This window comes from Indicator indicator, chromosome 8 (assembly GCF_027791375.1).
Source record: "Indicator indicator isolate 239-I01 chromosome 8, UM_Iind_1.1, whole genome shotgun sequence".
NCBI lineage: Eukaryota > Metazoa > Chordata > Aves > Piciformes > Indicatoridae > Indicator > Indicator indicator.
In genome coordinates this window covers 36,316,930-36,389,018 of record NC_072017.1, presented here as the reverse complement: position 1 = coordinate 36,389,018, position 72,089 = coordinate 36,316,930, and the positions used below count along the sequence as shown (strand labels likewise).

General features: G+C 38.4%; 1 protein-coding gene across 1 annotated transcript; it reads left to right on the top strand.

Moving 5' to 3' along the window:
• Window positions 1-30,109: 30,109 nt before the first annotated feature.
• On the top strand, window positions 30,110-68,061 carry PAPSS1 (3'-phosphoadenosine 5'-phosphosulfate synthase 1). Its single transcript, XM_054382908.1, has 12 exons — window positions 30,110-30,169; window positions 37,352-37,466; window positions 40,880-41,115; window positions 41,583-41,721; window positions 43,902-44,020; window positions 48,237-48,350; window positions 50,279-50,390; window positions 53,089-53,294; window positions 55,195-55,330; window positions 56,117-56,385; window positions 58,955-59,184; window positions 67,923-68,061. The coding sequence occupies exons 1-12, from the start codon at window positions 30,110-30,112 to the stop codon at window positions 68,059-68,061; spliced, it is 1,875 nt and encodes a 624-aa protein (XP_054238883.1).
• Window positions 68,062-72,089: the final 4,028 nt, after the last annotated feature.

Below are 72,089 nucleotides of genomic sequence, written 5' to 3'. Positions count from 1 at the left end.
TACCATAAACAGGAAAAGAGGCTTTATAATGGCAGCATTTGCTAGCACCTCTAAAATTAACTCTGGGTCAAGCTTTCCATGATAAATTCCTTTTTTAGAGTTAATACAGAGCAGCTCAGCTTATAAACACATTAAAATATATATTTCAAACAAGTCAGTCTGGAAACTAAGCTTTAAAATAGTACAAGTGGAAACAAAAACATAGATTTATATGGAGTGGTCCATTTTCTGTTATAAATTGTCTGACCTATAACTTTTCCATATTTTCCTGTGATAGGAACATAGGGCAATTTAGAGCCCAGCTGGCTGGAAATCACAGCAGAGGTTAGGTTCAAAGGCATCTCTGGAGGTCATGCAGTCCAGCCCTTTATCAAAGCAGGGCTAAATGAAAAACTCTATCAAGATGCTTAGTACTGGCCAGTCAAGTTTTAAGTATCTCCAAGGGTGTAGATTCCATAGAGCTTTTTGTCAAGAAATTCCAGTGCTTAACCTTTTCATTGAGGCATTTCCCCTCTTCCATCTATTTGGCATTTCCCTCTTCTACTTCCAACAATCCCCATTTTAATCATCATTAGACAATTACAGTATGAAGGAAAAATTATTTTACATCATCTTCATAGTAGTTTGTGCTAAAACACTTCACTACATGTTGCAACAAGCCAGAAATGTTTCCTGAGTAAGCAGTAACCCCTCAAACCACATTAACCAATGTCAAATATCCAGTAACCATCTGATCAAAATGTTAATTACTTTTGATCATAACTTTGTGTTAAACAATACAAGAATATTGTCAAGTAGTTAAATATGAGAAAAGAGCTCTGACAGACAATTCTGACATTTAATAATTGATACGCTTTCATATTAAATCTGAAAATATTTGTTTGGATTTTAAGCTTTCCTGAAGTGGGCATACACCAAACACCAGGAGAAAATGTTAGTGTTAGAGACATGTTGTATCACAGCACCTAAAAAGGGGGGTTCCTGGGATGCAAATCTGTCTATATTGATACAGAAGCAGCAAGCATAACCAGGCAATAATTGCTAAATAAGGACAACCATGAAAAGGAAATCAGCTACAAAAAGATTAAAATATCAGAAAACAGACACCTGAATTCAACTTCAAGACAACTAAAAGATGTATTAATAATTCTGTGCAAGAATTGTTAATTTGCCTAACAATGATTAAAACATTCCCCTATACTTCTTTCATATATCACTGCAGTTAGAAAATGTAGGAAATTGCTTGTCCCAGATATTCAAGAAACACTCAACAGGCTTACATGCATCATATTTAACTTATCTCAGAAGAAGGTGGTTTTAGCACACTGCAGCAGGAGAGATACTTAATAGATTTTATCATAGCCCAAGTGAAATGTAAGGAACTTCTGGAGGGTCTACCAGAATATGGCAGTGTAAATTAAAGACTTTTCTAGTCTTCTCATGCCTAGTATTTAAAAATATTTATAGTCTTTTTAGTAGGGGGAAAAAAAAAAAGTAGCATTGTGTGTTTTGGTGTGGCACATCAAAAGGCATACTTTCTGCTCTATCCTTAGAATAGGGGTTTCCAGTGGAAATTTCTGTGGTATGTGCACTGCTCTTGGTCAGTGAGTGATTTCAAAATCAGAAACCGAAGACAGAGACAAGAGCTACACCAGCTGCTGCTCCAGCTGCTGGTGTCTCTGAACCTCTAACCTTGAGAAGGAAGTTACCTTCTAAAACCATGCACTTCTCTGCAGATACTGCAAATTAAACTAAATTATTCTAAATGAAGAGAAGTGAGGTTGGGCTTTTCAATATTTCCCTCCACTATAGATAATGGCAATGGAAGTGGCAAAATTGACAAATAATTCTGAAAGATATTATTAAGTCTTAAAGGCAAAAGTACAAGTTAGACACATCACTAGATCCTAATGGTGGCTGCCTAGGTTTTAAGATCCTGCACAGGAAGTGCTGAGTAATTCCAGCATTATACAGAAGACTATTTCCCCAAAAGGCAGCTAGGTAACATTAGTTTTAATCCAGAATATAAAATGCACTAGAGAATCTCTCAGGAGCAGAGGCGGTAGAGGAATGTGGCTTAAAACACTGACAGCAGCTGAGGTCAAATGAAAGCGTAAGTGCTTTGTTATTTAAATTGCAACAATAATGGCCAGACCTGGGGAGGGGTGAATTTATATTATACTGTACATAGTCACATATTCAACATTATACAAACTCTTTACCCCAAGGGTAAACCCTGTGCTGGTTCATCACTGAAACTTGAAGAGAGACAAGAACTAGTAAAACCTGTCAAACTTGGGAGTTTGGCAAAATTTATGTTTTGGTTAAAAATTAAGCATAACCTCTAAATGTTTACTTTCTCCAATCTTGAAGAAGTAAACATATGTATGTGTATATATATGTATATATATATTAAAAAAAAATAAAAATACATATATATATGTATATGCACACACACAATGCTATTTTTGGAACCAGGCAAGTCCTGACTGATGTAGTCTATCTGGACTTCAGCAAAGCCTTTGACACTGTCTGCCACAAGAAGCTCCTGGCAAAGCTGGCAGCTCGTGGTTTGGACAGATTCACTCTGAAATGGGTCAAGAACTGGCTGGAGGGCCAGGCCTAGAGAGTGGTGGTGAATGGTGCCATATCCAGTTGGTGGCCAGTCACTAGTGGTGTCCCCCAGGGATCAGTGCTGGGCCCTATCTTATTGAATATCTTTATTGATGATCTGGATGAGGGGATTGAGTCCATCATCAGTAAATTTGCAGATGACACCAAGTTAGGAGCAGATGTTGATCTGTTGGAGGGTAGGAGGGCCCTGCAGAGGGACCTGGACAGGCTTGGGTGGGCGGAGGCCAATGGGATGAGATTTAACAAGGCTAAGTGCAGGGTTCTACACTTTGGCCACAACAACCCCATGCAGCACTACAGGCTGGGGACAGAGTGGCTGGAGAGCAGCCAGGCAGAAAGGGACCTGGGGGTGCTGGTCGATAGTAGGCTGAACATGAGCCAGCAGTGTGCCCAGGGGGCCAGGAGAGCCAATGGCATCCTGGCCTGGATCAGGAATAGTGTAGCCAGCAGGACAAGGGAGGTTATTCTTCCCCTGGACTCAGCATTGGTCAGGCCACACCTTGAGTACTGTGTCCAGGTCTGGGCTCCTCAATTCAAGAGAGATGTTGAGGTACTGGGACATGTCCAGAGAAGGGCAACAAAGCTGGTGAGGGGCCTGGAACACAAACCCTGTGAGGTGAGGCTGAGGGAGCTGGGGGTGTTTAGCCTGGTGAAGAGGAGGCTCAGGGGTGACCTCATTGATGTCTACAACTGCCTGAAGGGAGGTTGTAGCCAGGTGGGGGTTGATCTCTTCTCCCAGGCAACCAGCAGCAGAACAAGAGGGCACAGTCTCAAGTTGTGCCAGGGGAGGTCTAGGCTGGATATTAGGAGGAAGTTCTTCACAGAGAGAGTGATTGCCCATTGGAATGGGCTGCCCAGGGAGGTGGTGGAGTTGCCATCACTGGAGATGTTCAAGAGCAGACTGGATGAGGCACTTAGTACCATGGTCTAGTTGATTGCTTAGGTCTGGGTGATAGGTTGGACTGGATGATCCTGGAGGTCTCTTCCAACCTGGCTGATTCTATGATCCTATGATTCTATGTTACCTTGAGCTGGTCAGTGGTAAACTCTGCATATACATATTTTAGAAAAACATTTTGAGGTTCCACAGTAAAAACCATGAATGCTGGGCATACACTAAATGTAATCTATCTTAAGATGTTGCTGTTTACAGCAACTAACCACTTACACTGGTTTCTGTCCACTTTGAGATTAACCAACTAGATTCCAGTTAGATGTTAATGTCAATTAAATGTTCAAATTATATACTAGGGCATCACTGGATTCTAGAGTCTCCTGAATTATGGTTATGTGAATTGCTTCAGTTACAAAATGTCTCAAATGCAGAACTTTCAAATCAGATCCAAACCATTCCAGACAGAGCCAGCTATCATGATTCACATCAATATTAATATTTGAAGCCTAATTCTAACAGTGTAAAGACTGGTCTATGTACTTTGTAGAACTTAAGATGTTCACAGACAAAGACATTTCTATGCATTTTTCTGCCTATTTGTAACCATGGAGCCAAAACCAGCCATCTAAATAACTGCATTTCCTGATGTCCAGTTTTGTTTTGTGTGTTAGTACAGAAATATGACAAAATAGGTATCAAACACCTTGCTACCCCCATTATGGAAACATAGGTTCTAACTTAGCTTATGCTAAACCCTGAAAAACCAATAGCCATTGTTTTTTCCTAAGCTGAGCACTGAAAAGCAACTTTTTTTTTTTTTACTGGTACTTATCTTTGTAATTAGAAGAATGATAAAAGAACTAAAAATCACCAGTAGATACTGAATTAATGGATAGCTTGTATGATTTCAAGAAAATAATATGTATTGAATTGGTGCATATGTTTGCAATTAGTTCTGTGAGAAGAACAGCATGGCATTTTGCAATAGCTGGCATATACAGCAGTGGGTATGTTTTATATCTGTATTGATCCTTTGTGGTGTCTCATAAAAGAAGCCTGTAAATTATTCATGACTAAACCAAATTAGATTCCTGAAAAAAACCTTTACTGAACTCCATTTTAAGGACAGCAGAACTGTAAAGTCAGCTGGCTTAGCTGTAGTGATTTCTAACAATCATTCGGTTGCTAATAACACTTCACTCACCATGTAGAAACCACTCTCAGACACTGAATATAAAAGCAGTGGTGCAAAGTAAGTTTAGGTAACAGGCCTCAAAAGGCACCTTAATGGGATATCTCTTTGCCCCAGAAGTTCTAGCTTGCTTGCTTATGTTGTTTCATGGCAGGAAACAAAACTGTGTGGCTATTAAGAGATCTGTCATAAGGGCTTGAGATTAACACTCTTCAACACACTGAACAGTGTGTTACCACATGTAAATTCCCTTCAATAGGGGTGCACTCTGAAGCAATTTAGTGAAATGATCCAGGTCGGCAGTTTTCAAGAGGAATGGAGTCAGGCCTTCAGTGGGCACCCCGAAACAGTACTGGCCAAAGTCACTAGTCGCCTTGAACTCTTCAGTTTAACAGTGCAGAAACAAAAGTAAGTTTGTGAAGGGGTCATCTGATTAGATGAATCTGTAAACACATCATTTGTAGAAAACATTAATTGGATACACTGATCATTATTATCACTTGCACTACAACGTGTGATACTTGCATACTGGGAAGGGAGGAAGTACTGACAGCTCAAGAGTAGGACTAAGCATCTGTTACAGTCTCATATTTTTTACTAAGAGATTGGTACACAGATAGTCACAAAGAACTGGCATCGAGTTTAGTTTCTTTTTCATTTCATTTAATTTCATTTCTTCCAAGCCTGTTGTGCAAGGCATTGAGCAGCTAACAAGTACAGCTATGCTGTCTTAGGCTGAGGTCATACTGAGCAGCATATAAAATAGGTAACTAGTGTAACACTTGTAGCACAAGGACTCTGCCAGCAAGTTATCCAAATATTTACTTACCTTTACAGGCAGATTTTACAGCTGACATTGAACTGCCTGCTGCCATGGCTACAGTGCTTCCAGTAGCTGAGCTAGTTCATTTCAATTTAGCTTGAGTTTCTCTTCAAAACTTTGCAAACATAACTCTACAATGTATATGACCTCAGTTACAATGTACACATTTTTCTGTTCACTTTCCATAACACAGAAGACACTGCAGGATAAGGTTAAGTGCATCAAAGTGAAAAAAAAAACTTACATAAAAATCACAATTACTCCATGAAGACTGTAAAAGGATTACATGCTAAAGCATGTAAAAGTAGCTGGATTTAAAGGTGTTTCTCAAGATTCCTTAACACCACGAACACCGTGAAACACTGAAGGCACTCTAGGAGTTTAATCTGTACTATGAAGTCTTGGAGTTTTGAGCATGCAATTAAAACCTCCCTTCTTTCTTTCTCTTTTTTTTTTTCACTTTCACTTTCTTGTTATGTGTTGCTGCAGATCTAGCACTGCTTTAAAATAATACAAATCATGTTACTATAATTAAAGCTGCAGTGTTGAATTGGTAAATGGATTAGACACTGGAAAATGGAGTCAAGCTCATAGTGTTTGATTTCAGTGTACTACTCTTGCACCAAATCCAGATGTATTTACTCACCCTCCATTTTAGTGAAGCATTTACAGGAAGACCTGTAAAGAGGAAGGAGATGCATAAAATTTATGTTAATAATTACAATACAAAGACCACAATTTTTTGGTTGCCCTATAAACTCCCATGTAACTTGCCTTTAGATAGATCACATCTATAAATAGATCAACCGTATTCAAATAGTTATGTTTTATAATTTTATTTAAATGTCCTATTGCAACTTGCTCTTGGATTGTCTGATTCCATGCATTCTCTTCACCACAAACCCCTAAATATTTACATAGTGAATACTTATCATTAAAACAATATATATATACATACACACACACGTATATACATATATATATATATATATATGCACAGACATACATATTCATACAGCTAACTCTTGAAGGATTAAAGCTGTGCTCCAAAATAGTTAATCTTTATACGAAAGAGATGCAGCTAATTTGTGGATTATGCAATTCATCTGGTGTAGTCTGGCTTTCTATAACTCTGGTATTTTCTGTAAGTAATGTAGGCTTTAGCCAATCTAAAAAGACAGAATTGAACACACCCCATTCAAAAGCTTTTTAGGTAAATAATTTCTCTTCTCTTATCATTACAGAAGAGCAGGGAACTAGCATAGTTCTAATGCATATCCAGCAAAAGTTAAATATGAATCTTACCCTATCAGACAGATCTGGAGTCTCTGAAGAAAGTGTTAAAAGTAGTTTATTTTCTGTGACCTGAAAGGAGATACAGCTTCAAATTAAAATAATCTTACACTGAAATTGGTAAGCAGTAACAAACAATCTCTCCGTTAGTCTTATTTTTTTTCCCTCAGATTCTGTAGCACCCACTTAAATTTTGGTACTGGGAGGAGACTTTTATGGTCTGGATAGCTGTCAGTGGTGGGTCTTGAAGAACCAACACTAAGGCTTTCTCTTCTCAAAGTGGTAGAGCCTGCACATACACACCATATAATGTTTTGGTGTAGCTATCCTACTTCAAGGTGTGGTTTAATGGCCATGATGGTGTCAGGTCAATAGTTGGACTCCATGATCTTGGAAGTCTTTTCCAACCAAAACAATTATGTGATTCCATGATGATTGAGTCAAGAAGACTTAAGGCATGATCAGTATTTTGGAGAGTACTACATCTTAAAAAACTACATTCTTTGGATATCTTGTAAGGAACATTGTAAGACATAAGGACAATATTGTTCCTGAAGCCTTTCTTTTCACTTCATGGAGGGTCTTCTTTGTTTCTTCTTAATTGCTACAGTTATAAAAGATCAAATATTCCTCAATAATTTTAGGCAGCAAATTGATAAGCAGTATAAGTAGCATGCCATAATTCCATTAAGCCAGTGTTGAGCCTAATACATACATGTTATAAGGAAAGCAATAATATCACAAGATTCTACTCTGCTCCTTGGAAACTAAGAGCTGAGGTGAGAACTCCTTATAGGTATGAACAATCCTATGGCACATTCACTAGTACACACATTTATACTCTTGAGTAATCTCAGTAAATTACTTGAGTAATTGCAGTTGGCTGAGTGGTTTTAACTGTTTTAGCATTACTCCCTTCTAGTCTGAAATTACAGAAAAGACAAATTGTGTGCTCTGTGCTAGTTTCAACTTTCCATTGCAGAAACACTAAATTTCAGGTTAGCTTGCCTAAAAATACGTCCTTTGAGGAAAAACAAAACAAAACAACAAGAAAAAAAGTTGTAGCAAGTTCAGAAAACTTATACTTTACAACTTCAGTTATCTCCCAGCGTACAGGGATGCCTGGAGCATAGATCTATCAATGCTGCTACACACTTATGCATATAGCTCTAGGATTGTAATAATTTTTAGATGTATAGGCAATGAAGCAATTGCCAGAACAATTTTAAATGAAGTGACATAGCTCCTATTACTATTAGGAAGAATTTATTATATAGTGCTGTAAAGTGATTTGCACTAAGAATCCCATCCAGTGCGTAAGCAGCCATCTGATGGAAACACTTGAAATTTACTGTTAATGCATTTCTGTTCAAACAGGCATCAGAGATTTGGTGTGGTTTCTCCTCTAATTAAAAATATTTTCATTTAAGGGCAAAATATTTTTGTTCTTGTTCCAAGAACACACCACTACAATCCAGTGTTTAAACCAAATGTTTTCTTTCACCTGTCTTGAAATCCTCAGCAGCCAAACTACACATGCATTCAGTGGATTCTACTCAAGGTTTCCAATATAAACCAAATGGCTTTGCTCATAAATGCACCCAAGAAGAGAAGCTGCATTACATGGTAAATATTGAGTCCACTCCTACTGGAAAAGTTTACCATTTGCTCCTGAGAAATAAGCATCCTGATACTTCAGCCAGCACCTTGGCTAAGATAATTCAGATACGTTGTTTCCTTAAACTATACCAGAAGAGATCTGAGATTTATTTCATACTAAATATACTGATAATACTTTAAACTTAAATCACTATGTAGGATGTCTATCTGAAGCAAAAGTACAATGTTACTTAGGTTGGGAACATCCCAGAAAGTTGCAAATAAGATATATTTTGGAAAAAAATAGATGCAAGCACAAAGTAGGTAGTGCAACCTGACAAATTCCTAACATGCACAGAGAAAAAATTTGGTCTTCAGATATAATTCCATCAGCTGCAATAATAGAATCTGGTTTTGGAAGGCATGAGGCACAATAATCCAGATGACAGAGAATTTAAATAGGGAAAGGAAATCTTCCTAATCTTCAGTATTGCTTTATTACGTCATTTGGTTAAATTAGATCATCTGTACCAACTGCTGCCTTCAATGTGCTCCCAAATGAGCACAAATACTACTACTAATCTTTTTGTGTTTTGTTTTATTTAATGGTACCCAACGTTACAATTACATTTGGAAAAGTTTCTTGCTAGAATCATACGGGAAACATTCATTGGGAGGAAAATAATTAAGAATAAAATAGCTGTATCAGATCAAAGGCTTCCTCCCTCCCCATCTCCCAATACACTAAAAACAGATCTTGAATTTATCATGCAGGTGCATGTCAAAGATACATTGTTAATGTGAATTTGTTTTGACTTTTTTTTTTTTTGTAGTACAGATCACTTCCAAATACAACTCCCCTGAATATTATGTTTTTCTATATAGCAAACAAATGGATTTCAAAACTTGGTGAGGGAGTGTCATGTGGCTAAAAAAATACATAGAAACCCCAGTGTTTTGTCATATAACAGCACTTCAAAGCTTTGGAAAGATTTCCTTATATTATTGGTTTAGGGTGTAGCTGTGTGGAAAATCGTAAATGTTGTCTTTTGGTATTTACTTTACAACTCTTTGTAATCTTGAGATATATTTATAGCCCTGAGTGGGAAGAAATCAAAATTAAAGGGGCCTGTTAGAGCATCCTTTGTAATCAAATGTTTTTCCCACTTCCCCTGAAAATAAAATACAGACTGCACTTTGGCTGCCTGAGGAGCCCACCCCGAGAGTGTGCAAGTCAGGATCCTACAGGAAAATAGCTTTGTAGAAAAGCCTAAGCTGCAGGAACTCACAGGGGAGTCACAGATAAACTACCGATTTTTGTATGGAGAAGGGGGCGACTTTCTTTGGAGCTCGAGGGTTTCCCTGGAAGCAAGAAGGAAAGGCTGAGTTTCTCTTGCCTGGGGACAACACAGGAGTGCTGGGGTATTTCCGAGGCGCTGGGACTGCCTCCCTAGCTCACCGGCGCACCGGAGCAGTCCGTCCCCAGGGCCCACTCCCTGCCAGTGGTCTGAGGCCCGCGACAAGGCCGTAGGGGCCGCAGAGCGCCTCCGCCCCTGTTGCTGCTCTCCGTTGGGGCTGCCGCCGCCGAGCGGTTCCGCCACACCGGCTATTCCCGATCGGCCGCTACCCCAGCGGCTGCAGCAGAGGCCGGGACGCGGTGCCCTGCGGACGCCCCCGCGCTCCACCCAACGGCGGCTGGGGCCCACGCTTGCGGGCGCCCAAGGTTTCTGCCCGGCAAGGAGCAAGCTCGCCCGTTAGACGGGTGTCGCGACAGCTGCCGGGGCGTCCCTTCTCCTGTGACAAGTGGCGCCCGGCCCGCAGCCTGGGCGAGGCCTGAGTGACAGGTGCCCGCAAAGGCCAGCCGGGAGACCTCAGGGCGCGGAGGGTGAGAGCTGGCATCGCAGAGCCGCTGCAGAAGGCCCTGGCCGCAGGCAGGCAAGGGCCCAAATGAGTTCTGGGTGCACTGGCATGATCTGTACTGGGGAAACGGGTGAAATGACTGATCGAGGGGAGTTGGCTCTATGGAGGGCATGGCTATGGCAAGGGAATGAAGCCGGTCACCAGCTGGGATGAGGGCAGTGCAGCTGTGGATGTTGTTTATAACCAGAGATAAGCATCCAGCCAAACAAGGGCACTAAAATGCAGAGCACAAGACTAGGGTAGAGAAATTTGCTATGAGATACTGTATTTAGCCTTTTGAAAATTGTTTCCATGGTAAATAAGGTGGTCCAAGAACTGCGTCTAGGTTTTGGCTTTCTTTTGTTGTTTACAAGATGTTCAAGGCAAGGTTTATAAAGACAATTGCTTTTTATTGGGTTAAATGTGGTTTTTTAGCAAAACCAGTTAAGCTTTAGGGCAAATAAAACCTTCAGGATTGTGCAGCTGTAGAAAAGTGTCATGGGTACATAAATTACAGAAACCCCTTTCAATCTGTCAAACACTCTTGAGTCTAGGACTGGAAAGTTATTGCTACACAGAGAATATCCATGGGGAGCGAAATAGGGTTTGGGGGAGTGTGTGTGTGGGGTGGTATACAGAAGTCTTACCAAAAAGGGTTCTGGCTCTGGACCATCAGTATGGCGAAATCAGGCCCTCATTTGCTGTAACGGAAATAAAAGCAAGTGGGACAAAAATCTATCTCCTGTAGTGGTTTTGGAAACATCCCTGAACTACAGTTACAAGAGCAGCTGGGTATGCTGTAAGAGAAACAGAATAGTAATGTTTTCTGAAATTTCAAGTAAGAGCGTTTGCCTTATTACCAGCTAACTGACATCCAGGTGATCAGATCACAGCTGCATTTATCTAAATTTTGTTCCTTTATATTTGGACCAAAATATTCTTGTCGCTTTTTGCTTCCTTTGTTGCTTAAGACTTCTCACCTGCTTTTTTTCTAAACACAGCACAGGATCAGAAAAGATTTCATGGACTATGGAATCTAGTTCTGAGGTCATATAATCCCATCTTTATGTTTATCAAGTTTTCATCTTAAAACAGGTGTGGGGGTTTTGCCTTCATACTCCTACTGGGAAGCTGTTGCAGTACTTTATGTCCCTTACAGCTGGAAACTTTTCTCATCTCTGTGATAAATTTTCATGGCAATATACACTGGTGATCTTATGCTGGTACTGAGTTCTGCTTTAAGTATCTTTCCTTTTGTTGGCTCTTTTATTTTCTTCCTTCATCCTCAGTATATTTGGGAAGCAATAATAAATTTTTTCTCAGGTTTTCTTTAAATAAGGAAATAAGATGAAAAGCTAAAGAAGGTAAGTCCTTCCCATCTCCTCTATCAAGATGATCACCCATTTTACATTATTTCAAAAAGGTCCTAACAAATTCTTCCTTAGTAGGTTGCACACTTGCCTGTCTATAGGAAACCTGTGGGGAGGGTTTCATAATGTCATCTCCCTGGTAGTACATAGTTCTGCTGCAACAGATGACTATATTAGGTTTGTTTGTTTTTTACTTTAGCGTCTTTTCTAAACTATGAACTATTAGCTGGGAATAGAAAATTCCTATTGCTAATTCCACAGTGTACAGCCTTGCACTTTGTACATTTTAACCTCATCCCCAAGTTCAGTGACCTCTATGACATTTCAAGCCTTTTCTAGTTTGACACAGCCTCCAGATTTTGTCATCAGAAAATGTCATAAGCACACACTTAACACTGTGCCAAAATTAGGCATGATACTATCCACTATTTTTAGTCACCAGACTAAACCTAGAAAACTCTGCTGGTAACTTTCCTTCACTTCCCTTTTCGATGCAACATGTTGAATCTTTGTCTTTTTGCCCTGGTAATGAAGATAGTACAATCTGTCCCACACTAAGGAATTTGGGTTTGTATCTCTAATTTTGATCTGATTTCTGTTTACTTCCTATCTCTAAATTTTTATTTTCTTTTACATTGAAGCTTTTTCCCCATTGTGGGTTAATTTTTTGATTGGCTAATATACAACTGGTTTAATAAGGTACATCAACATTAGGCTTATTTGGCTTTTTTTAAACTAGAACAAGAAGGATTTTTTTTTTTAATCTGAGAAAGTCAATGAGGTAGGTCCCATATAGTTTGCTTCACCTAAAATGACTTTACTCTTCACTGCTTCCAATTTCCATTTACCTTGATGTGTAAGTTGTTCTTTCCTATGCTGTGTGGCTTAAAATTCTCCATACTGTTAAAAGTCAGTTTGTAGCTGACTTGGTTACTTCTTCTTTCCCCATACTCTATTTGCTGATGTTTAGTACTATGATACAATTCTTGCCCTGTTCACTGCATTAACTAGCCCTCTGCTTTTCACTTCACCATTTCAGGAAAAGTAACAGATGAGAAAAAAAAATCATTCAAAAAATAAGCTGGGTAGGGAGTACTGTACTATTGGGAGCAGAACTCAGGTGCCTAAAGCAGTAACTATACAGGATTCACTTGGCTGTCTGCCTAATGGTCAGCACATTAACAGGGCTTGTATCTAAACTAGGGAGTAAAAGGAAGAGCCTTGCTGTAACTATATCTCATGTAAGTTAATTGCTGAAATGCCTGGTTTTCCTTGTTTTTGTTATTAGAAGTCACTGTGATTTACTGTAGCAATTACTAATCAGTTTGATCTGCATCATTCCTCTCTATCATATGCTATGTTCTTAAAAAGTGATACTTTTTTCAGTTGTTTATATTATCTTGACCTTCCCAGATAAATTTCCTAATTATCACATGATGTTTTTTTCCTGTATGTACACCAAAACAGGAAAGATGCATCAACTGCACAGTGTTCTGACTGGCCAGCATTCTGGAGAATGTTGTCAGAATTTGCAAAGGGCATGAGCAAAACTAAAGATCAGGGTATTTCCACCAGGAATGGTACAGATCCTACTCTGTAACAGATACTTAAAATTGAATCTTGCCATGTTGGCAGAGCACTTTTAAGGCATCTGAAAGTGTCATGTAAAAAATAAAACTTGTAGTTTAGATCTTTAAAACATCCATCTCAAACTTACTTTAAAAATACCAATCTAGGATGAAACAGTAATTTCATTGTTTGCCCTGTACTGTAGAAAGGGATCATGAAGGAGAATTGCAAAAATTTCAAGAAGGAATCTGAACTCCTGCTCCTTGCATAGGGAATTGGATTTTTCTTTGCAGTATCTGCTGTAAATGAGCCATTTAGCATCCCCAGTAATGACTCCAAAGAAATCTGATTTCTGCCTTGCGCTTCAAGGTAGCATTTTTGTAAAGCATGAGTTTGAAGTTTGACCATTAGTCTGGAAATATGGAAGGCTTTAGTATTTCCCACTAGGTTCTGACTCTCCTACATTTGCCTGTCTTAAACTCTTGACACTCATTGTACAAAGCTTTGGCCACAGGTACTTTGGAGCTGTTTCTCCTGAAGCCAAACCATCTGAAAAGAAAGCTCTCCTAGTCTGATGCCTTCTTTTTCTGACAGTGGTATTCAAGGAGATGCAATACCTTATTCTGCATATTTGAAAACAACATCTCTGGGCTATTGGGTTTTTGGTTACTGTCCTCCTGAAATGTTAATAGGTAGTCACTGTGAACCATGTCTGCTATTTCAGGGTAATGCCTATTAAGATGGAGGAAGGCCTCTACTTTCCTAGACATAAGATAGATTGATCAAAAAGGCCAGAAACCTGTGGTTCCCTTATTGCCAAAGACTACATTTTGCTTCATTTTTTTTTAAACCACAGTGAATCAAGGCCTTCAAATATGAGCTCTGATGTGTGAGATTACAGATTCTGAAGTCTGCCTTGTCTAGATATATCACATGGGTTGCTGTAAATGTTAGGTCTGGAGCTGAGCCTTTCAAGGGAGTGGCCTGAAAATTGTAGTCTTAGATGGAAAGGGTGAGGCTGAATTGAGGGGCAAAAGAAATTATACAAACTTCCAAGTTGTATAGATTGTGACAAGCACAGAGGGTAGAGGAGTGCAATTTGAGTTACATTATATGGGGATGTCCATCCCATGTTTTCCTTCAGTCAGAAGATACATCACTGTGTCATCTCAGAACAAGGTGATTGCTCTTTTTGTTCTTCGAGCTGCGAATCTCATGCAGTATGAAGACATGGAAAACCACCTGCTGGGTCCCAATTACATTCTTCTGAGTAAATAACATGAAAAGCTTGTATTGTTTAAAGTGCAGGGGAAAGTCTGTGAGCAGTTTATTTGTATTCTATGTGTTGAACAGTTTGTTCTTGTGTATGAAAGATCCGTCAGCCAACATTGTGCCTTGACCCTCTCGTGACATAATTACTGTCTGTAGAGAAGAAACAACTCATTTGAGAGTTTGGTTTAACACAAAGGTTCAGGTTCTACACTTTCCTGATGTACATGAACAGACACAGAAGTTGTTTAAAAGACAAGTGTGTAAATTGCTTATCTTTGCTTTCCCTTTTTTTCTCTCCTGTTTTTGACAGGTTAGCCTGTCTCTCTTTAGTTATATCTCTGGGAAATTTCCCAAGAAAACTATGAAATTTTCTATGAAGAATACATACTTTGAGCTAAAATTGATACATCAAACTGTACTTGTACAATTTCAAATTACATGGGGAGATTATGAAGGACAAACCCATATGCCAGATGAGAATAAAATTTTACAGGCTGCTGTGTAAATATACACAAAGTGGTTCTTGATGTGGTTTCCCACAATCATTGCTCTAGGCTTTCATCTGCTGCAGTTTTCACTGAGTGCCATAATAACAGGTTCCACAAACCCCTCCTCATTCATTTTTAGCTCTACCAAACCAAAAGAGAGAAAAAAAACCCAGAAGACAGCAGCCAGTAGCTAAAACCAGACTCAGAAAAAAGAACTTCTGCTGGTAAATCCTTTCTCCACCCATGGGGGGATTGGTCACTACTCTGCTAAAAAACTGTATGTGTAGGCAAATATTTAGAGTGCAAGTAGATGAAGATGCTTCCAGGCACATTAAGCAAGGTGAATGTGAGTGGCAGAAAGAAATGAAGTAATTCTGTGGTACAGGTCAGTTTAACCAGATCACAGAGACTAAGCACAAAGGCTCAGGATCACGTGGAGCTACTCCTACACTAGGTAGCCAGTTGTTCACGTGCGACTTTGAAATTGTGTTCTGGATGAAGTCCTTTAACAATTTACCAAGCTAAGGGACTAAATGTGAATTGAAACGAAGTCTAAGAAGTTTGCTGTGAAGATACTATCCCTAAATCAAAGAATTTTAATAAAGCAGTAGAGGTGCTCTAGAGGATAAAGAAAAACTTACTAAGCAAAATTGAAATGACTCATTTAGAAGGAACTTAATTTCTGCCTCTATCTGTGATGTATTTTTGGTTAATTGGAGGAGTTTGAAATCATAAATAGTAACATAAACTAAGTGTATTTCCTGTCATGACCCTTCCTCTAATCATTGCACATTACCTTTCTACGACAAACTTCTACACAAGAACCTTCCCTGACCTGTCCCCTGCCAAAACAAAACAAACAAAAAACCCAACAAAAGGTTTGTTGAAATATGGATAAAATAATAATTTGGCAGTAATCCACTTTGTTCGAGTAACAAGACCACACTTTTCATTCTGTTCCACTGTCCAGCTCCTACAAAGAGGGAGTTCAAAGCTGCCTTACTTCAAGGTAGTCAGTGTAATTATTTAGGTAAATTATTGAAGTTGAAGGTCCATGGAGAAGTATTTTGGCTTAGAGCCTAACCTTAGAGCTTCTTCCCCTCTGTACTGTAGACTGAATTTAAGTAGCAGTCTGTTACATGACTGCCAATTGAAGTATACAGATTGTGCTCACATGTGGTAAGCTAAGTCTGGATGTAACCATTTGTTCTGGTCAAAACAACCATGGTGTTTATTACCCTAAATCAGCAGTGAATATGTAAACAAAGTGTTGCAATGATGTTATGGAGCACTGATGTTTGCCTCTGAAATTGTGAAGAAAGGGTGACTGTATATGAATGCCTGCATTTCAAGTAATTTCATCTTAGAATCATAGAATCATACCATTGTTTTGTTTGAAAGAGACCCTCTAGATCATTAAGTCCATCTGTTAATCTAAACCATGCACCTCAGTACCACATCTCCAGGGATGGGGATGCTACCACTTCACTGGGTATGCTGTTCCAGGTCTTGACAACCCTTTTGGTGAAGAAATTTTTCCTAATACCTAACCTAAACCTCCACTGGTGCTTCTTGAGGCTGTTTCCTCTTGTCCTGTCACTTGTTACTTGGGGAAAAAAGACTGACCCCTACCTTGCTATGACCTACCTTGCTACAACACAGATAGTTGTAGAGAGCAAGAAGGTGTCCCCGCAGCCTCCTTTTCTACAAGCGAAACAGCTCCAATTCCCTCATCCACTTCTTGTAAGCCTTGTGCTCTAGACCTTTCACCAGCTTTGTTGCCCTTCTCTGGACATGCTCTAGCACCTCCATATCATTCTTGTAGTGAGAGGCCAAAATTGAACACGGTATTTGAGATGTGCCTCACCAGTGCCGAGTACAGGGGACAATCACGTCCCTTGTCCTGCTGGTCACACTGTTCCTGATATGAGCCAGGATGCTGTTGGCCTTCTTGGCCACCTGGGCACACTGCTGCCTCATCAGCAGCTGGCTGAAAGACCAGCACCTTTTCGTCCAGGTCCTTTTCTGCTGGGCAGCTTTCCAGCCACTCTGCCCCAAGTCTGTAACATTAATGGGGTTGTTGTGACCCAAGTGCAGGACCCAACACTTAGCCTTGTTGAATCTCATACAAATCTCTCTGTAAAGGCTTCCTGTATTCAAGCAGATCAACATGCCTGCTCAGACTTCAAACTTAGAGAGGGTGTCTCCAATCCCCTCATCCAGATCAGTGATAAAAATATTAAAACAAAATTGTCTCCAGTACAGAGCTCTGAGGAACACCACTTGTAACCCACCACCAACTTGATTTAACTCCATTCATCACCACTCTTTGGGCATGGCCATCCAGCCAGTTTTTCATCCACCGATCTGGGATATTTCTCTACAGGGATGCTATGGGAAATGGTGTCAAAGGCTTTACTAAATTCCAGGTAAACAATATCCACAGCCTTTCCCTCATCCACTAAGCAGGTCACCTTGTCACCAAAGGAGATCAGGTTAGTCAAGCAGGACCTGCCCTTTATAAATCCATGCAGAGGGAGCCTGATCACTTGGTTGTCCTGTACCTGCCACGTGATGGCACTCAGGATGATGGACTGCATAACCTTCCCTGGAATCAAGGTCAGACTGACAGGTCTGCACTTACCCAGATCCTCCTTTTAGCCCTTCTTGTAGACGAGTGTCACATTTACTAACCTCTTGATCTTCTGTTTTGATTTCCAGACTAACAAAAGATGGAAAATGAGAGGCCACTGTATAAAGGAAATTTGGATATGAATATGGTGATGATTCTGCCAGAGGTACACCTTGCTTAACAAATTCAAAGCTTTCTTTGTTTTATACCTTATTTTTGTGCCATTCTGCTTCTTTGTCTTTCTTACTCAAATGTTCTCTTTTTTTTAAAATTACTGTAAGCTTTTTCTTTTTTTCATTCTCTCATAACACCTTGAAAGATGATTTTCCAGCACAGTTTTCTAGACAACAAAAGCACACTGTTGAAACATTCTTTTTCCTTCATGTATGTATATATTATTACAATCTAACTCTGAGTAATAATGAAAAAATTATTCATCACAATAACAAATCTGCTAAGATTCCTCTAATTACTATTAGGCATTCAGCTGACCATTTCTTGAGTCCTATATGTGAATTAACATATAAATGACTATATATTAAACCCTGGATTTTAAAGGCTATATACATACATAACCTTCATAAAGATCTAGAAATAACAAACTGCAGCCACATCTGTCACAGCCAAATGAAACACAATGTAATACATGAGTTAATGCTGTCATAAACCAGGTCAGTTTGTCCCTTGGACTCCTACCAGATTGTGCTGTTTGCTTCCAGTCCACTGGGCCTGGAATTTTTTAAACTTCTGGAGTCTGAAGAGACTCCAGGTGCTTAATTTGTCTTTGTATTTGTGAGGTGTAAACTTTAATGCTCCCTTCTGAAACTGAACATAGAGTTCAGCAAACTGACTCCTGTGCCTGTTGCTGGCTTATCAGGCTCTTAGTTATTTAAGCACACTTTTAAGAGGAATTTGATTTGCATGCACATTTTAGGCTATGTTTTAGTTCTTTGGGCATACATAGATGTGAAGGCAAACAGTGAGTGGAAAAGAACTAAAATACGATCTGTCTTTACTTAGAAGGTAGCAGATTTAGTGTTTAGAAAACAGTATCTAAGCCCAATGCACTATTTTCTTTCAAATTACTGTAAGTCTGTCTATTCAATGTGACAGGGCTCCTTCTTGCAACTGTTGTACTTGCTTTGGCTGAAAATACCTATGTAGTTTAGTTCTTATTATTCTATTAGCCCCTCTTCCACAAGACTTTTTTAGCTTTCTCATTACTTTATGGAACCAGGTGATCTGTAGGTTAAATGTCACATCCTTTTCTCCTGCTGCAGACCAGAAAGGGTGCATTGTGATACAAGCAGCTCCTTGTCCTAAAGATAATAAGCAAAGTGTTGCAATCTTATGCCAACTTCTGTTGAACTTCTGCTTCAAAATGCAGGTAAAGAAATAACATATAGACTTACAATCAGTGTTTTAGTTCTCAGATAAACATAGTTTGTAATCAGACCATTCAATTCTTTATAATAGGTACATGTACATGAGTAGAAATGTGTTCCACATAGACACAGTGTATCTGTAACAATGTCTAACAGTAAGCCAGGTTTTTTGATTGTATTTTCTATTAAAGGAACCATTTGATATTGGGAATAAAGCCTGATAAGATTAGAAGTGTTCATAGCAGAAAGATGCTCCCACAAAGAAAGACTCATGATAAGGACATGTGCCTAGATTGCTCATGAAGTAATGTTTCATTCTTACTGAGGCATTTTACAGGCTGATGTTTCAGAAAAGCTTTCCCACCAGATATACAACTTCTCTCCTAGTTTCTTTGCCTCCTTTTCTCTCCCCATTCTTCACATAATGATGAAAGGAGCTCTTTGTATTCTTCTCCCACTTCATTATGTCCTGTTCTGAAGACCTCCAAGGCATCATTCTAGGAGCTATGTTATTTAGGATTTCTACTCCTGGTTCAAAATTAAAGCTTTGCTTAAACAGACAGCTACCAGCATGGAACTGTAATAGGCTGTTGTTGAATGGAATATCAGGTTCTAGATGCAGTCCCATCTAGTCTGTTCACTGAAGAGCTTGTCCAAGAGGTTGCCCAATCTTTTAAAGACAGTAACAATAATTCCAGACCTTTTTCCAGTACTGACTCTCGTTTAGGTCTGTGGTTAGGGGCCTCTAGTGACTCAAAGGATTACTTCAACAAGAATGCAAAGTTGAAAAGGTTTGCAAGGCCTGTGCTTTAGAAACCTTTCTAAAACTCTCCCCTTCACCCCCCCAACCCAGTTTTTACATTGTTTATAGTCATAAGGGAGAATTTTTGAGGAGGCAGAGAGAATCTAAAGTGACTGGATAAATAGGTCTGACCAAAACTGTCTGTGCCCACAGGAAAGAACAGTTGAACTGCTGACATTTTTGTGTTGTTCCTATTTCAGTTTTGCTGGCACGTTTGTCAGCATATCAAAGAGTATTGTCCTCAGACATCAAAAGATATAAAAGGAAATAAATTATTAGCATTTAGAGATTGATCTTGTTAGCTACTGGGCTCGTAAAAAGGGCTAAAGTCTTCAGCTCCTTTTGAGTGCACTAAGCATCTGTTCTAACTTAAATCAGTGAGAGATTTGGGTATAAACACCTTGCAGGTTGTTCTCTGTATCACTCCAACCAAAGCCACAGCAAAATCAGGGTGAGACAAGCATCTGTCCAAGGCACTGAGGTGAAAACTTGCTACTTGAAAACTGAGCTGCCTGTTAACTAACCAACCAATGAACCAGCTGTTGTTGCTGCCACCTTTAACCACAAAAGGGGACACATGAAGCGGTCCAACTCTGGGTGTGAAGTCTGTGCATAACTCTGGTTGGTAATACATCACACTGAGGGCTGAAGCAGTTATTCAGGGAAAATAGAAATTCTAACTTCCTTAGAGATGTCTTGAAGAAAGTCCAATTAAAGCTGCTTCAGACTTGCACATCAGGAAAAAAAATCTCATATTTTTAACCTTTAGGAAACTGTCTGTTGTTTGATCAAATATTTTAGATTAAAGTTTTCCCTTTTCTTGAGTCACTGGATTTAAGAACCTTATAAACTGAACTAGAAATGTATTTTGGGTCTCTGTTAGCTTTGGCCCTTTGGTGTTCTCCAACAAAAATACATTTTATAATTCTGTACCAGCAAGTATCAGTGTGGTTGAATAACTATTTAATGTACATGACATATAGTAATGTTTAGGGTGTATAAAAAGCCTGTGGTTTCAAAGTATTTTCCTCAGATTAAGTAAGTACAGTAAAAAGAATGATTATTGATATATTACAGGATGGGAAACTAAAACACAGAATGATAAATCAAAAATATTTAGAATGAAATAGTAAATTTGCTTGTACTCATTTTTCAGGGATGCTTAGCATCTACATGGATTTTGTAGTTCTGGGTAGTCCTCCAAAACATGACAAAAGGCGTGATACTGAACAACAAATAATGGAGGTATAATGTATAAATTGCTTCTTCCTTTCAATATGCTTTTCATGATCCATGTGTTGTTTTCTAATAAGCAGACCATACTCTTCTGGAAACCCTTAACACACTTTTTCAGTGGTGAATCTTAAGAAGCTACCTTTCCAAGTTTAGTGATTCAGTGGCAACTCACCAATCTATCTTTCAATGCCCATGTGTGCAACACTTGTAACACCTTCATACAGAATCTTTTTTCCATCCATTAAAGTTGTTGTGGACAACATTCTAATTCTGATTTAGAATCTATCTATCTATCTATCTATCTATCTATCTATCTATCTATCTATCTATCTATCTATCTCTGTATCTATATCATCTCTATCTCTGTCTGTCTACTTGATAGTTCCATTTACGAAAAAAGTGTATTTGCCAAAACTACTACAGACAACTGAAATAACTTTTTAAAACATTTCTTTAGAAAAATTAATTCCTGGGGTAAGCATCAACTAGATTCTCAAAATGTGTCATGGTTGCACTGACAAACAGATAGTTAGGCTGCTACAGTTGTTTCTAGCAGGTAGGTGTTCTTGGGATACAGTCCGCTATTTAGCAGTCAAAAATCTGTCAAGATGAATTGGATATTAGATATTCTTAGGAGGTGGATTCCATATTGAGAGCAATAAGTTATTGAAAAACACTCTAATGGCTCACTTTCCATTTGCAACAAATCAAATGACTGAAAAAGAAATCGTATCACAAATATTTCTGAGACAGGGTCTTTCCTCATTAAAGCAAATTTGTATTCTAATGACAAAATCTATTTTTAAGATAAATTATGTATGGGGTGAGTAACAAACAGAAAGTGGTAGACTGTTTGTAGCTGGTGAGAAAACAATTCATTAGCACAGTGACACTGGAAATCTTAGACAGTGCACATTTTTATGTAATATATTTACTCCAGGTGAAAATTATCTACCTTTGGAAGGAGTAGATGAAAATTTCCTTTTCAGCATTTGTGATTTGGCAAAACCACTTCAAGAGACATCACGTGCTGGGATTGTTTATGAGGGTGGAAGTGCTCTGTGTGCTCAATCCTTAAGAAAACAAACTGTTGGTTCATCTTCACTTTCTTTCTCAGTCTGTCTTTCCTACTATGATCATAGATAAGAGCTGGTCCTTCTTTGGCTAGAGGGTAGGAACTGTTGCATCTCATCTTAATCTTTTGCTTACCTGAAAGGACCTGTGCCTGCTCATCCTGTGGTGGATATGCAGTGGCGGAGTCACCGTCCCTGGACATGGTGCTTAGGGACATGGTTTAGTGTTTACCCTTCAGTGCTGGGTCAAAGGTTGGACAGGATGATCTTTGAGGTCCTGTCCAACCAGATGTTTTCTTTGATTTTGTAATCTTTCTCCCAGTTTTCTTCCCTAATCATTTTCCTGTCTTCCTGTCTCATAACCTTCTGTTCCATTCCTAATCACAGAGATCTCATCAGGTTTAGTTTATTTACAGGTTTGCCACAAGATTTTTCTTTCCACATAATGTCAGAGAGGTGGAAAAGAAAAAAAAGTAGTTTTCTTCAAATGTTGAACAGACTTTTATAGGAATAGAGCAAACACCTTTAATGTTACCCCTGTCTTTACTTTTACTTCACTAGAGATCCCTCTGTCTAGAGTTTCTCAGTATTGCTCCTGATGTTTAAATAAACAATACACTTGTCCTTTCTTGTGTCTACAAAAACCAGTGTGAAATTATGTAGTACTTAAATTTAAAATAGACATTTGTCATATAGATATTTTTGACGTCTGGAACAGTGGAATTAGGAGCAGATTTTTAAAGGGTGCCAATTACCTAAAGAGACAGAGAGGCAAGCAGCAAAGTATTCAGGTTGGTAGGTGTATGTTTAGTTCCTAACTGAATTCACTACCACTCCTGAAAATCTCAGCAGTCACCTAAGGATACCTACAGTTACTGTAAACCTATCGAGCACATGGGTAGTCAGTTTTCTTCAGAAATCTAGTACTTAGCTCTCTTGGAAAGTTAACTCTTTATGTTGTTAATGACAAAGAACGAAATAAAACAATCCCCAATTCAGAAAATTACCGAGATGAAAGCCTGGATTATTTTTTATTCATCGAATGACCTCTAGTGGTGATCCCAGCTTTTACGGCAGTTGTAATCCCTGTGCGCAGAACGTTCTAGAGATGTGCATTTTCTGCAAAATATGGAACACGAGGATCAACTTTTTTACAACTTTGCTGTATGCACTGTTGCTCTACCCATGTCAGTATTAATGTTTTATTTCTCTTTACAGAGTGAACGTCGTGTGAACTCTGTAGGAGATTTAAACCAGTGTTCCAGTATCTGCGCTGCCCTTTGCTGCCTCTCTTTGCTAGCCAGTACCTCCCCCGGTCGATCTCTGCTGAACTTTGTCAGAAACAGCCTGCCACCGGCCCATACAGCATTGCTGCATACCGTGTACCCCTGTTTGGCTTCTCAGAACATCAATCTATTACCTGGAACTGGCCACCAACCATCATCTCTCACTGCTGGCCAAAACAGACCACTTCATTCGGAGCACTGACCGCGCATTGGGTGAGTTTATCTGTCTAAAGAGCAAACTCAGCAGATGTAACGCATGCAACGTAATTGGGAAGAGAGCTGTAATCCTCAGTATTGTGGGACATGAAAAGAAGTCTGAGTTGAATACTCAGTGATATGTCAGTAAACAAATGGTGCTCTCATCACCCAGGGTTTTCATTACAATTTCTGCCAATCTTTGTGTGGCTTCTTTAAGCAGCTGGGCTAGATTATTCTGTCCAAATGTTAAAGAATTTGTTAAAAGCTTTTACTAAAGACAGAGAATGAGTTCTCAGACATATCTCCTCTATTACCATTTTTCAAGAATGGGAGTTATACAAGACTTCCTAAATTTGCCTATTTTGTACGTAGATGAGCATATCTTGTCTGCAACCAAGCTGCATTACAGCTGAAGTATCCACATATTCATTTCATTCATCTCAAGCAGCTTTTGGCAATCATCTTTTCCGTTACACAAACCTGGTGACAGAAGAAAAATAGCACCTCCATCAGGAGAACTACTTCATGTTCCCCCATCCAATGTCAAAAAATAACTTGAGAAGAGCTTGAACAAAATGCCTAATATGTTTAAAGAGGCATTTTGAAGTTCTCACTTACAGAATGGCGTCAAAAAAGAGTGATTTGTGTGAGAAATAGTTTGGAAACTGTCCTGACACAGCAGTGATGCAGGCAGCATCACCCACATTGCAGATAGGATCTTTCTCAAAAAAAAAAAAAAAAAAAAAGGCAGCAAACTGCAGCCACCTTGCACAACTGTTTGAGTTACAGTTCTGTGAGTATTTTTTAAGAAAAAAAAATTAATAGATGTATCTCATTACCGTGACACGTTGTCAGAATTTGATCAGAGCGCTTAACCAGAGGAGCAATTACAGTGTTAAAGAAGTTTGTACTCTATCTGCTCATTAAGTGTATTCTAAAGAATCATCAATACTGGCTTTCTTCTTAGAAATAAAAGAATGTGTATCCTGCAGATAATGTTTATATGCAAGGCATTTCCAGGTTTGTATGTTAGTTATATACAAGAAGATGGTCAGTCTTTAATAACAGAATACTTTGTCTCTAGTCTGTAGTCAAGTCTGATGCAGATATTCCTTTCATGTTATGACTGATGCTTGGAAGCTACTCCAAATAATCTCGTCTGTTCCTGAACATCCTAAAGCTTGATTTAGCTCTGTTGTTTCAGATGACATTTTGGGACAGACTGCCTGGTTAAACACTATATTAAAAAGTAAATATCAGGCATCATAATTTTAAAATATTATCATTAAATAATTTTTTAAATGCCGATTTTTTTTCTCTTATTTTTATATTTCTTTGGAATATAACCTAGAATGAAATCTTCTTTTCCCTAATGTGGTCAGTATCTCAGATCTTACTGAAGTTTGACACTGTATGGCACTGTTTCTTTCTCTGGTAAGTTAAATAATGCACATTAGGACTCTCACCATGTGTTTGAGATTGATTTGTGTTAGCATTAATGGCTATGTAGAAGTTAGCTCAGTAGAGAAGTAGTTTCTCTGTCATGATGTCTGTGTAGAATTGAAAGGGTTTCCCTGAGTTGTGGTGGTCAGCATGTCCATATGTAGAACTTGCTCTGGGCTGTCAGTCCTTCTTCAGTGGTACGATGTGGGTGTAGGCTACTTTGTCTAAAACTTATTCTGTACTCAAAGTTTGTTTTTCCCAACCTTCAAATCAGAATCCAACACAGTTTCTTTGACTAGTCCCTGTGAAGATTCTAGAAACTTCTTTTTAAAAAGTACGTAAATTTTTATCTAACTTCCCTTTTTGAAATTAAGCATAACATTGGATGCTTTGGTTTTGTTGCTCCTCAAAGAATATTAAATTTTACAAGAATATTAAATCTGAATTTATTATGGTAACTTTAAAGAGTAGTTCTGTGACAGAATTGTGGCCAGCAGGTCAAGCAAGATTCTCCTGCCCTGCTAGTCTGCCCTTGTGGGGACACACCTGGAGCATTGTGTCCAGTTCTGGGTTCTCTAGTTCAAGAGGGACAAGAGTGGAGAGGGACTGGAGAGAGTCCAACAGAGGGCCATGAGGCTGATTAGGGCACTGAACCATCTCTCTTACAAGGAGAGAATGAAAGGCCTGGGGCTCTTTAGCCTGGACTGAGAGGGCATCTTATGAATGACGGTCAGTATCTAAAGGGTTCTTTTCAGTGGTGCCCAGTGATAGGACACGGGGCAATGTATAGAAACCAGAACACAGGAATTTTCACTTGAACGTAAAGAGAAACTTCTTTACTGTGAGGGTACCAGAGGTCTCCTCTGGAGACTTTGAAAACCTGCCTGGACACGTTCTTGTGCAATCTGACCTAGGTGAACTTGCTGTAGCAGAGGGGTTGGACTAGATGATCACCAGAGGTCCCTTCTAATACCTACCATTTTGTGATTCTATGATTCTACAATTCTACTTACCATCACAGTGAAGAATACAACTCAGGAATACTAAATCCTGGTGGTTTTTCCAGAGCTAGAAGGAAACTCAGACTAGTAAAAGATTGAGCTCATAATATCATTTTTGCTGTCATCCTCTTACCAGAATTTAACATTTAGTGAAGGTGCAAGGCAATACAGCACATTGGCTCCATAGACAAGGGCTACAAGAGCACCTGCTGCTGTGAAAGCAGTTTCTGAACTCAGGTTGGAAGCAGATTAAAAAATAACAGCAATTCATCAGAGATTGGTTATTGATTTAAATTTCACCAAGGGCTCCCACAGAAATTTGCTTTTGAAGTTCAGAAAACACCTGACTTGGATATTGAAATCAATCCATCATGAAGGATGCCAGTAAAGTAATATTGGAACTTACCCCTCAATAGCCATGCAGAACTTAAACACATAACCTTACAAAGAATTCACAGGCTGGTATAAATTACCATGTGTTTGCTTCCTGTGTTTACAGAATGCTCTTCTCATCTCCACAGTTTAAGGAGGTTAAGATACTGGAGAGGCAAAATGCCTGGATTTACATGTCAAACTTCTGTAACCAAAAATGCATTTACATTTTCACAGAAACGGCGCTTGACAAGAACTGGTGACACAACCTCTGCACATCGCATTAGCCTCGGTAAAATACGAAAATGTTTGGTATTGCCTGATATGCCTCATCTACACATGTGGCTTTCCTATATAGTTAATAATCTGATATGCTGTATATGCATGTGTTATTTTAGAAGGTTAGTGCAGTCATAAGAGGTATTCTGTTCGAGGAATTGCTGTTCAGAAATGCATTTTTTAATTACTGTGCTGGTTTTGGCTAGGATGGCTTTTTCATAGTAGCTGGTATGGGGCTATGTTTTGCATTTGTGCTGGATACAGTGTTGTTAACACAAGTTAGTTACTGCTAAGCAGTGATTGCACAGAGTCAAGGTCTTTTCTGCTCCTCACACCACCCCATGAGCAAGTAGGCTGGAGGTGCACAAGAAGTTGGGACGAGACACTGCCAGGACAGCTGAGCCTAACTGACCAAAGGGATATTCTGCACAATATGATGTCATGCTCAGCATATATATCTAGGGACAAGAAGGAAGGAAGGTTGGGACACTTGAAGTCCTGGCATTTGTCTTCCCAAATAATCCTTAGGTGTGAGGGAGCCCTGCTTTCCTGGAGATGGCTGAACACCTGCCTGCCAATGGGAAACATTGAATGAATTAATTGATTTGCTTTGCTTGTGTGTGTGGTTTTTGCTTTACTTATTAAACTGCAATTTCCTCAACCCACAAGTTTTCTCACTTTTACTCTTCCAGTTCTCTTCCCTGTCCTACCAAGGGGAAGTGAGTGACTGGGTGATAATTAGCTGCTGGCTAGGGTTAAACAATGACAACTACCTCTAAGATTATGTTATCTGACTGACCAGTGTCTATATTTGCAGTCACACTTCAGATTTCACTAGAATATGGTCTATTCAATTTTTTTGCAATACTTTGTGGAAGAAACCATGCGACTCCGGACCTTCAGTCCATTTGTGATTTGGGCAGTACGGTGAATACACCTTGAATACTACAACTGCATTTTATTCTCTCATGATTTTTCAAACTCTAAATACTATTGCCTAAAACTTTGCCAGTGCTCAAAGCCTTGTTTTCTCAACCCTTGAATCAGAACCCAACACAGTTTCTTTAGAAAGTAGATAACACAAAACAACAAAACCCCCGAACCAAACAACAACAAATCTCAAGATGGGATGCAACTCCTTGTTAGCAAACAGCTGACCAAGGCAAAACTTCTGTGCAGACAATTAATGAAAATCCAATGTGTCTTGCTCCCAGTCCGTGTGTGAATTAAAGAGAGCCAGATGTACCTGGAAGACATCACTTGCATGGTTAAGTGCTACCTGTGGATTTTTATTTAATTTACAACTCTTTTAAGTGCTGGGCTTCTCACTATTGTCTCTCAGAATGCAGAATGAATAGTATCAATCTGTATCAATAAAGTATCAGTAGAATCTGAAAAAAGAATGTCCTCACAAATAACATTCGGAATTGCTCTTAAGCCGCATAAAACAATGTTGTGCGAAGCACAGTTAACCGCGTGTGCCCTAGCCATAACCCAGTAGTCAGTATGGGAAGCCCTCAGCCCACTGTTCCATGGCAGTATGCTGGTTCTCTTCCCATGCTGGGAAGAGCATTGTGTAAAAGATTTAAATAATTAAAATCCAGGCACTGTCACTGTCACTGTTTGGCATGGTCAGAATATCCATATACAGCCAGGGATCCTGGTGAGCAGTGGCTTGCAGTGCTGCACCACCTTGTCATTCAAGTCAAGCCTTAATAACCACAATTGTTCATTCCTTTGTTACAATGGTGTTAATTGTATCCAACGTTCCAACTGTCTGAAAGCACTTCTAATTATTTTTCCTGGTTTTAGAGAGGTCATCTGTCTTGCAGAAAGATTTTAAGCTTCTAATCCAAATTTCGCAATCTGCTGTGAAACCAACCCCTTAAAACCTTTGGAAGGATGTCTTTCTGATATAGTAGGAGTAAACATTCATCCACAAAGTGGGCCTTTCAATTTCCTGTTTAAACAGCTAGAGAACAAACAATCTACAGACAGATTGTAAATAGGCTAATATTTTTACAGTAAATGAAACTCATGTTACTACAGCCCATTTCCAGTGTAAGATTAGCAATCAAGTGCAGAAGTAATTCCTTTCTCAGACTAGTATTTACACAGGAAATGTAACTCCTGCTATCTAGCATAGCATCATTTCCACCTTAAGATTAGCACCCAAGTGCTAAAGCAATTCCTATCTAGAAATAAGAATCCAAGAACTTTGGCTTCTGAATTCACAGTGAGAGACGTTTCCTAAAACATAGCACAGGAGTAGCATTGTAGGGGAAATCCATTTAAATCTGGAGACTTGACTAAGCATCCTTGCCTTCCAAGTCACTCATGGCTCCACCACCACCTGTGCCCACTCTGCTGCCTCTCAAGACTTTCAGAGAAGAAATGGCAGAACCTCATCTTTCTTCACAGACAGGAGAAAGTGCTCTGCTTTGGCTATGTCTTTACCTTGCCTCTTGTCATAGAAATGAGGCAGCCACCTCACTCCCTGACCCCGTTTTCCTGAGAAGGGTAACATCGTCTTTTCCACCTCTGCGTGGTAATAGGAGAAGGTGAGGAAGCCTCTGGGTTCCTGCTGCCAGCTGAGCGATCTCAGCAGCTGGAGCAGGTAGATGGCCTCTTATTCATAGAATCAAAAAATTGTTTAAATTGAAGAAGACCTTTAATTTCATTTGGTCCAACCATTAATTCAGCACTGGCAAGTCCACCATTAAACCATGCCTCTCAGCAACACGACTACACGTCTTTTAAATAGCTCCAGAAACTGCGACGCCACCACTTCCCTGGACAGCCTGTTCCCATGCTTAACAACCCTTTTGGTGAAGAAATTTTTCCTAATGCCCTTTCTAAACCACCTCCCCTGGCACAACTTGAGGCCGTTTCCTCTTGCGCTATTATTGTCGTCTTCTTCACTTCCAAACGAGTACGGTAGACTGCGGGATTCAAAGCATCATACGCAAGAACACCTCTACAACGCCGCCCCAGCGCAGAGAGGGTGGGCAGAAGGCGAGCCGCGTTAGCAGCCTAGCTCCACAGTCCCCGCCGCTCGGCAGGGGCAGCAACGGGCGGGCTGGCTAGCATGCCGGCGGCGGAAGCGGCTGCTGGCGCCTCCCGCGGCCACCGCCCACCCTGCCGCGCGTCACGGCGCAGCGCAGGCGTGTGGCTGGGATCCTGTACCCGCAAAGCTCCGCTCTCCTCCCCAGTGCTAGGTTGCGGCTCCTCCCTGCACCACCTCTGGCTAAGCCGCGGGCGGGGACACGCAGACGGCAGGACTTCTCGGCGGCTTCACCTGCATCAAGCATCAGTGGGGAAAGCGCGTTCTCTTCTTCCTTTCTCCGATCACTGCCCCCCCCGCCGCTATGGAGCTGCCCGAAAGCCAGTGCAAGAAAGTCAAGCTGAGCAACAGAGTGCCGAGCTGGGTGAGCGGGCGGGGGAGTGGGGCCCTTTGGGCAGGTGGGCCGTGAGGGGAGCGAGGCGTGGGGAGACGAGGAGGAGAAGGAAGGAAGAAGTGGCCGAGGTGATGTAGCAGCGAACGGGAGGTGGGACGGCGGGTTCCGTGTTCGGCTCACTTCCACTAGCCCAGCGCCGGGGGTTCCCTGCCCCGCTCCCTGCCATCCGCCCGGCGCGAGGGGTGCCGCGAGCTGGGATCGTTAACGGATCGGTCACGCGCGTTACCTCAGGGAAGCGTTGCCATGGAGCGTGGTGAGGGTGGCACTGGGGACACACACAGCGGCTCGCCCCCGTACTGGTGGTTTTCCACGGGAAGGCGGGGGCTGCCTGTGGAGAAGGGCAGGAAGCCCCTCCGGAGAGGGCCGGGGTTTTCATCCCTGTATGATCATCCCTGTGCTGTCATGAGCCCTCAGTTTCCAGCTTCTTGGAAGAGTTAAGGCTTTAAGAATGCCGTGTACAATGTGGCCATTCATAAACCTGGGCTGGCTAAAGACTGAGGTTCTTTATATGGTGGGTGTTTTGTGGAAAACTGCCGAGAAAGGGCTTAAAAAAATCTAACCAAAGCCTTCATTCTTTCTCATAAAGATGGGGGCAGATCGGTTTACAGCGAAGACCAAAATCAGCTATTTAGAAGATACAGTGCAGGCCTTTGAGAACATTTGTTACTTCCAATGATGCAAAGGAGATGAAAGAAAACGAAAAAGTATTATTGCTTTCAAACAATGCTAAGCTGAAGGATACTGGATATAAGATCTAGAAAATATTTAGTATGAAAGTAACAGTGTAAAAACAGACTTTGAAGTACAGGCCGCAACTTTCTTAAGAAAGTGACAAACCTATTAAAGAAAAGTCTCATGGCTGCCTGAAAAACAGGGAAATTGGTCTTATACTAAAAAGCCTTCAGATGGTCTTATACTAAAAAGCCTTCAGATGGCCTCTTCCACTGTGTACAAGTTCAAACTTGTTTACATAACAGAGTACTTGGTAATTTACATTCTTTCAATTTCTATGAGGAAAGGCAAAAGGAGATGTTATGAAGACAGTGAAATAGATCAGGTCTGGGTGAGGGTAGCAAACTATATTCAAAAGTTACTCTGTATTGTTTAATTTGTCATAAACAAACCAAGATGGAATTGTCCAAACCAGGAAAATCTTACCTTAAAGAAACAAACCCAAAAACAAACCCAAAAAACTGACATTAACTGCTGCTGAGTTCAGTAATTCAGTTAAGCAAACTCCTCTGTGTTACGTGGCAAGAAGAGGAAGTCTTCAGCTTTTTCTTCAGCCAAAATGCACTTTTTAACCCAGTAAGCTTCACCGGAAAAAAATGTACTGCTGATTCACAGACTGCACAGACAAGCGTTCTGGCACTTCTGAGTTTGCACTATTCAACTGAGAACTATGTCTAAGAAACCTATTATACCCTGGTGGAATTGGCAGAGCCTTGTCTTCCAGACTTTGTCAAAATATGCTGTCTGTGGAAATTCCTTCACCAAGCCCACCTCTGAGCAAACTCTCAGTTACAGAGTAGCACACAACATAGCCACAAGTACTGCCATTTATGCTAACTTGATGGGAAGGCTTGTGGAACATTTTCTTTAGTAAGTTGGATTCCTAGCACGACCAAGGTGTTGCCTCATTGTGTGGGTAACTCCTAACGGTAAATTGCTTCAGGTCTTGCTTCTTAGAGCATATGCAGCAGAAACACTTCTAGTTTTATTTTTGTCCTTTCCCTCTGATGCTAATGAATGACTCCACTCCAGCACTGGTGAATAAGCTGTCTCTGCTTTTGGTCGTGCTGTAACTGTAGCAGGTGACAAGTGAAGATACGCTCCTTATAGTACAGTTATCACCAAGTTGTTTGTGTCCATGGTACAGTAGAGGATTCTGTCTGCTTTCTGCTGCTGTGATTTTTGAAACTGTCCCAGCATTAGAACATCTGGCACAGACGAGCTAGCCTGTGTAAGTGACAGGAGAGCATTTGGCAGATTGGGTGGTTCTAGATGCAGAGATGTTTAGATGCCTTGTTGTATCAGTATCCCTGTGGCAAACTGCATTCTGAAGGGCAGTTGGGAGGATAAAAGTAATAATTTTTGTTACAAGTTCAAGAAAATGTAATGCCATAGGCTATGGCAGAATATGGAATCCATTTGCAATACAGGGAGTTACTATTAAAATAAATGCAAAACATAATTTCTGGGTTTGCCCTTCTTTCTCTAGCACAGCTGTCCAAATCAAAACACAAGTTTTCGAACTAGAATTTGAGAATGTATGCAAACAGACAGGATCTCAAGTAAAGTGCCATTGTTTTACCATCTCTGGTAGGTGAATTTTAATGCTGGAACTATGTGTGTCCTCCTTGCTTGTGTTTGTATGTAGACAAAGTTGGCAGTGTCCAGTCTGAGTTGCTGTTGAGGAGTTTGGATGTAGAGGAAAGCAGTTTGGAGAGAAAAAAAACCCCACCTTTCATTTGGCTGTCAGTGCTGAAGAATAAATGTCATAAAAATGTATTGTTATTTGGGTTATCTCTGGCTTATGAGAGGCACATGGAAAGCAGGCTAGCAAATGGCCCAGAAAATACCTGAGATGATTGGGAAATGGGAAAGGCCTTAATAATAAAACTGTACTTCGGGAATGGTGCTGGATGGGTTGCTATTGTTAGTTTATGGGAGCTGTTAGCTTGGGGAATCAACACTGTCATCCTAGGGTAGAAGAGCATGGAGCGAGTCACAGCTTCTTGAATATATATGGTTTGTATAGAAACCGTGCCTTGACACAGTTCTTTCAAGATGCTTCTAACCTCAAAGCTGTCTCAAGTCTCTGCTTGATGTTGAAAGCTTTGCTTCCTTCCTTGATGTGAAGTGACTGTAGAAGCAGAGTATTTAATTGTTGCTCTGAAGTCGTGAAGAATGAATTTGGTTTATGCCAATATAGTGATTTGTCAGTTAACTATGAAACAAATAAGCAATAATATTTTTGTACAGTTGTCTTTTGATCTTGGTCTTTATTCTTCTTCGTCTGGATGTCTGATCAGAGTTCTTGCATCAAAGGCCTTTGGCACTGGTGGTCAGGTTTGGCTTTGGCAAGAAAAAAATTATAATTGCAACTGGGCAAAACATCAAGAATAAGATAAGAAAAAAGATATGGGTCAAGTCTATCTGGACAGATCTTTACATAGAGAAATTGGCAGTTAGTATTTCCTTTTGGTCCCCATCTTCTTTCTTCTGTTCCCATAGTTCTTAGATGTCTGTATTTATTTCCCTGGTCACAAACCTGCAAAGCTGAAAGGTTACCTTTGTGCCAAGGAAAATAAGATGCAGAGTCATTCCTCCTTGCTCTGTTATCATTGCAGGTTTTCAGAGGACATCTGTGAAAGGCTTGTTACTTTAATACTAATTTTTTAAAATCTTCGTTACAAAGATACTGGCCTATTATGGCATTTCAGATTTCATGTGAGAAACCAGATAGCTTGGTGGGAGAGAAGGAAGGAAGGAAGGATGTCAGCCTTTTCGGTTGATACCGCTGTTATAATCAGACTCGTTGGACTGAAGCATGATTTCTATTTATCATGGTGTGGAGAAGGCCAAATATTAAAATGCAGTGTTTGTGTAAGTAGTACGGAAGCACTTAATATGTAACACAGGGTGGAAAAAATGTTTTTGTGGGCAAGTCAGAGAGGAAATTTCCAATGGACGTAAAAAAAAAAAAAGGGGGCAGATAAAATGTCCTTTGAGATTAATGCCCTTTTTTTTTCATTAACTGCTTTACAAATATCTAGTGTGTCCTTTCAACGGTGACTACTATAGTGAATGTAATTAGACTGAGAAGTTTTAAATAGCTTTTTTTAAAAGTGTACTTGCTTATCAAATGGAGGTGTTTCTGGTACTCATTTTTTTAAGTTTCATTTAACATTGATAATAGGACTCTCCAAGGTTAGCAATGCTTTGTTAGAGTGTAAAAGGAAATGACTGTTGTTTATTTTTCCTATCATTTTGCATGACCATGTGATTTAATCACTTGATACACGTCATATTTTATATATGGGAATTTGAAGACTAGCTAAGTAATTTAAGAGCACAATTCATGTGAACCACTGATTTCTGCTTGTAAGTGTTTTTCTGTGCTGCATCAATATTTGTAGTAAGTACAGGAACAGTAATTAAAAACTTAGGTTGTTGAGGATCCTGGAACCTAGAATACTGTGTCCAGTTTTGGGCTCTCCAGTTCAAGAGAGACATGGATCTGCTGGAGAGAGTGCAGCAGAGAGCTATGAGGATGATTGTGGGACTTGAACATCTCTCCTATGAGGAAAGACTTGGAGACCTGGGGCTGTTTTGTCTTGAGAAAAGAAGGCTGAGGGCGGATCTTATCAGCATCTATAAATACCTGAGGGGTGGGGGTGAAGTTGAAGGGGCCAGTCTCCTTTTGGTGGTGCTCGGTGATAGGACAAGAAACAACAGGCACAATCTAGAACACAGGAAGCCCCACCTCAACATTAGGAAATTCTTTACTGTGAGGAGCACTGGAACAGGCTGCCCGGGGATCGTGGACTCTCCTTGTCTTTCAAAACCTGCCTGGAAGTGTTCTTGTGTGGCCTGCCCTAGGTGTTCCTGCTTTGACAAAGAAGTTGGACTCATTGATCTCTAGAGGTCCCTTCCAACCCCTAACGCTCTGTGATTCTGTCATCCAGTCTTCAACTTTTGTTGCTCAGTGATGGTAGCGAATGATCTAGTGGCAACATGGACCTGATTAGGAAACATTACTAGGTTTTTTGCAGCAAGCGAGAATGACTTGTTACATTACTTTTTAGAGCACTTCTCTAAAAAACTGTTTTCTAGCTGGAAAGCTAGGATAGATAAGAAAGATAAGGTGGATTTTGCTTTGCCTACAATGCATATGGAGCTATCTTGCTTGTGTGCATGTACACACAAGCAAAAGATGGGGCTGCTCTGGACAAGTGTGTATGTAAACTGGGTGCTTCAACCTCTAGTTTTGTATGTGCACTTCTGAAGTGCAGATGTATTGTGCCACTGCTGAGCTTACTGGCTGCTGTGTTGCAGTGCCTTGTTCTCTAGAAACCTGTTAGCCTTGCTGCTGTCATTTCTCATCTCTGCAAATTCCTTACTTGACACTATTTTTTTTTTTTTTTCATTTTCAAAGTTGTATCTCTGGTCATTTTAAGAATCCCTCTTGCATGCTTCCTCAGGGATTCATGTGTTTTGTAAGCCTAGTGCAATACCCTGATCACTTTCATTGGCTCTTTGCTAATTCTGCAAACAAAGATAAGTGATGTAACTTACTGAATAGGGACTGGAAGAAGTCTCCTTGGATGACACATTTGACCTCCAGAGTATTTGAGCCTGATAATAGACTCATTGCCAGGAGTCAAAAGCAAAGCGTGTGTTTTTATGTTTCAATGTAAGAGCAGCAGGAGGGGTGGGCTTTGTCTGTTTGTGCCTGGTACAATACAGTACAACTAGAATTAATGAGAAACAAGATTGCTATTAATGTATGAGTTTGAATTGCCTTGTACATTCATTAGGCACAGTATATCTTTATTTTAATTAACGTCTAAGCACTCATTTTTAATTCCACAGTTTATGCAATTGCTCACTGACATCTCTTGGTTTTATGTAATGCATATTTTTTTTCTACTATAAGAAAGACTTTTTGATTTTTTTTCTTTTTTTTTTTTACTCTGACTTCTGGTTTTAGTTAGATGCCTTGCACTGACTTTGTAGGTAAACAGCTTTGTATTGTAAGTTGTTTGAAGTTAACACAATCAGCAAATGTAACTTCATTTTCTATGGTTATAACCTTTTTTGTAGGTGGTAGTTTCGTATGGGTTGGTATTCAGTCTTCAGCTCATTTTATCTGCTACACTATCACTACCAATTTGTGGAACTGTTGTATTTAAAATCTTGTATTAAAAACCTTGAGTTTCTACTTTTATTAACCTGGGTCACAGCTGTGCATAGAAGTGGGAACATACAGTCACACAAATTCATAACTTCAATTAAGTTATAGATAAAGTTTGGAGTGTTTTTCTGAGCAGTTCTTTAAGTCATAAGTGGATACCATTTTCCTGTTGACCCTACTTTGTGGTGTGTCTTTCTAAAACTATGAACAACTCTCTGCTAGTACTCTGTAGATGAATATCCTCCCTTCTTTCTTTTTTTTTTTGGTTAAATATCCTAAGTGATATCCTTTCCAGCTAGCCGTGGTACAATGATGAAGGACAAGACAGTGCAAATATCTTGCAATATGTTTGTAAGCAAGAGAAGTCAAAGGGGCATTACATTATGCCACTAATCGCTCTCATCCCTCTTTTCAAAAGTCTTCTCTTCTGTTTGGTTGTTTATGCTCAGTCTGGTTATCCAAGGTCTTGATCTTTTATCAGCAAAGTTCATGTAACTAGATACCAGTAAAGCTTAAGAGAATGCTGAGGCTTATCTTCCTGTGGCTTCCCTTGCCTTAGATTGTGAAATGCTGTTAGACAGTAGTATTGTCTTATTTAAGATATTTGTAAAGCATCTCCTTATGATCAATAGTTTTTAAAAAGTATTTTAAAGTAAATTCTTTAAGAACTCACTTAAAAATAGTCATTTATTTAAACAATCAAAATATATGATAACTATCTCAATTCTGAAGACAGAAGATATCATAAGGTAAAGGCAGAGTATTTTGTAGGTATGTCTGCTGAACTAAGACCGAACATGCATAGTTTGCAATGAAAAAGCCTCTTATGAGTGAAATCTGAGCCAGTATTTGGCTGATTTTTGACCAAAATGTTCAGCTTGAGAGAGAATCCATTTAATCTTAGATTTAAATGACTTGAAAAAGTCAAGTCTAACAGCTCTAGCAATTCATCTCCATTTTTGTAGTTGATTTTTCTAATGCAAGTTATGTTTGAAAGTAATATTTGACTAACCCAGCAATCACAAGGTTCACAGAGGGGAAGTGGTTTGCTATCTGTGGCATTTCTAATTTCCTTCATGTCCTTTGATCTGTGCTGCATCTGGATTGAGTATTGTTTTTACTTCCATTGGTCTGTTTCTGAGTCTTTCTTTGTGCCAATGAATAAGTTTTAGTATGCTTTGCAAGTTCACTCTTCCAGAGGTTAAAGACCTAATCAACAACTTCTTTTACAGGGCATGCAGAGAGCAACCAATGTTACCTATCAAGCTCATCATGTCAGCAGGAATAAGAGGGGCCAGGTGGTAGGAACAAGAAGTGGTTTTCGTGGATGCACAGTCTGGTTAACAGGTACAGTCATGGATATCTGAGGATCCTTATGGTTTAGTTACTCTTCTTAAAAGCTACTTAGCTGTAGCTCCATTTTTTTTCATGCAAAATTGAATGGTTTTGGAATCTAAGATCTTGATGAAATTTTATTACTGTTTTTAGGTAGACTAGTGAGAAACTTCTCTGGGAGAGACAGTAACTTGAGAACATATTTTGTTCGTTATTCTGGGAATCTTGTTTATTTGATACTGTCCGCTGCTAAGTTCCAGTTGATTTTTAGAGTAAAGGGAGTGGGTTTTTAACCAGTTCTGGCTCTTCACACTGTCTATTTTACCTATTAACAAATGAAACCTGATTTTATATTCTGTGTTTCTGAATCTCTTCTGTCAAGGTCTCTTCTCTTTGTAATGTTCTTGTATCCTTGAGTTGAAATAAAATTTCAGCATAATCCTATAACAGTTGCATGTTGAGGCAATGCATAGTAGGAGCTGGTTTTGAAATTAGTGTCTTGGGTTTTTTTAACTGAATTGTTTTGACTGTCAAAAGAGGAAGTGCATAAATTCTGGAAGACAGCTTTGGTTCATAACTGAGGGGATTTTTTTGTTCTGTTTTTCAAAGTTCCTGGAAGCTTTAACTTACTACCTTTGGAAACATTTTTAGTTAAAACTGGAAATAAAAATTAAATGCAACAAAATGTGTTATTTAATTAGTTTGATAAACCATTTGGAGCACTGCTGTATTGTGATTTGCAGAGTATTAGAGAAACTTACTATGCTAAGTAAAATTTGTTTCCAGTAGTGTTAATGAATGTGCATGTAAGGTAAAACAGTAGGTAACAAGTTGTTGAAAGCCATTCCAAACCGGTTTGATACAGTAGCTTGCTGTCATGAATGTCTTCAGTAAAAGAATGGAGCTCTTTCTTTCCCTATTTCTGTCACATAGCTCCAGCTTGTCTTTCACTGTTCAAAAGATTTGCCAGGCTGCCTTTCTGTTTCTCCTGGAAATTCATTAATAGTCTTTTGAAAAAGCTCATTATAAAAATGTTTATCTACATGACAATATTTTCCAGTCATCATTCCCTGTAAACAAATGTAATCTTAATATCCTATTTCCTTCTTTTCAAGAAGAAGGGTGGTGATAGAACATGAAAAAGTAGGAACGCTGCAAGGTGTTGAGTGTAAGGGAAGCTAGGTTATTGAAGACTTTTGAGCACTAATGTTAGGGACTGAAATGGGCTGTAGGTAGTGAAGTGAGCAATACTTCCTATTCTAGAACTCTGTAAATGTGAGTCTTCCAAACTCTACCAGATTTTAGAACAATAGCTGGAACGGTGGTGTGCTCCCTTCAGGATTCTGTCACCTCATTTGCAGTCATGGGGTGGGAGTGCTATTTCAGAGATCACTTTTCATTGTTAAGCTAAGATTTTTTTTGAGTGCTGAATTCTAATGAATGTCTTGCGCTGTCAAGTATGGGGTCCTAGTAAAAAAGTAGTTCTAAGTGAGGTATCAAAAATATGGAAAAGCATTACTTTAACATGTAAAATAATGTGCCATTTTGAGACTGTAAGTTATTTTAAAGACTTGTCAGCACAAAGCTGTTTTTAAAATTCATTATTATATAACCTTAACTTTTGCATTTCATTGCATGTTGGAGATTGAATATGTGTGAGAAGCTAGAGTGAGAACTTGAATGAATAACAAGCTAGATGTGGGCACAAAAATTGCAACTCAAAGACTAGATCAATGAGACATAAATTATAAAGTTGCTGAAATTTTAATTTGGACTGCCATGCTTATTTTTTAGGATGGGGATATACTTAATTGATGCCAGTAGGAGACACTTCTGTTTCCAATCTTGCTTTTCTTCTCTTACCTTTCCCAAACTGTAGTGCTTGCCCAGCCCAACCTTCAGCTGATTCAACATCAATGAACTTAACACAGCCTCCACATATACAAAAACAAAGGGAGGAAAAATAGAACACCCCCCCCAACACCAGATTAGCAAACTGAGTTTGCTAATGGGCACTAGAAGTGATGGAATAATAGAGGTAGGTTGGAGTCAGTGGAGAGAGGACGTCAAAGAGAGCAGGACTGCCACTTATGGAAGCTGATTGTGGCCTAAGTCATAACGTTCAGCTTCATTATGTTGGGCTTTAAAGAGTAGACAGGTAAGCACTGACACAAGGCTCTTGAGTTGTCCAAGAAAATGCAGATAATTTTTATAGGTGATGATAGGTGCTGCGAATTTTTGAGAGTTTCGAGTATGAACGAAACCATACTGAAATCCATGAGAAGGACACTGAGGCTTTTCTTCAGAGAGTGGTGTTGGCTGAACTTCTTATGTAGATCTTGTCCTGGGATAAAAAATCTTATCTTTTCAGTGGACTGCTCTTTGTCTTCTGGATATTGAATTGAGTGAAGGAGGAACCTATGCAATGACTCTTCTTCTTACCCTAAACTATTACAGTTTTCAGGGTTTCCTTAGATATTGTATTTTCTTAGAACATGATTGTTGGCATGATTGTCAGCCTTTGTTGTAAAGGCCGTAGAAGTAAATACCAAGCTGTTCTTTTGTGGGATTCTTTTTTATTCATTCTCGGAAAGATAAACTAAATATTAACCACCATTAATAAAGGTCAGAACATTTTTCTTTACCTACTAATGCTATTTAATTTTTAAAAATTATTTTTAGTCTACTGCCACCTTTTTTTTTTAATTGTTATTTTTTCCTTAAAGGATTAATGTCATTTTATGAAGATTTGAGTTTGTGTGCCATTTAGAAAATGATTGCTCCGTATAAATTGAAGCATGTGCTCCTGATAAACTCTTGAAGTCTGTAGCATTATTTACTTTTCCAACTTACAGAAAATAGTAGACTTTTTAGGGCCAGAAGGTTGTTTAAAGGCTTGTTGCTGTAGATCCTGAACTGGAACAGAGTTTAATATTAAAATTGTCTTTGCTTGTTGCTAACACACTTGGTTTAGTGGAACCCTATTGCTGTATATGAGTCTTGAGTGAATGGGTGTTGTGTGTGCGGTTAATTCTACAAGGAGTAAGATATGTGGTTTGCTTTGATCCCATTGAAATTCATTTCAGTGTGAGATCCTCCATTTCTGATGTAAATTTAACAACTTTGTATTAGGTTTCTGAATTTAGTTTGCTCAGGTAGTAACAACTGCCAGCAGCGGCACTGAGGAATGTACACCTCCTCTGTAAGTTGCAGCCAAGGCTAAAGTCTTTAATTTGCACACTTAACTTTGTGCACTGTCGTGCTATACTGTCTGTGTAAGGCCCTTGGCTTATATTGCAGGTAAGCATCATTGAAAAGCACTTTGTTTTTTTTTTTCCATACCAGCAGTGGTACATGCACTGCAATTTGCTCCAGCTTGTTTCTATTCTTGTAATATGTGTTTATATTTTTATTGAATATTCTAGGTCTGTCTGGTGCTGGGAAGACTACAGTGAGCATGGCACTGGAGGAGTATTTAGTATGCCATGGCATTCCATGCTACACATTGGATGGTGACAATATTCGCCAAGGCCTTAATAAGAATCTGGGTTTCACACCAGAAGATAGAGAAGAAAATGTCCGTCGTATTGCTGAAGTTGCTAAACTGTTTGCAGATGCTGGTTTGGTGTGCATTACTAGTTTCATTTCTCCTTATACTCAGGTAAATGTGAAAAACCTCTATTTAAAGTGTAAAAAAAATTACAAAATGTCAGTCAAAGTTACAGTTTAATTATAGAAAACCCTTGCTGAACTTAGCCAGATCAAGCATTTGCTTGGTTGTTTTTAAATGACATTTGTGCTTTTAAGAGATGTAACTGCTAAACTAGGGCCAGGTACAGAAAATACTGCACTTTACGCTTGGGTTTGTTTTGTTGGTTTTTTTGGGGGGGTTGTTTGTTGTTAAGAAAACAGATTAATGTAAGTATCTCAGATCTTCATATCAATGTTGACCATTGATGAACTGTAGCCAAATTGATGTAGCTTATGGATCAAATCATGTTTCTTTTTTTAAACTTTTAAAACTTTCTTGTTTTTAGATCAGCTTCTTTAAAATGAACTTCAAAAGCAGAAAGACATCAACAGTGCATGATTGTGATATTTTGGGATTTTTTGTTTGTTTTGTTTCAGGATCGTAATAATGCCAGACAAATTCACGAAGGGGCAAGTTTGCCTTTTTTTGAAGTTTTTGTGGATGCTCCATTGCACGTCTGCGAACAGAGAGATGTTAAAGGACTCTATAAGAAGGCCAGGGCTGGAGAAATTAAAGGTAAATCTAGATGTAGTCACATCCTTTCTACCTAAGCAAAATATTGGTGTAATTTGACTCCACATAAATGGAAGTGCTCAAGTCTGTGAGCATGTGATTTCCTTGGTTATAGTGGTAGGAACAGTTCCTCTGATAATAATTCGGGGAGCTCTAGGTCCTTGAAATACAGCATGGACTGGGGACCTGACTCTTGAAAGCAGCCTAGACTGGGGACATGACTGAGTAGAAAGTTGAGAACTACTTCTAGCTTTTGCATCTGACTAATTAAATGCATAAGGATAGTAAAAGGGCAGAAGTGGCTATCATCACATGGAAAAACCTGTGAGCAGATTGCATGGTTTCTGCTGTGAGCTGTTATGATTCAGGATTAGTCTGTCTCCTTTTTGTGTCTATTGACTAGTAAAAAACCAGCTGTATCCTCTCTGAAGTCTATAAAGAATTGTATTAATGAGAGTTACTAACTTCTTCTAGAAAGTAAAACATGATCACTGTTTTGCATAAAGATCATTAAGAACGCTTCTGAAGAGACTAATTTTTATTTTGAAATTAGGGTTTTATGCTGGTACTTATGAAAATGAATTCCTATCCCATGCCTGGCCTCACATAAAGACTCAACTACAGTCTGCAATAAAAAAATGCTTAGATATGTGATCACTGATTGCAAATATGGCTTCAAGTGCTGCTTTTCTCTGTGCTATATTGTAGTTTGCAGAGGTTGATGACAACACTTTTTACCTGTCTTATGAAGCAAAGCAATTTTAAAAGTAATTGCTTCCAGGAGTTGAGTTTACAGATGCTGTAACGAACTTGCCATTAATAAAAAATGCTATAAAATTCAAGAAATCTGAGACATGCTAGAAGAGTGTTTGCTTGATACTTCCAGTACTACCAAATACATCGTGTGAAGACCAAGAATAAATGAGGCTGAACTAAGCTTTGCTCAGAATCAAAACAAGATGTCATGAGATATCATTATATAGTGCTACAGTTCTGTACAGAATCCTTTATTTGTGCTGTAGAACTTCTGTAATATTTTGTTACTGTTACAAACCTCATAATGGAATTGTGTTACTTTACAAGTGTCAGTGAGGTATACAGGGCCTGAGTAAACTACAAGTGGGTCTAGCAGTTGCTCTATTTTAGGACCTATCTGATACACGAAGGAGGAAAATTAAATGAACTTGCTTGTTCACAAGGAATGTCAGCAACTATTATCTTCTTTTTCTCTAGCAGTGGTAAGGGGGCACTTTCTTCTCCCCCATTCCTGCTCCTTCAGTAGTCAGATACTTAGTGTACAGTTTTCGGAGCAGATACCAGCCTTTCTTTATCACGTGGGCTACTGTAGCAATTGATCTTTTTCTTGGATGGGGTATTAAGCTACAAATTTAGAGAGTACTTAAGTGAAAAACTCAAGGTTTAATATTTGCAGCTGTAGAGGATGCAGATACTTGGTTGCTGTAGCCCAGCTGATACTTTTGCTACAGATCTGACTTGCAGTGGTTGCATCCTTTGCCTTTGGGCTTCATTTTTTTGCTGTCTTGTTTATGCATGGTTAGTCAGAATCTCCTGTTTCAAAGCAAATTGCTAGCTAAGTAGGCCAGGACAAATGTCACTTGTAGCTTGTACCATCTGTGACAATAGCTATAATAACTATAATACACGCATGTGCCTTACCCATCTTAAGTTATCTGTTAGTGTATTTTAACTGAACTAATGTAACAGATATTGGAAATCTTTAGTTTTCAGAGTACTGCTTGTTGACACAAGTGTAGATTTACATATATTGGTCATTCAGCATCAGGCTCTATATTCAAATAAACCAAAACAGCTAATAACAGAAGACAGCTGATGGAGGACTAACTCTGGGTTAATGTGTAGAGTTCTTCCAGTGCTCCTTTCTTTATTCGCAGTATAAATCAAACAAATTCACCAGCAAAAATGTGCTGTTTGTGTGCTGTAGAATATAGAACTTTGATGCAGTCATGTAGTAGGATTAGGAGATGCTCTGATCAAGAAACTAAAATTGTTAATTTCCCTAAGAAATCCTGTCTGAAGAAAGCTAAAACAGTTCTTCTGCTTCTTGTGTTGGTTTATACCTTGAAAACTGTCAGTGAACATTGTTACAATTGATTATTCCTTTGGAAAAAGACACTTAAGATTTTTTGTCTCATGTTATGTAGGTTTTACTGGGATTGACTCTGAGTATGAAAAACCAGAAGCCCCAGAACTTGTGCTGAAAACTGATGCCTGTGATGTTAATGATTGTATACAACAAGTTGTGGAACTTCTTCAAGAAAGGGTGAGCAGAAATGCAGATATATTTTTAGTTACTTTTCAAAGCCTACAGTCTGAATGTATGTGCTGGGAAAAGCAAAGAGGCTTTAGAAGTTAAAGGTTTATACATCTTTAAATTCTGCTTTTAAAAGTCCTATTTTGTGTTTCCTTTTTAACCTAAATATTGCAAAAACATTGATCTCTAAGTGAAAAAAATATTTGGACAAGTAGAAAATTAATTTATATTATCTTAACTCATAATAAGTTGTTGCAAGACCAATGCTGAACGCTGACTTTAAATTGTTTGCTAGCATTTCTGTGAGTCTGAAATTTTTTACTTTGTCTCTATACTGTACAAAGTAATATATACTGCAGGTGTGAAGAGGCAACGATGCGTATATATGGTAATTGGAACTGGTTAAATAGGCAAAGCTGTGTCTGAGTCTGGTTTCTTTTGTTTCCACTGTTTTTCTTGCACTAGTAAAAGTGGTCCTGCAATTGTGTAATGACCAATTCAGAAAGATAGTCTTGTTGACAGGGCTGAGTTGAGTTAATGCTTCATAGCTTCTGAAAAGGTAGGTCTCTTTCCTCGTTCATGCCTGAAATCTTCTCTATCCCTTTTGAAGCCTCCAGGCCTCCTCCTGTGGTCTAAGTTGATTCAGCTTGTTGCCCAACCAAAACCCACCCAATCAAACAACTCTATAAATGTGTGTTCAGATAGAAATAGACTCATATGTACACATACACATTTATTAGACAAGAACTTGAAACATTGTTCTTTTATAGATAGTAGAATTACCTGGCTCTTAGAATTTTTTGCAATATTTGAAAATAACCGTGAAACAAATTTCCAGAAACAGGTTCAGTCCTTTATGGAAGAAAAAGGGAGGTAACCACACAGAAATAAGAGTAATAAACAATCATTGAATTTGTATTGTAAATGCAATACTTACTTCAAAGTTCTTTTTAGACACCTAGAATCCAAGGTACTGATGAGTGTCTTCTAGAGCTTCACGAGTCATATGAAAAGTTTGTTGGCTTTCCCACCCCCAACTGCTTTCAGTACTTTTTTTTTTGGTTGTTGTTCATTCAGAAGGGCTGTGTGCCTTTGAACTTGATAAATTTGTTTTTCAATCTGCTGATATTTTCCATCGGAGTCAGAAAAGTGTAGTGCAGATGTTGGACTGTAAAGATTTCAGTATTTTCATTCTTGTTTTACCTGTCAACAGATAGAGCTGACGTACCCCCTTGCACAAAGTTCTCGTTTCCTTACTATGGAATAAGTTCAATATTTAGTCTGGAAAATATTTTCTGAAGTCATGGCTCAGGAATGTCACCTGCATTGTTAAGCAAGGGCAAAAGCGCACAAGGAAATGATAATATTATTTTTATACTGTTACACTAAAGTTATAAACACACCGGTAAAGATTTAAGCCTGAGTGAGCTGAAACTCATATAACCTTTTAAGCATAATTTAAAAAAAACCCTTCAGTATTCAGCTTCTGTAACTCTCACATCAATAAAACACTGATTTCTTCTCATGCTCAGAGAATTAAGCAGAACTCTCTGTATTTTATATTACAGATTTCCTATTTTTGAGGTATATGTGCTTTGGTTGTGGTTGTTTTCTTCTGAAAATACACTACAGGATGTCATGGGAATAGGTTGCAACAGCCTAAAAACTGCGTATAATTTTGATGTTGTTATTTGTTACTTATTTCTTCTGCTTTCTTATCTTCTTTTTAACTTCTGTATTCTGGGAAATGGCACAAAGTTTTGGTTCCAATCCAAGAAGTTAATTGCAGACTTGGGTTAGGCCACAATCAGCCAGTTAGATCTGTTGACTGATAGGTTTGTCATGACTATTTCTTAGGTATTTTTTTGTCAAAATTATTTAGGTTGATGTAGATGCACTATGTAAGCTAAAGGTGACTCATGTTGACCGAACCAAATACGTTAAGGGTGTTTTTACACATTTGGAAGAAACAACAGTGAATGGCTGGGGTCAGAAAGTCCTCTTGTCACAAAAGAAAGAGTGTTTCCATGGCTCAGGTGAATTTAAAATGTGATAGAACACAACTGATGGGCAGAAAGAGGCCCTTAGCCAAGAAAAATCTTACCTCTCTGTTAAGATGGTGGCTGTCATTCAGTAATGCAAAGTGGATGTCACTTGTGAATGTCTGTCTACCAAGAACTTGCCCTTTCCATATAGACTGTTGAGAATGTTAAGACATCATCAGCAAAGAATCTCCCACTGCAGTCTGAGGAGGCACATTCCTGTAAAGATTCTAGTTAATTTTTTTACTACTTTGCTGTTATATGAAGGCCTAGAGAAATAATATATGTTGAGGAATATTATGTAACCTAAATGAACTTTTGACTAAAGTTACTACCTTGAAGTGGTCACTAGATGGCTTGCTAGCCTAGCATTTTCCTAAAATTCATACAGTTTAAAGACCTATGGATCCCTCTGGCCGTTTTTTAAAAAGAATCTAAGGCGTTGTTTTAAATACCATTTTTATGTCTGCAAAGGAGACTAGATTTACTAATTCTACACATTCTCTAAATGTCTGACTCAGTGTTGCTAGAAGTGTCTTCAGGCTGTTCACATCCTCATAATGAGGTAGGTTAACAGAAACTGCATTGGGAAACTGTTTTCTCCATCATTTTGCACATTAGTGGGGCACTCAAAACAGGATAATATTTGAAAAGACCTTTTTAATAGGCACAGTTATTTTAAGCTTTTCATGATTTGTAAAATGAGGACATTCTAGGATGGTAACGAACTGTAGTCCAGAGGGTAATCTTGTGCCAGGCAGCATAATGTGTACTCAAGTTGTTATTCTCTGCTGGTAAGTTCTGCTGTTCATTACAGCAGGTGATACCTTCATTTGATTCTGGGCTAATTGCTGTGGCAGAAGCTCATGCAGCAATTCTGGGCTGTAATGCTGCTGCTCAGGCAGAGTAAATAGAAGGCAGCTTTTGCCTAATTTAACATCTAACAAAATCAGTTTTGCAAATGATGTCTGATGGGTAATGGACTGAGCTTTTAATTCTAAAACACAATTTCTATTCATTTTATTTGCCTTTGGAAATATGAATTACGTAACAGTCAGAGGGACACACCAGTCTTGTTGCTCCAACAGGCGTTTCATCTCCTGTTTGCTTTCATCATCCTACTCCCTCTGTTTTACTTTCCATGGAAGTGGTGCCTAATGTCTGGTAAATGCTTGACTAAGTGCTTAAAAATGCTTGAGCAAACTTTGTGTTTCCTGAAGGCATACCTGTTTAGTCTGGGCTGCTTATACTGGAAAAATAAAGATAGTTTCTTTGTTCTTATTATAGGTCTGTATATACTGTGCTGTAAGGCTCAGCTTTTTTTCTCAAAAACTAAAGCACTATTTTACAAAAATTTCCAGAATGCTGAAAAAATGTGCTTGAAGAAGAGCTGTCAGCTCCTTTTCACTGATTTGCTTGCTAGTGGTTATTACTGGAACATTTGATTGAGTTTGGATTATTTTGTCTCTTTGTCAGAGACTCTTTAAAGTTTTATCATGATGGGCTTCTGACTTTTTTTACTTAACATTTTTATCTTTATAGTCATATCTTATGAAAAGTTTAAGAGTTGAGTATCATGGAGAATATCTTGTTTAAAATGTATGAAGAAAGCCTGATTTTTTTTCAAATAAAAATTGATATTCACATTTAAATGTTTTAGGTGCTAGTATATAGATTAGAACCCTGGTGTTGTTAGCTGTAGCTAGTACATTTAATTTGTACTTCTGTATTAATCACTTCCAGAGTGGTTTTGTTTTGCCTCCATGTTACCACTTCTAGTGTATGTTTTATATTGAATGACTTAAATACAGAAATGATCAGTCTCTAAAACTTTTACTTCTTTAGCAAGTGTAAAAACATAAAGAATTTCTTTCTACTGTAGATGTTATAAAAATACATTTAATTCAGTAGTTAAATATTTATTAGATAAATGTTATAAGGGTACTTAACGTTTAGTACAAACCACGTCAGAATGTTTCACTTCAGGAACTTGAGCCAGTACTTGGCTAGCAATATATCCTAATCTTGGAACAGTGCTGGTTTTTAAATTAGTAAAAATTACTTAATGAATAAACTCTTTCTACAGAGTAGTGTGCTATCAGTATTTTACTTTTTGACCCACATGTTCAGTGTCCAAGAGCATTCTGCTCAAACATTAAGTTCTCTTTATTCCTTTTATACAGGACATTGTACCCGTGGATGCCTCTTACGAGGTGAAAGAGCTTTTTGTGCCCGAAAACAAGCTACAGTTGGCCAAATCTGATGCTGAGTCTCTGTTAACTTTGGAAATAAATAAGGTACTGTGTGTTCATTGTCTCATTGCTGAAGTTGAAAGATAGTCTAATCTGTTGCTTAGCAGAAGTACGTATAATCAAAATACGTGTGCTGGTTGCAGAATGTGTCTTGATATAATTTTCCCCTCTTTTCTTGAGAGAAATCAAAACATCTGTGTTTTCTTTGATCACTTAGTACATAACAATTGAATCTTCGTAATTTCATAAGTGATGTTTGGTATAGTGTTACTTAGTTTATTTCAGGATAACTGGAGGTTAAATTTACAGTGACTTCCTTCCCAATCTTCCTCACCTGCTGCTATCCATGGACTAAACCATGCCTGGTGTGTCTTGTAGGAATAGTTATTTCTGGAAGAATTGCTAATTAATTTTTTTAGTTTACTTACACCAAGTATTATATTTTGAATTGTAGTAACTTAGAAGTACAGTGGAAATATAGTATAGTGGAAATTAGTTTCTGCTTCTTGATTCTCCTTGTTGGTAACCTTCAGCTGAGTGATAGTGACCTTGTATACCTGGCTGCAAACTGAAGTCTACAGAGAAATGCTCAGATCTACTTTATTATTTCATTGTGGGTTTTTTGTTTGTTTGTTTTCTGGTTAGAACATACATGTTAGGTGTCTGGCTTCCAGCAGAGAAAATGTGGAAAAGCATGGATAATGTTGATCAACTCTTTTTATTTTAGTTAAGCACATTATTTTGCAACTCAGATAAATTAGACAAAGCTGCTTCTGGCTGTGTTTCTGTTCTGCCACATCTTCTTTTCTGAAGAACTAGGGCTAAACAGAGATATAATGCATGAGGTTTTCCTCCATCTTCTTGTCAGTATTAACGGAATTTAAAGCTAAGCATTTGATCTGGGAGCTGACTAAGCTCAGAGTTGAACATCTGCAGTAAATAACTTGACTTTGAAGGACTGAGACAACATACTAAGCAGCAAATTAAGTAGTTTTAAAACCTGCGTATCCTCGTACTGCTAGGATTTTCATACTGCCTTTTGCAGTATCCTGTATTTTCACATATGTATTTGTAAAGCTATTTATTGTTTTGATGAGGAATAAATATTTAAGGTCACTGTTACTGACTTTCTGTAGTGTCCCATTCTAAATTGCTCCCTATCTAGAAAAACAAATATTTTTTTCCCCCCTCCACCCCCAATCAGTGGATTGTTAATTATCAGGTAAGTATATAACATAAGCTTGGGAAGAAAATGTGTTGTACTTGCCTAAGCCTAAATTAAACAGTGAAATACAATTAGTCATGCTCTTTGTGAAAGAACCTCACACAAGCAAAGCCTGTCCTTCTCCAAGACTTGACCAAGTCTTAGTGATGCACATGCAGAAATATTAGAGACCACACACTAAGTCAGAGTGTGACTGCCCAGGGAGGTGGTGGAGTCACCATCCCTGGAGGCATTCAAGAGGGGATTGGACGTGGCACTTGGTGCCATGGTTTAGATAGTCATGAGGTTTAGGGTGACAGGTTGGACTCGATGATCTTTGAGGTCTCTTCCAGCCTTCTTGATTCTATGATTCTATGCTTTTAAGTGCTAAGGAAGGAAATTGCCTGTAGGCAGATACCTCTACCTCTTAATTAAGTCAGTACTAGTCCTGAGAGGATTGTACTTCTGGATTGCCTCATTAGATTCTGCAACAAAAATTTTATTTCTAATCCAGGATTAGACCTCTTAATATTCATCCCTCTAATTCTGATGTTTCTTGTGGTAAAACTTTATCTGGTGTAAGGACTGGCATATAGTCAGAAACGTGAAATGAGGAACATGTTCCTTTTTCTTCTTATGTGTAGAAACTGAATTCCTTGGGATTAAAAATTGTAAAACTGAGAAACAGCTATACCGTACTATGATTAATAACTTCATGTCAGTCATTAACAACAACTTTTACCTGCTCTATTTCTCATTTCTTTACCAGGTCGATATGCAGTGGGTGCAAGTGCTAGCAGAAGGTTGGGCAACACCCCTGAACGGCTTTATGAGAGAGAGGGAATACCTGCAGTGCCTTCACTTTGACTGCCTCCTTGATGGTAGGGTAAAACCTTTTGTAAAACTAAGCAAATTAATCCTACTTCTAGAACATTGCTGATACTATGCTGCTTAGTGGTGGCACGGTAACAGATTATCAGGCTTGTATACAACCTGTGGTATTATAATCATCAGTTTTAAACTGCCCTGGTTTATTCTTTTTATATACCCACCATTGTGTTAGAGTTTGAATGTCTTTTTGCCTTTACAAATTACGTTTTAAAAATCTTTATTTTTAAAAACACATTTAAACCTAAAACCCATATTTCTAGTATGTTTAGAAAAAAATGATTTTAGAATTCAGAATTACATTTCAATTGCAGTTTAGTGCTGTTTGCTTACAGATTTGTTCCGTAATAGCAATGAAGGAAAGGACAACAAATGACTAGAGTGCAAGTATGCTATGCAAGTATGAAATCAGAGTTTGAGGAGGTGGTTTGAGTATGGACAATTGTCACATGTAATTCCATTACTATGACTTAGTAAATATACTGTGATGGTTTAAACAAATATATTTTTATTTTGCTTCACCAATTAGCTAAGTCAACAACTGATAATGTCCTCAGGCTTTGGAATGTGATCCTTAGTCATTTTTCATATTCCTTTTTGAAGGATTTATTACAGGGTGGGGTTTTGTGTGTGGGTTTTTTTTTTAATTATTTGTTTGGGTTTTGTCTGTTTGTTTTCTTTTCTTTTCTTCTGTATCAAAGAGATATAATCAAAATTTCTGTCTCCCTACTTCCTTCTGCGTTGGTCTTTTCTTTCTTTAAACAGCAGGGTAAAAAACCTCACCTGTCTTTCAATGATACAGACATGTGTGGTCCCTTTTACATTTTCTAGTTCCCTTTTCTATAAGTTTCTCCAATACTATGCTTGGCAACAAAATACAACCCTGTTAGTTTGTAGGATCTAAAATTTGCAGTATAATTTTGGACTGCTAATTCTGTTTTAATTGCATTTACCATCTGTGTGTACATCCAGGTTAAAAGTACTCTGCAGATGGCATGCTATGCATTCAAGTGCAAAAACAGTTTGTAGCTCCTTATTCTGACCTGTACTCTGCTGTAAATCAGAATTATGAGGATTTTAAGACCTTGTGTGAGTTTTTCAGACGTGGCAATATTACAAGTTTACAATTGTTTTCATTACCACATTTACTGTAAAAAAAAAAGTAATGAAAAATAACAAGTGTCTTATTGCTGGAAACAATTTTCAGATGTATGGTTAAACAAAACAGTCATGTTCCTTTAGATGCTATGATATTTTGTGTTCTTAGATACCTACTGCCAAATTCATGTATAAGAAAATAAAAAAAAAATGTGTTTGGTTTAAAGCTGCTTTGCTACTTGTGGTAGTGGCAGCAGTTGAGTCAAAACAATTTCCTGAAAATTTCCTCCCTGCTTGGTGTGTTAGCTCTGGAGTCTCACAGCAGCAGCCATTTTCCAGGGGGTTGATTTTGAAGAGGGATATTGTTTAATATCTGCAATGCAACTCATCCTTTGGGCTCTGAAGGCAATGTTCCTACTGACTGACTTCTGCATTATGGAGATCAGTGCAGGTGTGTTGAAACTCTCACTTTAAAGCTTGTTACCAGAAATAGCTGACCCTGAGCTCATCTGTGACTTACCAAACTTATTCCAGTACCTTGCCTCATTTGTCCAGGGGCTGAAGACAGATGTCAGAGATATTGCAAATTTACTATTGGTCACTGGCAAAATTTTTAAGAATCAACAGAGTTGAGATGTCTTTTCAGTTTGAAAAATTTATTTACTTGGCAAAGTAAAAGGGTTTTTATATTATCAAGTTAGGGATGATAAATCACCTTATCTATGGTTGTTGCCAAGCCCAATTTTAAGACCTAGTTGCTTTGAAAATAGCTGAACACTAAGGCTGAACTTAAGAAATGCACAGCGTGCTTTTGATTCTGCATTATGAAGGAAAAAAGGAACCTATCTTTCTCTTAAATTTTTCATCTAGCTTCATAATTTATAACTTCCTATTACAGTTAAGGTAAAATTGAGAGAAGGTTTATTAAAAAGTGTTGCTCAAATAACAGGGAAATCACTCTAATTAAGAGTCTTGGCTCCACTACAGCCAATAGCAAAACCCCCATTGACTTGAAGGGGCCCAGTGACTTTTATTCTGGAGACCACCCAAAAGTTTTGTACTTTTTCAGTCAGCTTATTAGAATTCAAGCCTTTGTATGAGACTTAGTGTTTACTCCATTGGGTTGCTCAAATCTTGTAGTCAAGAAAAACAAGGCTTCCAGCAACTAGCAGTGAAGTAAGTGCTTAAAAATGAGGACCACACATAACCTTAAAATTCAGATCTGTTGTTTTAGTTTCAGAGGTAGCTGGTGAGCTTTCAGCTGAACAAACTATGTGAAATGTCTGCCTGACTTAAGAGTTCTGTTCTGAACTATGTGTGCTGGAATCTGAACAGTTTCCAGTAAAAAACAAAAGACATTTTTTGAAGTAGTTGAGTTATGTATGGTAACTGCTTGGGTACATTTGCCCACTTCTGTTGCATTAAACTTTACTTATGGATTGAAAGTATGGCTACTGAGAATGCTGTTTAATTTTTACTCATTATCCACTCCAGTAGCTGTGTTGCCTAATGTTTTTATATTATCTGTTTAAAAATGTCACTTGTGTATTTCAGTGTACTATATAGCTTCTTTTTATTTTCTTTTCTCTGCAGGGGGAGTTATTAATCTGTCAGTGCCTATAGTGCTAACAGCTACTCAAGAAGACAAAGACAGGCTGGATGGATGTACAGCAATCGCACTGGTGTATGAAGGGCGCCGTGTGGCCATTCTCCGTAATCCTGAATTCTATGAACACAGGAAAGAAGAGCGTTGTGCTAGGCAGTGGGGAACGACATGCAAGGAACATCCCTATATCAAGGTGTGTTTTTAAAAATGGAAAGTCTAGTCCTATTAGCTGTACTCTTTGCATAGCAGCAAATTAAGTGATGATGGCTCTGACTGGTGTATTTTCAACAGCAACACTACTTTGAGAACTAATTAAAACATTGGAGCAGAAACAAAGGTAGGTTTTTTTTGGTTATCATTGAGTCATCTGCAATTAATGTAAAAATCTAATATCAGTAAGTACACATGAAATGAATTTAGAGTGTAATGTAGAATCTGTGCTACAGAATAGGGAACTTTGCCCTGTAGTGTACCTAGGAAACATGGCCCTGTGTATAGCCAGATGGATCATCAGAGCTCCATAATCAGCACATAAATGCATTATGATGGCAAGAAAACTTCTGTTCTGCCTGCATTTGGAGCACTTGAGAACTGCCTGGTTTTGATGTTCTAAAAGTATCTGTATGGCTGTCAAACATGTGGAACTATGGGTTTTTAAAGATTCTTTATTACTGTGTAATAATTGTTTTTTAAATTAACCTGTAATGGCATCCTTTTACTGACTGAAACTGTATGCAGGAGTACAGCTGAAAAAGGACATTTACTGCTAGATGCAAGTAAGAGTTCTGAAAGAATTTCAAAGCATTTAATGTGTTCTGTGCTAATAAATATAAGATTACCCCTTGTCTGAAAACTTAACCACAAGTTTAAGAAATTGCACAAATCTCATGCAGACAAGATTCAAATGACTTTTTATAATGCATTAGCAATTACAGTATGACAAGGCTAAAGCTAATGAAGAAGATGAGGAACTATGTGCTTATGCCTGTAGTGAGGTGTATAGTAATGCCATGACAGCATATGAATGTGCTGTCATGATACCACTGTGCACACATGAATCTGGTGGTTCTTCTAAATTAATCAGAAATCTTTGCATACCTGAGAGTTGCTGTAGCGCAGTTTTCTTGTCGTCTTATCTCTATCACACGTTCCTCTCACCTTGATTAGATGTTAGTCTGGCATTTTCTTTGGAATTGGGGTGGTGACAAACATCATTTAATTACAGTAGATCCTCTGTCTCAAAGCAAAAACAAATTGAAAAACCTACACTTAATTTTGACGTTTTGACTTGTGGGTTTAGTATGTAATGTCACGTTTATATCAATGTTGATTATCATCTTTAAACTACATGAGACTAAAAAATGATCAGAAATGTGTATAAAACTTAGAAGCTTTTGACAGTTCTGTCATAAAAAGTAAATGCATTCCCAGAAATAAACAGATTTTGAGTAATTGCAAAGGCCTTTGCTTAAGTATATTAAGCAACTTGCTATGATTATTTTTTGATAAAGGGTGAGGTGATATTTGAAGATATTGAAAGGATTCTAGTGAGTATACAACATATGTTGCCTTGGTAAAGTGCTAATCCAAAAGTTATTCTACTTCAAAGATTCTGATTTTATTAGCAAATCAAAGTGGATGAGTAGTGAACCATAACTGTTCTGTTTGACCAGATTCTTGTAAAGCGGAGGGTGATACTGGAACTGTGCTTGCCTTGACTGTAAAGTGTGCAACTTCATTGTACTTAATGCATTAGACTTTCCAGTCTTTATCTCTTTTTGTCATGTAGTCATACTGGTTAAGAATAGTGTCTACTTGCAATTCTATATACTAGAAGAATTCTCTATTGTGAAAGAAAGGTGTATGCCTACTGAAGATTTGTGCATCTCTGTTGCACCATGTGCAATGTATCTGGACTATGTGCCAGTGATTGTATTTTGTTTTTCTCTAGCACTGATGCTTGATTTAAGACTGTCAAATAAGATTAATCTGGAGCTCTTTCTTTGGTAAAGCTGTGGCCCCATTGCAACAGTTTATATGCTCAGGAAAAGCCAATAACCAATCCTAATAAGAATTTTCCTTTCTTTTCTTAGATGGTTATGGAGCAAGGGAACTGGCTTGTAGGTGGAGATCTACAAGTCCTTGATCGTATTTATTGGAATGATGGACTTGATCAATACCGTCTCACTCCAACTGAGTTAAGGCAGAAATTCAAGGATATGAATGCTGGTGAGTAAATTATTCTTGTTCTGTTTCTTTCTGGAAAAAGTTGTCCAAATGCCTGCTGCCTCAATACAATAGGGGCTAGCATTGTTTTAAGGATGAAGAGTTTGAATTCTCTCTGAGTTGGCATTCTTTGCCTTTATTGGTATTAATTTTTAGACATTGCACTGCCTAAGTACACAAGAGAAGCTGACAATGCTTGAAGTTCTGAATTTTATCTTTCCATTCACACTAAAGATATTACTAATTAAAGAAAATATAATGTTAAAATGTGGCAGAATAATTGGCTTTCAATGCTCTTCTGGTTTTACATCTGTTGCATGCTGCTTCTGGGGTGCAAAGCGCATGATGGTAGTATGCAAGTAGACTGGTACAAAATGAAATGTATTGCAGTTAAAAATTGTGAGCTAAATGCTTGCTTTGTATGGCAGAAGGAACAAAAGAGTTATCACCAAAATGGTTGTGTTAGGCAAATAAATGAGAGGCTGGGTCATGTCATAAAGCTGCATGTCAGGTGCCTTTATGACAGGTAGTGTAATTTGTTTTCCTCCTACATTTAGCTTAGACATAAGGAAGCAATTCTTCACAATGAAGGTGATGAGACAATGGGTGTAATTATTTTATAATAATCCATAATCCTTCAATGACCTGGGACTACTACTATTATACTTGTCTAGTAGAGTTCAGGGAAAGCTTGTACTGTCTGAAGTTTTTTTTCCTCTGGTCATACAAATCCTGATAAGATAACTTGCTTTCCTTATATCTTTATTTCTGTTTTTTTTTTCTCCTTAGATGCCGTCTTTGCATTCCAGCTACGCAACCCGGTGCATAATGGGCATGCTCTTTTAATGCAGGATACTCATAAGCAGCTTTTGGAACGTGGCTACAGGCGCCCAGTTTTACTCTTGCACCCACTCGGAGGCTGGACAAAGGAGGATGATGTTCCTCTCATGTGGCGCATGAAGCAGCATGCTGCAGTACTGGAAGAGGGAGTCTTGAATCCTGAAACAACAGTGGTGGCTATATTCCCTTCCCCCATGATGTATGCTGGACCAACTGAGGTAAATACATCAAGAGTTGAAAACAAAATCTTTTTTGATGGCGCACTGAAGTATTTCATGCTATGCCTGGTCTTTGTATGTTGTATTTTTTTTAAATGTAGAGAGGAAACTCATTTTCCTTGGGAAACCATCTATGAAAACATTCTTCTATGAAGAAACTTCTATATTGGAGGATTTTGCTGGAAATGCTGGGAGATGATACTGTGTTTATATGCTCCTTTCTTTAGATTTATAATTGTGTTAGGGAATTCATCCTTCTTCCTTTACACAATCTTTTTCAGAGTGAATTATAAGATTTGGTAACATACCAATGATTCATGTCCTGAATGTTAAGATACTTTAGTTTTGTGAAGGTTAAGGAAAAAGCTTGTGTGTTAGGAGGGCTATACACAAATTAGGGGTGGGGGGTGTGGTGAAAAGGCTTTATTTATTTTTTTGGCAAACTTAATTCAGAGAGAATTGTTTCAAGACTTTTGTATGAGAAAATTCTTTGGCAACACTTTATTTAGAACCCAAGTCTTGTGTTGGAATCCCTAGAGGGTTGTGGGAAGCAGCAGAGAGAATAAATGCTCTCACTTCAGGGGAATTCCTTTAGGGAATATTGGTTCTCCATCTCATTACTTTTCGCTCTTTTTTTTTTTTTTTCTGTTGTGGTTTTGGTTGGGTTGTTCGTTTAGTTCTTTCCTCCATGAGTCACAGGAAGTTCAAATTCTGACCATGAGTCACAGGAAGTTCAAATTCTGACCAGGTTCAAGAGGTTAACTTTGTGGGTAGCTTTTTAATAGATAGGAGATCTCAGCAGTGGTATTAAATTAGACAGGTGTCACTTATTTTCTGCTGGCCAGTTGACTGATCAAAGCAAGCTTGCACTGCCTTTGAGTTCAGAGAAAAAAAACTGTAGTCCAGATCTAGTTGAGGCATGTGAGTTACTATCAGGAATCTTGGGCTCTTCCCCATAGACCTTTTGCGAGAATTAACAGAAAGCTTCTACTTTAGTCTTGTATTCGGGAGCATGTGGAGGAACAAAATCCGCAATCCTTATTCTGAAGAGTACAGGAGTTTTCTCCTAACCTACATGGCATTTCCAGTGACCTTGGAGTACACCCTGACAATGTTGGTATTCCAAGTAATAAAAGAGACTCTTCCTTTAGTCATGTTCCATAGATCATTTCAAAGATACTGGTACCAGACTGGTTTCTGTAGTATTCTGTATTTTTAACGTTCCTGATAATTGCCTTGGAAGAAGAGAAGTTCTAAAAGGGAAAATTCCATATCAAAATGCAATAAAATTACTTGTTTAATAAAATAAGTATGTTCTCAAGTAGTATGAATGTATGGAAATGGGACAAGTTTTGTGTCTCAAATGTGGTTTGCATTTTCTAAATACTTAGTCAAATAGCTTCACTTATTCAAAATGGAGTTCTTGCTATTAAACAAGTGACAACATGAAACTAAATTTCTTAGTTTTGTTAGAATAGTTTCAGACAATACGCTGCTAGCTACTGTTATGTGCTGGAATGATTCTGTGATTCTCTGTCTGGCCCTCTCTGTGCTTGTAAAATAAATACTAATATTATTAACATAGCTGTTGTCATGCATATGCTTCCATAGCACTCTGTATGTGCGAATAGCAGTGGAATCAGTCACCTGTAATGTTTGGCAGTGGTCAAACGAGAACTGATACCTGTGGTACCTCGTAACTCATGGCTGGTTTCTAATTTCATTTTCTGACTATTGATTTACACAACTCTGTAGTGAATGCAAAGCTTCCTCTTTGTATGGTTTCTATGATGATCAGTTACAGAACTAACATAAAACTAAGTTAGTTAGTACTTTGAGAGTTAGGCTCTTTTGAGCTTTTTGCCTAAAGCTTGTTAGTGGAGAACAGCATACACAGTGACTAAAATATGAAACACTGATTTTATGTGAAGATTTGTAGTAGGTAGATGCAGGTTAGTTTTGTAATGGAAAGAGAATTTATCCATTGCATTGTCCATGTACTGCAAAGTAGTAGCAGCAACTTTTGTCCTATGATCTGTGGAATTTTTCCCTCATCTACCTTTCTCTCTCCCATCTGCTTTATTGTTTGACAGATGTTTTGAGAGATGTTGCCTATCTTGTCTTTCTTAAGATGATGTGTTTGGCAGCTATCTGTTAGTCAGGGTGTCTTTTTGGAGAAATGACTGTGATTAAAATAGAGCAATATACACTGAGCTTCCCAAAGCAGTTGCCTTTGTATTAACCTTTTATATAAAGCAAGGGTGTGGAGGGTGACAACATCAGGAAGAACTGGTCTAAGAAACGCACGAGCTCCATCTTCCTTACCCTGCTTATACTGTTCCAAACATCGTGCTAAAGTAACTTTTTAAAGTACCATAAGGTGCAAATGAAACAGGGAAACAGTATGCCTTAGCTGTAAATTTGGTGACTCACGTAACTGATTCTTTGTTTCATTGTGGCTCCATAGTAAACATCAGGTCTGGTTAGGAAAAAAGTGATTATGCAATACACACACTTTTTAAGAGTTGTATTTTAACCAACTTTTTCTGTTTCTCCCCTGTCTTACTAGGTTCAGTGGCACTGCAGATCACGGATGGTTGCAGGAGCTAACTTCTACATTGTAGGGCGAGATCCAGCAGGGATGCCACACCCTGACACGGGGAAAGATCTGTATGAACCCACTCATGGTGCCAAAGTGTTGACAATGGCTCCAGGCCTCCGGGCACTGGAAATTGTACCCTTCAGAGTTGCAGCTTATAATAAGAAAAAGAAGTGCATGGATTATTATAACTCTGATCAGTAAGTTGTATTTTCGTTTTAAGACTTTTTGAGAAATAGCTGCCTTTTACCACCCACCCACATAAAAAAAACCTGGTTGTAATTAAATTAGTTTTTAATTAAATTGCTCAAAGATGGTAACATTTAGATGTGTGTTTAGATCATGAATACAACTTGACTTCAGTGTCATCTGGGTGTGGTTTCACTGCACAAGTATCCTGATCCAAATTTAGCTGTCACTGGAAGCTTTCCTTTCTCCTCCCAGGTACTGAAGTTTCTCTGATTCTGGAACATGTTGGCACTGATTACTAAATCCACTGCAAAATATTGCCATTTACTATAGCGATAAGATTAATTTTTTGTTGGTTTATCTTTCTAAGTTATGTTTCTCAGGTGTCAGTTATGATGGAAGAGCAGGATAAGGTAGTGGACAAGGCAAGGTGACAATTAGCTGTTTACTTTAACAACAAAGCAAAATGGTGCACTAAGCCCATTGTATGTTACAGGGGGCTCAGCTGGGGTTTTTTTGCTCTGGTTACAGGACAGGTTATTTCACCTCCTGCATGTTCCAATATTATTTTTCATTTGTGTAGCATAGTAGAGTCCAAAACTTACTTTGTGTTCCTGTGGTGCCAATGAATGGAACTTGAAGATGACTTGTCACTTCTGTTCAAAGCTCTTAATTCAAATTATTGAACTATACTTTTGTTGTACATCAAACTGCAGTTGTAGTTAGTACTGAAATACAAACTGTCAAGAAAGATGTTTTTCAAAAACATCTGTTAATATAACATCTAAAAGGTCTGTACAACACAGCTCATCTTTGAAAGTATGAAATCAGCCTGAGATGGATTGATTTGTAAAAATGAACCCATCTCTTACCTCTTGTTCTTCAGCTGCTTATGCTGCAGGCACAGTGTGTATAAGTCTTCTTCAAGGATGTCACTGTGGCTTGTGACAATCAACCAACAAAGTTTTGTTCAGCAGCTTATGTCTTTCTTACCATGAATTACGTTTATTAGTAGATAGTATGCTGTTTTAACTTTGATTGTAAGTTACCTAACTGCTTTATATTTCAGCAGTAAATTCCAAGTACTTGAATTAGTCTGCATTTATTTTTAAAAGCTGCAAAGTGTTATTATCTCTCAGATAACTAAATATAACTTCTTGGTATGTTCATCTGTTGTTAGGAAATCATAAGCAGCATGATAAAGGGAAATCTGTTGAAACCTGACAAGAATTAAAATAGTTTCACTGTGTATTACTCTATGATGTCCATATGTGTTTAGAAATTTGATGATTTTTTACATTGCAGATGTTTTAAAATTGAAGCTAATCAGGGAGTTAAACTTATTTAGCAGTTATAGTTCACTGATGTTCGTTGTTCATCCTCCCTCCCATACAGACAGCATTCCAGCATGAGGTTCTCCTTGTGCTGTGAAGCTTCTCATTGGATGGCATTGCAACAGGGTTGTTTTTTCTCAAGTGAAGCTGTGGACAGTAACGTCATATCAGACCTATGCCCTGATACAGATGATATATTCATTAGGAATAAAATCAGAGGGAAGTATAATTGTGGCATGAATGACATGAAACTCTTTTCCTAAACTTATTGCCTTTCAAATAGGTGTTGAATACTTCACTGCCCTTGTGCCTTGCATTATTATTTGAGATACATCTAGAAGTCTTCATTGCTGTACACAGTAACTAGATGTTGATGTAAATATTGGTAATTGTATGCAAACTTGTATACATTGTAACAAAAGGCTGCTGTAGTAGATATTAGCGTTATTTGTCCTTTTTGTTGTCCAAGTAATTCAATGAGTTTTCAAAGATAAAAACACAAAGATTAAGGTGAAATAGTTATACTGATGTGTCACTTAATAATTTGGAATAAAGGGGAGTAGCAATGCCGGAGGTGAAAACTCCTGTTGCATTGAACAGAATGTCTTTGTGGAAGAATATTGGTTCTGTGATCACTGACACTTCACTTTTAGCAGAACAGATTTGATTTAGATCAAGGGGAGTAAAAGCTGTACCTTTGTCAACCAGAGCAAACAATGAAAAAAACTCTGTGGTAACAGATTTTGGTCACAGGGCATTATGCACACCCTGTTATCCTTTCATCATGCCTGTGGCGTTTTTTTTTCCATTTGTGTCACTGTCTTATGTCACTGCTTGTGTAACTGCTGCTATTAGCATGCAGTTTTGCTCTGCTGCTGTCTAAAGAGCATTTGTCCTGTCATTCCCTAGATACTCTTTGTAAAAAACTACAGGGTGGGCTGGTGCGTGACAGCAGTCCTCTAGATGGCAGTGCAGACACATGCAGACTGCCTGAAGAGAGCCGTTACTGCCCCTGCTTGCTGTAGACGGAAAGAACACCGTGATAGGCTCCAGACAGAGTTAGAGCTTGGGTGGGTGCAGCTGGCTGCATTTCAAGATAGTTTGTATAGAAAATGTGGCAGACTCCTAGACCATGTGGTGTTTGACTCTGTAAGGAGGATGACAAGGAAGAGAGGATTATCTGGAAGTATGAGAGGATCAGCACTGACGTGAAGTATTACTGATCCGAGATCCTTGGATGTGAAATAGTGGTGTTTGTGGAAATCTTTCCTGAGCTTACTGCTTACCTGGTGAAAAACACAGCATATGGGGAAGAGGGTTGTATGCATAGAAGCACTGCCCTGACTTGTTTTGGAAACAGTTAAGTTCATAATATGTGGAACCTTTCTCAGTTCTTTGAAGCATGGAGACTTGACAGCCAACTAGGCAATTCAAGAATTTACATCACTAATGGACGTACAGAAGGGTATGGTAAATGGGCTTCCCTCGGACTGAGCTGTAGCTGAGCTGTGTATCTTAGCTGCAGGAAGCAGTTATTCTCTCCCCAAGTGGTCATCTCTTCTATACTTTCAGGTCTCCTAGACATCAGTATTAGGGAAGGTATTTGTGAGGAGCCATAATGGATGCCAATTACTAATTGAATGTCTTTCTGATTAGGCAGAGATGGACTCACACCTGGCTCAGCAGCAAAGAAAAGCAGAGGTTATTGTAGTTGAACTCTTTAATGATGTTGGTGAATTATCTTTCTCCTTCTGAAGGCAATCCCAAGCCACAGGAATGGTGGGGCATGAAACTTTGGCTAGTGGTGACAAGTTAGAAAAGCTTGATTCCACTACCTGAAAGATGTCCTACATGTTTGGGCTGCAGTATTAGCAGTGGCAGAGAGTTACTTTGCTTGTGACATCTCTAAATATTATTGCTCAGTTTTTATGCTGATGTCGTTATATGTATGCCTGTGGTGGTAGGTTTTCACATGCCAAGTTGATACTAGTCAGCTATGTACCATAAGATACTGGGTGACTATGTGATAGCTTGCTGTGGCTAAGCTGCTTGTGACCTGGCAAGGCAGCAAGCCTGGGAAGTGTCAAAAACCCTACCACTGTCCCTGTCTCCAAACAAAGACCCTTCTCAGATTTGAGGGATGGTTGAAGCTCTATATAGCAGCATAGGTAAAGCTAACTTAATTTTATTTTTCCTTTGGTCAAATTCTCTTTATTCTTGCTGAAGTCAGAGAGCAAACCAAATAAAGTTTCTGTGGGAAGCTTGAGCATTTCCACTTGCACAGAATTCTACATATAGAATGTGTAGAACTTTGCTTGTTACTGTTTTTACTTTTTTAGATTTCATTCAATTTTGGATCAGTAATCAAATACGTCCAAACATATTTTGGACAAGTTTTTTGGTGGAATTCTAGTTATAATGGAGAAATTCCAAATCAGTGTCTGAGCTGTGAACCACTATTAGACAGAATAGTAAATGAAAAAACAACCAAAGAACCAAGCAACTTACAGAAACCATCACGACCTCCCAAAAAATCCCTACCCAGTGCTGAAATCCCTTGAGAAAAACAGTGTGTTTCTTCAGCCAAAAAGGCTTCTCAAACGGTCACCACAGACAAGTGTAATTTGGGATTGGTGGCTTAATAATAGTAGTTGTTTTGGGTGAGCAGAGATTCCCAATTCTTCATAGAAGATCAGTCCTATAAAATGCAGCCACAGTCTGCTGCTGAGAAAAAATGCAATTAGAAAGGAAATTAGTCTGTCAATTAAAAAAGCCACAGCAGTGTCTGGAAAAATGGTGGTGTTTAGTTTGGGGTTTGTTTTTTTTTTTTTGGGTGTGGGTTTTTCTTTTTCTTTTGAAAGAAAACTGGTGAGATCATTTTAGGTAAAATAAACCCATAAGTAAGTTTACTGGAGCAGACTGTTCATACTTTCTGTAAAAGGTGAATGAAACTTAAAAGCTCCACGAAGAGATTTTAATGTCATAGTTGATTCCCTGAGCCTTATCAGGACTGCTTAAGTACATACTGTTTCCAGGTTTGTTTGGAGTGCTACCTAATTTTTAAAACGATAGAGGCTGAGATAAACACACTTGACTGTCCTCCTTAATTTAGTTATGTGAAATATGGCTTCTCAATTAACATTAGCACATTGCTAACAACACTGCAACAGCTTACAAGACCAAAACTCTCTAATCAGTCAGAAAAGAATTTCAATTCACAGCAGGGAAAGGGTTTTGGTTTGCATATGTTGGTATTAGTCACTTCTAATATTCTGCTTTCACAGAGGTGGTTTGTGGCCACCTAGGTTTTGAGCCTAGTTGATACTAGCTGGTTCATTCAGTATCAGGGATCGTTCTCAAGGCATAAAATAGACTGACATAGCAAGGGATTGTAAGGGATGATGTTCTGTTCCGGTAGGAGTTGCGGTATAAATTGTGACTTGATACTGCAAAAGCAAATGTAAGTTCAGTGACAATCCTTCTGAAAGGGGTTGTAAAGTTAGATTTCACCTCATGGCAGTTCCTGTTATGAAAGCATGAAGTCAGAGATGCAGAACTGTTAAAGGACTGAACCCCAGAGGAGAATGTGAATTGTCCTAGAAATAAATCAGATCTGAAGTTTACCAGCTGAGTAGAATTTGGCAGTCATTTTGAAGCCAGACCAGAGTAAATAAGTCACATTATTGTTTTATTTACATAAATTCACATCCATACCCCATATTTTTATGAATAGACAAAACTGTGAATGATTGGTTTGTACTTTTATCGTGAATCTTGTAATTTCTTGGCATCTTGAAAGCACCAGGCATCACACTGCACAGGGAATGGGAATTTCAAGGTCATTTGCACAGTGCCAGGTGCCATAAGAGAGGTTGGGGTTCCCAAGACTATGACTGATTTTTAGGGCTCCCAATTAAAAAAACAATTGCAAAATCCAAGTTGTACTTGGATTAAACCTGAAGCAATAATTATTTTAGGGGAAAAAAAATTCCCCTCAGTCACTGTATTAAGATACTGCTTTCACACTTCAGAGAATACAACAGAGCTTTCCTGCAGGACTGCCACCATCTTTATGCAGTCATTTCCCGCGTGCAAACTGGTGATTACTTTGTTGTTTTGTCACAGAGCTGTAACATCTTTGAAATCTTAGCCTTGTACACTCTTAGGGTGCTTGAGCTCATAACAAAACATAAAGAGCTGTCATTGTTGCTGGAGTCACTAGTGGTATTATATAGGAAAAGATAACTGCACACCAAAAAAGGGATATCCATTTAACAGAAAAAAATGTTAGTCTTTGTGGTTGAAAGAACTGGGGTGTGAATTCTTAACTATTTCTGTGTGGTTTGTAGTGTCCTTTGACTCTGATGCTTGGTTATTGTGAATAGTTTGAAGATTAATGAGTAGCACAGGTTTGTTCTTACTTTATTCTGAATAAAACACTTACTGCTTTCCAAATATATTATCTTGTGCACCTGTGGGTGTCTGTATACACACACAGCTGTGCGTGTGGAAGGAGGGCACAATCTATAGTGTAAGAAAAGATTCCTTTTCTGCTAGGTGTATCAGGGCACAGCAAAGTTAGGTATTTTCTGTCCTCTATAAGTAAGAAGATTTTACAGTGTGTGTACGTAAAGCTTTTTCCACAGTGTGCTTGTAGTAGAGTTCTAGAATACCATGCCATAGAGCAAATACCAGTGACTGCTTTTCTGTTGACAAGTTTTTGTTGTGGATTTACTTCTGCCTTTTTTTCCCTCTTCCTTTTGGAGAATGCTTTGAATTGCATTGGCACCAACTATTACGTCAATAGTAGTCAAACTCAATTGCTAGTAAAAGGTTAAATCAATGTTACGAGCATTTACTAACGTACAGCGTGGCCCAAAGAAAGCTAGCTCCAGCAGCCACTGAACAGATAATTCAAAGGCACTTAAATCCCATGCTCAGAAAACACTGGGTTTAAATTTCATGGAGAGCCCAGTCTCACTTGAGAATGGAATTTGGATGGCTTTGGCATTTCTATTTCATAGAAGCTTTAATGGTCAAATATTTTCCCCTGTTCAGTTATACATAAATCCATTTTATGTAGAGTAACTCCTCATACCCTCAAAATTCACTGTAGAGAAAATTACTTGATGCTCTTTCTGGTTTGTTTTTTCACAAAAGCAAATTGCTTATATAGTTTTTTTCCAGAATGCTCATGATTCACATCACACCACAATGCCAGTACTGAAAAGGTGTTGCTGCTTAGTGGAAACTTCATTTTCTGATACTCAAAAGATTTGATTTTTGCCATCAGTGAAGACAATGAGTGGTTATTTGGATACTCTGTTAGGTATGAAAGTGGAGACTAAACTAGAAGCAATAAAATTACAATTGCAGTAACTTCAAAAAAAGGCAGAAATCTTTGTGTTGTTTCAACTTAATAGTATGTCTTGCCAAAGCTCCATTTGAGTCACTTCAATGATTACTGATTCAGGTAATTTTTCTAGAAGTGTTATGAGATACTGAATGTAGTTTGTTTCTTAAATGAGCTTCACTCATAGTTTTCTTTGCATTTCTAATATGTACTATAGATCTCCGTAGCTTCTGGGTTTCGTTTCTCTCTTGGTATCTCAAATACCTAGAGCAACTTTTTATGCAACTAAAGATAGGAAGCTGCTAAAGAAATTGGATGTCTTGTTGAAGCAACCTTTTATGACATATGTAAATCTATTGTCTTAGTTACCTTTCTTTTCATTGTAGGGCACTGGAGGAAGTTGTGCATTTTTTCTAAAATCTCAGCAGGTAGGGAAGGGATAAAGCAGATAGGTTGGGTTTGTTTTTTTTTTTTTAATGCTCAAACTTCATTAGTGTTAGGACACTATGGAGAAAAGCAGACATGGAGAAATTTGTAGCACTTGCTTTATTCTTCCTCCTGATTATCTAGAGACTTAGTATTTTGTGCTAGAATTAACCAGGGTTACCACTTCCCAGGGTTACAAGGAACGCAAGTTACCTTCAAGCAGTGATAGTGAACAGTAAGCATCTCTCTGCCAAGAATCAAAATTTTTGGGCTTTTTAAATAGCAGTACCATAACTTTTTCTCCCATGAACTTACCTCAACTTTAAGTTCTCGTTTTTACATAATTTATGTTTTGTCGACTTAAAGCACACTAGGGCTTTTTGCCTTGTGGTGCTTCAGGAACCCACAGGCTCAACTTGAGAGCAGTAAGAAAAAAGGATGTATGGCAGTGCTGCTGTCTTAATGTATACAATCTAAATCAAAAAGATCAGGGGACAGTGATTTTCTGAAAGGGAAGTGTGGAATGCTTTCTGCATCTTGCTAACTTCCATATCCTACTGAGCATAGCTCAGCACTTAAGAGTCAAGTTCTGCCCTCTGATGAGTGCACTTGGCTCTTGATTCTGTCTTAAGGCACGTGCATCTGAGATCAATACTTGGGTTTTATTTCAAACAGACAAAGAATGAGTAATGCGTGCACAATGCAAATTGGGCAAATGGCATAGTAAAGTTGCATATTTAATTTAAGTTACATAATTTTTCTTTAGGAGCATTTGATAGAACTCTGGCCTTCTTGCCTTGTCTTTACCATTTCAGTCCTGTGAGAAGGAAGAGTTTTCTTTTGCTGCTTATGAGCACATATCTGAGAAGTTAATTTATTGTCATGTTAACAATGGTAAATGATCCTGAATGGGGTTCATTTGTGCATTAGTCCATTTGAATTCTGTTTTTAAGGGGAAAACATATTTAAGGGAAAGTATTTTTATTATTTCTTTACGTTTTTCTTTATTTTTGAACTGTGTGCACCACATTACTGCTATGCATAAATATGTGTATGCATGCTCAGTGGCTTGCAGTAGCCACTGCAAGTATGGAGCTTGCTTCTAGTCTCAGGTTTTTACTTTCTCTGTTTTGCCACCTGTCCCTCACTAAGATTTTGTGCAATGTTGTTTTTTCACATTCTCTAGTGCACTACAGTGATCTTTTTCAATCTGCATATAGGGCTTATGTGTTGCCATGACAGGGTGAGGTGCTGCTGCTTGGCAGAGGGATGAGACCAGAGGTGGAAGAGAGGTTTCTCTCTCAACAGCAGTTCCCTGTTTTTTCATAAAGAGTGAGCCAGGCTAGATGAAAGTACAGACTTGATTCACGTCAAGGAGATCAGCTGGACCATGCTACGAAACCTCAGGAATTACCTAAGGTGATTGTTGTAGAGGGTGTATATCTAGGGATTTACTTGCCAAGTGTCTGGAAATGACAGTTGCAATAAAGCATTACGCTCCCAAGAAGAAATGCATATAATATCAAGAAATCAGAAAGAATATGAGCTATTTGCCTGCTTTTAAAATATGTTATTTTTTTTTCTCCACCCTTCCTCTTTCCTCTCTCCCCCCTTGCCCCCACTCCTCCTCTCTCAGCCATGACGACTTTGATTTTATATCGGGGACCCGCATGCGCAAGCTGGCTCGAGAAGGACAAAACCCACCAGAAGGCTTCATGGCTCCTAAGGCTTGGACTGTGCTAACAGAATACTACAAATCCTTGGAGAAGGCTTAGGCCTCTTATTAATTGCAGATCAACCTTTGACGCCTGATTTATTTACGAGAAGGGGACCACACAGTCACGGTTCATGTTGCTTTGTTGTGGTGTCTGTCAGGAAGTTCTTCTCTGAAAACAGACGCTTTCTCCCTAACTTAGCATCATTCTTTGCCTGTCCTTATGGGTTCTATTATGTCCTGGCACCTAAATATCTGCTGGTTTTAATGTCTTTTATTACAGTTAATATTCTTGAAGTAGGATTTTTAACTCATCTTTTTTTTAATATCTTTTACTGCTGCTGTCCTATGAGTTCTGCAGCTGTTAAATAGGTACAGCTTTTTTTCATATGTTATTTAAACTGCTGGGTAGTGTCTGGTTTTAGTAGTTTGTAGGAGAAAATGTAATGGTTAGACCCTTAACAATGATAAACTGAAGAAGTAAATAAGTTTTGAAATATCTGTAAAAGTGCCCTCATCTTTATCAAATCATCATCTCCAGGAGCAATTAACATTTGTGTTTGCATTGTATGTATTGGAAAAAAGCAGTTTTTTATGTAGCATAATTAAACTTCCTTTGCTTTCTTTGTTTAGTTTTGGAGTTCATTGAGTTGTCCAGTGATTCTTTTCTGCTGTGGGACCTGTAAAGATGGCCACATGAAAATACCTAGTCTTCACTTTGAATTGATAACTAATCCAGACTTTTTAAATATATACTTGTTGCCATAGGCATCAGCAGGGTATGTTTTATTTCATTTGATATAACTTCTGAAATTTGATTCCAGTTATACTTGTTCAGCTTACTATAACTTTAAAAAAAAAATGGCAGACCAACCTTTAATTAATGTTTAATTACTGCAAAAGAAACTAAAAAAATCCTTATATCTTGGCATTTCCTGTAGTACTAATGCTTAATCCTGTGGTTACTTTTCTGGCTGTTTTTCAAGGTCTCTGAAGAGTAAGCTCCTTCTCTTTGTTCATCTTTGCTTGTTTGAAAGACAAAGTACATGTTCTTCTTTTATGATTCTTCAAAAATCTTGAAGTTGGTTTCACTATGTGAAACATTAACTTTTAAGGGAAAACATAAAATAAGACACAACACTTCTTTTAAGTGCAAAAGAACACTCAGCTGGCGGGATCTTTTCAAACACTTGCAGGTAATCGGTGGGACATTCATAACCCCTGTTACCTAGAATCTCATGCTTCTCACAGAAACCTACTCTTCTGTTGTTAAACTGTATATAGGGGGCAACCATCTCAAAAGTGGTTGTTGAATATTAATACTGGCCTGCTACTGGGCCTGGATGAAATATGTTTATCTAGATTTTTTGGACGAGGGGAAGGTTGTGGTGAAAGGACCTGCATAATGAATGGAATGAATGCTACTTGCAACCTTTGTTTGCTTGTTCACAGTCGTAATGAAGACAAATGTTTTTCAGAATTACCTCCTTCTGTTTCCTCCCTTTGTGAGGAATTTGGAGAGATGTAGAAAGTGTTTTAATGGAATTCTTACCTCTGATAGAAAGTAAGGCAGAACTGGGAAAAGACAAAAGAGATGTTATTAGCCAACCACAATAACTTTAGACTACGTCTTGATAGTGTAAAGCTTCTCTTCAAAACTGCTGAATGGATTTTCTTAAAACTTGGCTTTCTTTTTAGATTTTATCAGTATGTAGGATATGCAAAATCCAGAAGAAAAAGTCAGTTAATCTGTATGCAGCTGTTCATACAAAACTTCAAGTTTAACATGAAAGTGAACAAGAGTTAGCAGCTGCTAAAATGGGATTTGCTGTTGGAAGTTGGAGTTTGGACTCTTTGCTATCAGGTTTGATTTTTCTGCTAGCTGTGATGAAAAATAATAAAAATATTTTGGCAGAATAGCAAAGACAGGTGAAACTCTACAGATGTTAATGTTTTAAAAAAAGCTTTATGTGCTATATGAAGTCTGGAAAATAAGTGAGAGTGGTGAGTATGGATGTGAATCATTCTGTAAAATTAATTTAGAAGGAGGAATGTCTTCAAGCAAATTTAATACAGTGATATCAAGCAGATCTAGTTTTGATATTAATTGGTTTGCTACTGAGGCCCTGTTGTTACAGTGCTTCTGGAAAGCATTCCTTGCAGCGCTCCATGTTAAAGAAGCTTTTGGGTTTATTCTAACATTAAGGCAATACCCACAGCACTCCCAGCATAATGCTGATAAAGAACAGGAGCATCTGGTCAGCTTTTGGGCAGGACTTGCTCTATACAACAATTCTTTCTTATATCATAAAAGTTTTCGCTGTAGGGTTCAAATTTTTCCTTGTGTCTGCAGCTGCCTTATTTAAAGAAATTGTACTTACAGGAAAGAGATACTGCAGAAATTACTCTTTTGCTGATGTCTTTCTTAAGCTTTTCTCTGCCTTATGTGACTGGGTAGCATTGTCAGGGTAGGTGGCTACACCCTATGGGCTACACCCTAACTGGTAGCCCTAACACAGTTAAGGTGTCTTCCAGAAGGCAGCAAGAGGACTAATGAACTAATGGTTGTTGCACCCACCACCTGTTCTGTCACTGAAAAACGATGATCTCAGGACCATGCCATATGAAAGTAATACTGTTGAACCACATAGTGGATATGAGGACAAGCAGGACCTAACTGCTTCATTGTCTCATTTCTTAAGTTCCTAAAACAATTTTTTTTTCCACTTGAAAAGTACTAATACATACATGAATCACAAATCTAAGCAGTTAAAGAGATGTGTTATTTCTTATAAAAACTGCAAAATCGAACATCCAAGTATGTCCTTTTTCTAAAGGTCACTTTTCTTTAATAATCAAGGAGTCTTACTCTGTTAATTAAGATGAAAAATGTCCAAAAATGTTCTCCTTTTGCCTTCCGCGTTTTGCCTTCACATGCATCTACCTTATTCATGCCTGCTACGCCCGCAGAAGGTAATTTATGGCTATTATCCCATCCTTTCGTGTAGCCTCAGGGTGTTTATTCACTTGTAACTGATCATTCTGATGTATCAGGCATGCAATGTATGAAAGTAATAAATTCATATGGCTGATACAAGGACAATCTGCACCCATTTCCAAAATGACAAGGATTCATGAGGAAGGTGGAGATTACCAAACTCTAATTCTTGGGATTAAATAAATGGTACAGAATTTGTACCTTTTCTAGGTGAAATTACTAATTTCAGATGAATAGGATTCCTGCAGTACCTATGAGCAACTTTAGAAAAAGGCAAGTTTTTCTGTAAAGAACCTCATGGCTGAGAAGTCTGTTTTCCTTTGAGAGCTTTTCTGTGCCTGCTTTTGACTAACATGAATGTTGAGGGTAACTTTTCAAATAGGGTTCTACAGATTGTCATGGAAAAATAGTAGATGAATGCCAAGGAAGCTGATTTCTGTCTGATTTTTCTCTTTTTTAATATTTTTTCTTCAGTAGGGGATCTGAGCACTAGCAACTCAGTAATACATCAGAGATGCAAAATAGAAAACGTAGACTAGGTCACAGATTGTTTTAGATGCAGTTTGGCGCTAACCAAGCTTCTACATCTGGAATAATTCAGTACAAGTCAGGAAGGGGAGGAAATGAGTGGATGTCTTGGCATGGTGGTGGAACTAGAACAAGGCTACCTTAAGGTATGTAGCCAGTACTGTAATTGTCTTCAGTTTGAACCTCCCTTTCATTTCATATTTCCTTTATTTAAAAAAGTTCCATAAGTGGGTCTCACAAAAGGTTAAAATCACAGCCTTTCCATGCTACAAAAAGAATAAAAGTTACTTTTCCCTTCCTGACAAATTAAAGAAGCTAATCAACGTATTACTCCCTTTCTCTATAAATGCTGACAGCTTCAAAACCAAGTATATGTATTTGTGTTACTTCCAATATTTAGACACACAGCATCCCTTGTATCTCTGGCCATGAACCTTAAAGCTTTTGTGCTAGACACTGCAGAAAAAAAAAACCCTCATCTCTGCTTCCCTGTAAAAAAGAAGATAAGTTTACTCCATTTATGACACCATGTCCAAAGATAAGGAAAGAGAAGATGATTCCTT

What these genes read in the sequence shown, in the direction of transcription:
- PAPSS1 (XM_054382908.1), top strand. Translation starts at nt 30,110, where the DNA reads ATGGAGCTGCCCGAAAGCCAGTGCAAGAAAGTCAAGCTGAGCAACAGA. An exon ending in GCAACAGAGTGCCGAGCTGG is followed by an intron (nt 30,170 to 37,351) that starts GTGAGCGGGCGG and finishes CTTCTTTTACAG; the next exon opens with GGCATGCAGAGAGCAACCAA. An exon ending in ATGCACAGTCTGGTTAACAG is followed by an intron (nt 37,467 to 40,879) that starts GTACAGTCATGG and finishes TGAATATTCTAG; the next exon opens with GTCTGTCTGGTGCTGGGAAG.